At 49.0% G+C, this 69,630-nt stretch overlaps 6 protein-coding genes, 1 long non-coding RNA gene, 1 other non-coding gene and 2 pseudogenes across 9 annotated transcripts; 4 read left to right on the forward strand and 6 right to left on the reverse strand.

Moving 5' to 3' along the window:
• The first annotated feature begins 14,394 nt into the window (after positions 1-14,394).
• Positions 14,395-15,480, forward strand: LOC136537720 (uncharacterized). The gene is made up of 3 exons (XR_010779131.1): positions 14,395-14,634; positions 14,808-15,005; positions 15,112-15,480. It is a non-coding gene; the product is annotated as an uncharacterized lncRNA (long non-coding RNA).
• Positions 15,481-16,600: 1,120 nt separating this feature from the next.
• Positions 16,601-20,538, forward strand: LOC136535991 (uncharacterized). The gene is made up of 5 exons (XM_066528428.1): positions 16,601-16,739; positions 16,864-16,928; positions 17,013-18,619; positions 18,731-18,928; positions 20,173-20,538. Exons 3-5 carry the CDS (start codon positions 17,957-17,959, stop codon positions 20,536-20,538), a joined length of 1,227 nt encoding a protein of 408 aa, XP_066384525.1. The 5' UTR covers positions 16,601-16,739; positions 16,864-16,928; positions 17,013-17,956.
• A 508-nt stretch (positions 20,539-21,046) lies between these two features.
• On the reverse strand, positions 21,047-22,521 carry LOC136537721 (glycine-rich protein A3-like). The gene is made up of 2 exons (XM_066529680.1): positions 22,114-22,521; positions 21,047-21,728 (listed from the first exon to the last, which is right to left on the reverse strand). Exons 1-2 carry the CDS (start codon positions 22,430-22,432, stop codon positions 21,487-21,489), a joined length of 561 nt encoding a protein of 186 aa, XP_066385777.1. The 5' UTR covers positions 22,433-22,521; the 3' UTR covers positions 21,047-21,486.
• Positions 22,522-23,295: 774 nt separating this feature from the next.
• TRNAE-CUC (transfer RNA glutamic acid (anticodon CUC)) lies at positions 23,296-23,368 on the forward strand. Its single transcript has one exon. It is a non-coding gene; the product is annotated as a tRNA-Glu (tRNA).
• Positions 23,369-23,465: 97 nt separating this feature from the next.
• Positions 23,466-31,909, reverse strand: LOC136515549 (leucine aminopeptidase-like). Its single transcript, XM_066509111.1, has 4 exons — positions 30,801-31,909; positions 28,399-28,632; positions 27,949-28,275; positions 23,466-24,097 (listed from the first exon to the last, which is right to left on the reverse strand). Exons 1-4 carry the CDS (start codon positions 31,782-31,784, stop codon positions 23,807-23,809), a joined length of 1,836 nt encoding a protein of 611 aa, XP_066365208.1. The 5' UTR covers positions 31,785-31,909; the 3' UTR covers positions 23,466-23,806.
• LOC136515560 (uncharacterized) lies at positions 31,810-32,662 on the forward strand (annotated as a pseudogene).
• An 11,371-nt stretch (positions 32,663-44,033) lies between these two features.
• On the reverse strand, positions 44,034-44,657 carry LOC136535992 (uncharacterized). The gene has a single exon (XM_066528429.1). It carries the CDS (start codon positions 44,655-44,657, stop codon positions 44,034-44,036), a length of 624 nt encoding a protein of 207 aa, XP_066384526.1.
• Positions 44,658-45,580: 923 nt separating this feature from the next.
• LOC136537723 (polyubiquitin-like) lies at positions 45,581-48,452 on the reverse strand (annotated as a pseudogene).
• LOC136535993 (polyubiquitin-like) lies at positions 46,445-46,996 on the reverse strand. Its single transcript, XM_066528430.1, has one exon. The coding sequence runs from the start codon at positions 46,994-46,996 to the stop codon at positions 46,445-46,447; it is 552 nt and encodes a 183-aa protein (XP_066384527.1).
• Positions 48,453-48,575: 123 nt separating the features above from the next.
• Positions 48,576-51,218, reverse strand: LOC136537722 (uncharacterized). 2 transcript variants are annotated; one of them, XM_066529683.1, is made up of 2 exons: positions 51,112-51,218; positions 48,576-50,451 (listed from the first exon to the last, which is right to left on the reverse strand). In XM_066529683.1, the coding sequence occupies exon 2, from the start codon at positions 50,440-50,442 to the stop codon at positions 49,108-49,110; it is 1,335 nt and encodes a 444-aa protein (XP_066385780.1). In that variant the 5' UTR covers positions 50,443-50,451; positions 51,112-51,218; the 3' UTR covers positions 48,576-49,107. The 2 variants fall into 2 exon arrangements, with proteins under 2 accessions (XP_066385780.1, XP_066385778.1); XM_066529681.1 differs by lacking the exon at positions 51,112-51,218 and adding an exon at positions 50,738-51,072.
• Between the last annotated feature and the right edge of the window lie 18,412 nt (positions 51,219-69,630).

The following is a 69,630-nucleotide window of genomic DNA, read 5'->3' on the forward strand; positions in this document are numbered from 1 at the left end:
GTAGACACCCTCGGCAGCCCCCGAGTGATGTTCGTGTCCCCGCCGTTTGACAGGGTCGGAAGCTCGGTAATAAATTTTAACGCGTAAAGTAAGAAGGCAGAGATGCTTATCTTTCTTTGGACGTTCGTTCATCGTCTCTAGGAGATCCGTTGGGCTCCCCTTCACAGAGGTCCTATCGTCGGATCGTTCTATGGTCCTGCATGGGGAGGCAAAGGGTCATCTGCCCATGTGGGCGCCTTAATTGCCACGTCCGGAGTGGGTCAGTGGTGGGCCATACCCAGGCAGTAACCCATTTGACCGGGGGATGCCTCATCGACTGGGGCACGTCCCGTCAGTTCTGGCGCGTCCCCTCAGGTGTCTATCAGCATTGATTTCGCATTTAAGGAGGGGAAGGGAGAGAGTTTTTCATCCAACCTTTCGCCTTTCCTTAGCTGCAGCGCTCCTCTTTAAATAGGGAGGGGGAGGGGAGTTCTCATCCCACCTCTTCTTCTACCTCTGAGCCGCTACCTCTCCTTCTTCCTTTCCGCCGAATGCGTCCGTGCATCACGGCGGTTCCTGAGTGAGGAAGGGTAATTCCAGAGAGAGAAAACTCACAAATCCGCTCATGAATCTGGAGCGTGATGTCGAGCCGGAGGTCATCCAACGTAGATGAGATGGTGTGAGCTGCCCTTGCTGAGGAGTCGCTACTGCCGAAGGAGAAGGAGCGCTGGAGGGCGCCGTACGTCGTCGACTTTGCCGTCGTTCGCTGTGTCCCTCCTTTGGCGGGAGGCGTTTCCTGCCCTGACGCCGTTGTCAGGGTTGCAGCTGACGATGATGGCGTAGTCCCTAGATGCCCCGACTAAGGCATCACTATCGGGGTTGTGGCTGACGATGATGGTGTAGTCCCCAGTGGAGGGGCGCCACCGTCAGTGGTGTGGTGCTCGGCGTTGCAGATGATGGTGCCTTCGACGATCCTGCGGAGCGGCGGGACGTCACCGATGGAGAGCGTGGCACGGTGGCTGCAGTAGACGAACTGGCCCATGCACATGCCCCGGGCGTTGCCGATGGAGAGCATGGCGCGGCGGCCGCAATAGTACTTGTAGTAAAGCTAGGCAGAGACTGTAATTGAATAATTTTGTGCGGAAGCCCCCAAGTAAATAGTCCTCTGAATTTACAAGTATATTAGTCCTTTTTGTGATGAAATCACTTTGTAAGTGGGGAATTTGTGCAAAAATGAACAAATTTACATCTTTTGCCATGGCAAGCAGTTTTTTAACTTCCTCCTTTTATAGAAGCGGTTTTAGTGCCCTCTGACCCTTCCCATGGTTTAAGTCATAAAAAACTAGGAACGCGGGTGAATTAATTCTGATTGCGCTGGTGAACAAAAGAGGTTGCGACCGCTAGGGTGTGGGTCTCCCACAGTCCTACCAGTTGTACTCAGAATTTGTTTCCAAAATCTTAGTCCTTAGGACTTGTTTACGAGAAGAACGGAAAACTTAGAGAATCCAATATAACACAGGAAGTTTTTTGCAAGCGTACTTGTATCATTCATGTCAGCCCCTGAGTGAGGTCTGACCCCTCGCGATTTGCAGGGGTCGGAAGTCACTAAGGATCGAGGTTTTGTAATGACAAAAACTGATAAGGAAGAGTATGCGCTTATTTAAGGGTAAAAATGATGTAGCTGCTCAATGTTCCAGGCGTTGGTGAAGACCTCACCGTTGATGGTTTTCAACCTATAGGCGCCCGGGAGAAGTACTTCTACGACGACGTAGGGCCCCTCCTAGGGCGGTGAGAGTTTGTGGCGGTCCTTGTTGTTCTGCACAAGGCGGAGGACGAGGTCCCCGACATTGAAGGCTCGACCCCATATCCGTCGGCTGTGGTACCGTCACAACGCCTGCTGGTACTTAGCCAAACGGAGGAGGGCGATGTCGCGGGCTTCATCTAGTTGGTCCATGGTGTCTTGGTGAGATGCCTCGGCCCCCTATTCATCGTATGCTCTGATTCTTGGTGCTCCATAGTCGAGGTCCATTGGGAGAACGGCCTCAGAACCATAGACCATGAAGAAGGGTGTGTAGCCGGTGGCCCGACTAGGAGTTGTCCTTAGGCTCCAGAGCATGGCCAGGAGCTCAGCGAGCCAGCGCGCGCCGAACTTGTTCAATTGGTTGAAAATTCTAGGCTTGAGGCCTTGAAGGAGCATGCCGTTTGCGCGCTCGACCTGCCCGTTCATCTGGGGGTGCGTGACGGCTGCCCAATCAATCCGGATGTGTTGTTCATCGCAGAATTGAATGAATTTCCTACCAGTGAACTACGTGCCATTGTCTATGATAATGGAGTTTGGTACTCCAAAGCGATGGATGATGTCGAGGAAGAATAACACAGCTTGCTCAGATTTGATCATGGATATTGGTCGAGCTTCAATCCATTTTGTAAATTTGTCTATGGTGACAAGTAGGTGGGTGAAGCCCCCGGGCGCCTTTTTGAGTGGCCCAACTAGGTCGAGCCCCTAGACCGCAAAGGGCCATGTGATGGGGATCGTCTGGAGCGCCTAGGCCAGGAGGTGAGTCTGCCGAGCGTAGTACTGACATCCTTCGTAGGTGCGCACAATTTGCTCGGCATCGGCTACCGTGGTGGGCCAATAGAAACCTGGTCGGAATGCATTCCCAACCAAGGTCCTTGGTGTGGCATGATGATCGCAAGCCCCACCGTGGATATCGCCCAGCAAGAGTTTTCCCTGTTCGCCAGGGATATAGAGCTGCAGGATCCCGATGTGACTTCGTTTGTAGAGTTCACCCTCTACAAGAACGAAGGACTTGGTGCGACGTGCGAGCCATCGGGCTTCCATCTTGTCTGCTGGTAGTATGTCGCGGAGGAGGTAGTCGAGGTAAAGCGTTCTCTAGTCGTCGGGAGGGTTGAACTCCGCTGCTGGGTCCTCTTCAAGCTCCATAACCTCGGGGTCAGGCGGAGCAGTTGGTAGATCGGCCCTTGGGGTCGGACTAGATGGGCCATTGTCGGCTTGTTCTGACCCCACGTAGCGTACCGAGGGTTTGTGTTGATCGCTGGCAAAGACGCCTACCGAGACTGGCTCTCGGCCAGACACTGCTTTCATGAGCGTGTTAGCTGCTTCATTGAGGCACCTTGGGATGTGATTGAGTTCGAGGCCATCGAATCTGTCCTCTAGCCGTCGGACTTCTTGACAGTATGCCTCCATCTTGGTGTCATGGCAGCATGACTCCTTCATGACCTGGTTGACGACTAGCTGGGAGTCGCCCCTGACATCGAGGCATTGGATGCCTAGCTCGATGGCGATTCGTAGGCCGTTGATGAGCGCTTCGTATTCTGCAGTATTGTTTGATGAGGGGAAATGGAGCTGAACCATGTACCTCATGCGGACCCTGAGGGGAGATACGAAGACTAGTCCTGCTCCGACGCCCTTCTTCATCAGCGATCCGTCGAAGTACATCGTCTAGTACTCTTGATCGACGACTGCTGGTGGCATCTGGACCTCGGTCCACTCCACGATGAAGTCAGCTAGTACCTAGGATTTGATAACTGTTCGGGGGGCATAAGAAATGCCCTGATCCATCAGTTCGAGTGCCCACTTTGCGGTTCTTCCTGTAGCGTCCTGGCTACAAATGACCTCGCCGAGGGGGAACGACGTCACGACTATCACAGGATGTGACTCGAAGTAGTGGCGTAGCTTCCTCTTGGTGATGAGGACGGTGTAGAGGAGTTTTTGGATTTGGGAGTAGCGGGCTTTGGAGTCGGATAACACCTCGCTGATGAAATATACAGGGCGCTGCACCTTGAAGGCATGCCCCTCTTCCTCTCACTCTACCACTAAGGCGGAGCTGACCACTTGGGTGGTGGCCGATATATACAGTAGGAGGGATTCTCCGTTGCATGGAGGAACTAGGACCGGAGGTTTAGTTAAAAATTGCTTAACCATATCAAGCGCCTCCTGAGCCTCGGCTGTCCACTCAAAGCGGTCGGATTTCTTTAGGAGTCGATAAAGGGGGAGTCCTCATTCGCCGAGGCATGAAATGAATCGACTGAGGGCGGCAAGGCACCCTGTGATCTGCTGAACCCCCTTTATGTTTTGGATCCAACCCATCTTTGTAATGGCTGATATTTTTTGTAGGTTGGCTTCGATGCCGCGCTCGGAAACAATGAAGCCGAGCAGCATGCCCCTCGGAACCCCGAAAACACATTTTTCAGGATTGAGTTTGATGCCGTTTGCCCGGAGTTTCGCAAAGGTTTTTTCAAGATCGGCGACAAGGTGGTCAGCTCGCTTGGACTTGACTACGATGTCATCGACGTAGGCCTCTACGGTCCACCCGATGAGGTCTCCAAAGCAATTGAGCATACAGCGCTAGTAAGTTGCCCTAGCGTTCTTCAGACTGAACGACATTGAAATGTAGCAGAACGATCCAAAGGGGGTGATAAAAGATGTCGTGAGCTGGTCGGATTCTTTCATCGTGATCTGGTGGTAACAAGAGTATGCGTCAAGGAAACAGAGGGTTTCGCACCCCGAGGTGGAATCGACTATTTGGTCTATTCGTGGCAAAGGAAACGGATCCTTTGGACATGCCTAGTTAAGGCCTGTGTAATCGACACACATTCTCCATTTCCCGCTCTTTTTTCGCACAAGAACAGGATTTTCTAACCACTCTGGGTGGTGTACTTCCCTGATGAACCTAGCCGCTAACAATTTTGCTATTTCTTCACCGATGGCTCGGCGTTTTTCCTTGTCGAAGCGGCACAGGCGTTGCTTCACTGGTTTGGAGCCTGGGAGGATCTGGAGAGTATGCTTGGCGACCTCCCTCGGGATGCCCGGCATATCCGAGGGTTTCCACGCAAAGATGTCTTTGTTATCACGGAGGAAGTCGACGAGCGCGCTTTCCTATTCGGAGGAGAGCGCGGTCCCGATATGGACTTTTTTGCCCTCGGAGTTACTGGGGTCCAAGAGGACCTCCTTGGTGCCTTCTACCAATTCGAACGACCCGGTTGATTTCTTGGCGTCGGGTGCTTCTTCAACGACCTCCTCCCTGAGGGTGGCAAGTTTTTCGGTGGCGACGACTGCTGTGGCATGGCCGCAGCATTCGACTTCACACTCATAAGCGCAACGGAAGGAGGTGCCGATGGTGATGACCCCGCGGGGGCCCAGCATCTTTAGCTTAAGGTACGTGTAGCTAGAGACGGCCATGAACTTCGCGTAGCATGGTCGTCCCAGGATGGCGTGGAAAGTTCCTAGGAACCCCACTACGTCGAAGGTGAGGGTCTCAGTCCGGTAATTGGACCGATCCCCGAAAGTGACGAGCAGATTGATCTGCCCCAGTGGCATGGCCTGCCTACCAGGCACGACGCCATGGAAAGGCGCTCGGATGGGACAGAGGTTCGTTCGGTCGACGCCCATCTTGTCGAGTGTCTTGGCGTACATGATGTTGAGGCCACTGCCTCCGTCCATCAGTACTTTCGTGAGCCGCTTTGGACCGACGATCAGATCGACGACAAGCAGGTACCTTCCCAGGTGTGGGACGACATCTAGATGGTCGGTCCGATCGAAGGTTATGGCGGATTCTGACCACCGAAGAAAGGCAGGCGTGGCCGGTCTGGCTGTATAGACCTCGCGGTGCGCGACCTTCTGGCGGCGCTTAGAGTCGTAGGCCGTTGATCCTCCATAGATCATGAGGGCGCCGGTCGGCATCGGGAAGGCATTGTCCTTCTCCTCTGCGTTGTTAGTGGCGGGAACAGGTTCCTTCCCCTACTCCCCTTTGTTAAGGCCCCCAGACAAGTATTTGCGCATGAGGCCGCAATCCTTGTATAGATGCTTGGCCGGGAAGGTGTGGTTTGGGCATGGCCCCTCGAGCATTTTCTCAAAGTGGTTCAGAGTGCCCTCCGCGGGCTTCTAGCCACCTTTGCGGTCGGCAGCGGCCACGAGCGAGTTGTCGCGCCGTTGCTTCTTATTTTTCCTTTTGGCGGGACGGTTGGAGGCGCCTTCGCCGGCGTCCTCGTCCCGCCTCGTCTTTCTGTCAGAGCGGTCAAAGATGGCTCCGACCGCCTCCTCTCTAGAGGCGTGACTGGTGGTGATATCTAGGAGTTCCTTGGTAGTCCGTGGGCCCCTGCGTCCTAGCTTGTGGACTAGGGATTCATAGGTTGTCCCGGATAGGAAAGCTCCTATCACGTCGACGTCGGTGACGTTAGGGAGCTTATTGCACTACCGAGAGAAGCGTCGGATGTACCTGCTGAGGGTTTCATCGGCCTTCTGGCGACAGTTCTTGAGGTCCCATGGGTTTCTAGGGCGTTTGTACGTGCCCTGGAAGTTGCCCACGAAGATCTCCATTAGATCCGCCCAACTTTGAATGGCGTTGGACGGTAGGTGGTCCAGCCATGCTCGCGCCGAATCGGCCAAGAACAGTAGGAGATTGTGAATAATGAAATCGTCATCACTCGCACCACTGGCCTGACATGCAAGCCGATAGTCTTCGAGCCAAAGCCCGAGATTTGTTTCGCCAGAATATTTAGGGATATTGGTAGGTGGTCGATACCTTAGGGGGAACGCAGCGTTGAGGATGTGTCGGCCAAAGGCCTGAGGGCCTGGTAGGCCAAGGCTCGGGCTTCGGTCCTCGCCGCTGTCGTAGCGTCCGCCGCGTCGGGGATGGTAGCCGCGGCGGGCCGCCTCTCCTGCATCACCGTGGATGCGCCTATGGGCGTCGATGGTGCTACGCACATCGTGGTTGTGGCCGAGACGTTGATGCACCAGGATGGCGGAGGGTGGCCTACCGCCTGGCGGTGTTTGGTGAACGGATGCGTCCTTGGTGGGGCGCACCGAGGGCGTTCGTTGGCTGGTGTCGGGCTTGCGTCATCGGGACAATGAACTTTCTGCCTGCTGTGCCGCCGCCCGCTCGAGTAACGTGCGGATTTCTCGGCGGGCGCGGCGATCCTCAGATGTCGTGGCCTCCGGTAGGCCATGCAGCAAGGTGGTTGCTGCGGCGATGTTTTGGCTCGCTCGGGCGAAGTGAGGAAGGGTCCCATAGTCGGTGAGGATCCTTTGGTGTACGGTGCGGGCCGTGGCACGCGCGCCCCCCGTCTTTGTGGCGTTCAATCTCGCGATTGATGTCCGCGTACTCCCGGACGAGCCCTTGCCCGACCTCATCGATCTCTAGCTGACGGGCCCTCAGTTGCTCCATCCTTAGGCGAGATGGGCCTGTCGTCTCTTCCTCAGATCTGCCGTCAGGGTTGTTTGTCGGGGTGACCTCTTCCTCGGAGACACTTTCGACATGCCCCTCGGGGGTCTGCGCCATGAAGCATTCCCGAGAATGGTGGTGGCTCCCCCTACTAGAGTCCGAGCTAGAGAACGATCCTAGCTCCTCGTTGAGGAGCCCATAGAGAGTCTCTGTATCATGCTCAATCATCCCCACAAACTCGCTGTCCGTGGGTGGCTGAACCATACGTGGTGCCAGAAGGTGGCCAGCGGTCACCGTAGCGTTGCAGAGACCGAACGGAAATGCTATCGAGGCGCTCTGTACGGGGCCTTCCAAAAATAGGGCAACGTTGCGCGAGGCCTCCCTGGATAACTGGGGTCCAAGGGAGTTGCCCGGCGGACCCTCAAGCCTCAGACGGCTGAGGTTGATGGAAGGGAGAGACTGGGCGGCCGTGTGGGTCAGCGCCAGTTCTCCTCCTAGTCTGACGATGAAATTTAGGTCGCTGAAACGCACGTGTGCGCCTGGGGCCTAGCTGATTGCATGGGTGGCCATCCGAGGCCTGATTTGGAACGCGCAAGGCCCCTACCTGGCGCGCCAACTATCGGTGTTTCGTACAAGCACCGGCAAGTAAATTTATAGTAATGCGCATTAGGCTCGGATGGTGCGCTAAAGGACACAAGATTTATACTGGTTCGGGCTGAATATCCCTACGTCTAGTTTGTTGCTGCTCGTGTTATTAGCACCGTGAATGGTTCATAGTAGGGGATACAAACGATCGAGAGGGACAGGTCCCAAGTCTCTGATAGAAGGGTTGAAAGGAGGCCAAGAGCCTGGTAGCAGCTTGACTGTGTGTGTGTGTGTGTGTGTCTGTCGTTCCATCTCCCTTTGTTGGAGGAAGCACATCCCCTTTTATAGATGAAGGGGACGGCTTTACAAGGGTGAGGACTTAGGATGCGTACTCCACCTAGCCTTGTGGCTCACGTATACCCAGCTCGGTTACCCATTCTGATGGGTGTGAAAGGATGATAAGCGCCTACAATACTGTCAATGCCCCTATAGAATATCAGGATGTTTGTAGAATACTGCCCTGCTGAAAGGTCCTTGTTTGGTTTTGGTAATTGAGTGACAACCTAGGTGGACTAATTGTGTTTATGTGAGATACACAGGTGATTAGTCCACAGGTACATATGTGTGAGCAACATATGCCATGAAGGTGAAAATGGCTTGGAGATGTTGCAAAGCTCACACATGTGATGATGAAAGAGCTTAAATGCACATGAGACATGACATTGAGTCATGTGATCAAGGTGGAGAAGATCAAGACAAGACTTGGCTTGATGGACCGGTTGCAAGCGTGAAGGGCAAGTCGAAGGCTTTGGAGTGATGGACCGCATGGCGGTGAAGCTTGAGCAAGACTTGGCGCCGATGGACGATAGCAACGGTGAAGAGCAAGTAAAGTCAAGATCGATGAACGAATATGATCATGTGATGATATGAAGTGGATCATATCATTGTTGATCGTGTTGGTGCATGTGTTGCATCAACATTGGAGGAGATGGAATGGAATGCGCAAGGCAAAGGTATAACCTAGGGCATTTCATTTCACCGGTCATAGGTGTGTAGAGAAGTATATGACCGGGTTTAGGATAGATGGTCATACTATCAAGAGGAACAAACTTGTTTGCATATCGGTCATCTAGTGCCACTCGAGTGATCTAACTTTGCATCGTCGCTAGGATCGAGTGGCGTGGCAAGTTGAGTGGCTAACATCCCTTGGGAAATGATTGTGAAAAGCTACCACACATACACATGATGGTGTACACTTGGTGGGTTTGGGAAATGATTCGGCGCTTTTAGGAAAATGGAATGCCTATTTTCTATTGCGCCGGATGCAAATTCTTGTGGTTGGCACATTGGAGCAAGGGTGAAGAAGTTAGAAGTGAAAACGAGTTGATCGCGAAGACGCTGGCATTGGTCTACTGACCGGACGCTGGGTCACGCAGCGATCGGACGCTGAAAGGCTGCGTCCGGTCAAACTGACGGGTCTACATTGTACCGAGGGTATTGCACCGGACGCTGGTCTGTGTCCGGTCAAGGTGGACCGGACGCGTCTGGTCGAAGAAATACGCCTCGGGGAGCTTACTGGAAACGACCGGACGCTGAGGATTCTGCGTCCGGTTAGTTGAAGCTGCTGCGTCCAGTCAGGTCAAGTGACCGTTTGAATCGGGACACGTGGCCGTCTGCGGGCGACTGGACGCTGCGGTCTAGCGTCTGGTCAACACGACCGGAGCGTCCGGTCGGCCCAATTTTTGCCTAGTGAAGGGGTAACAGCTAATTTAGACCTTGGGGCTATAAATAGAAGTGGCCTTCAGCCATGGCTGGTGCGGAGCACCTTGGGGGACTTTGTGTCCATGCTTGAGAGTGCTTAGGAGCCCTCCATCTCACACATACTTGATAGTGATCATTCGATTGTGTGAGTGAGCGATTCTAGTGCGATTGCATCGTGAGGTTGCATCGAGTGGCACTAGGTGATCGAGTTGCAAGCTGGTGGTGCTTGTTACTCTTGGAGGTTGCCACCTCCTAGACGGCTTGGTGGTGGTCTCCATCGAAGCCCGCAAGAAGCTTGTGCGGCGCTCCAGAGAAGAGCTTGTGAGGGGCATTGTGCTCGCCCCGCGGGAGCCGCGAAGAGCAACTTTAGTAAAGCGTGTCATTGAGCTACCCTCACTTCCGGGGTAGGTTCTTGCGGCGCCCGACGTGCGGGCTTGGCGGGTGATGCCAATTAGCCGCCGAACCACCAAGTGAGCGGTCGACACAACGAGGACTAGCGTGTTGGCAAACACGTGAACCTCGGGAGAAAAATCATCGTGTCAACCGTGTTCTTCCCATTGGTTTGCATCCCCATTACACATCTTGCAATTACTTTATACATATTAAGCTTGTGTAGTTGCTCTTGTAATTAGATAGCTTGTGTAGCTTGCTAATTACCTTCTTGCTTGTGTAGCATAGAAGTAGCTCCCTTGCGTGGCTAATTTGGTTTGTGTAACCTTGTAGGTCACATTGCTTAGTTTGTGTAGCTAAGTATTTGCGCTCTCTAATTAGGCATTGGTTGCCTTGTTATTGAGCATTGCTAGTGAGCTTAGTTAGCTTTGTGCTTTTGCTTACTAGCATGTGTAGGAGCTTTCTTGTTGCTTAAAATACTAGTGGTATAGGTTTGTGTAACCTTGCTCTTAGAATTGTTTAGGAGAGCTCTAGCTAGCCCGGCACCTTGGTTGCATATTTGTTATCTTTGCAAGGTGCTAGTGAACATATATAGTGGGGTATAGTCTTGGCTAGACCGATAGTTTTAATTTCGCATTTGTATCGGTTAGCCGACGCGATTAAGTTTTAGAAAAGACTATTCACCCCCCCTCTAGTCGCCATCTCGACCCTTCACCTGCGCAGGGTATGGGCTGCAGTACAATGGTTTTGACTTATGAATCTTTCCTAGCCTTGCTTCGCATGCCTTCTGGCTCCTATGAGTCTCTATCGGAGGGACGCGGGGTCGGGGTCCGGAGTAGCGCTGTGGGCAAAGTCCTTTGATTTGGTGGACCCGAGGGGTCGGAAAGCGGGTGCCGCTCCCTTAGGTCCATAACGTGGTGATGGCATGTCCGTCCTTCATGGAGATCACAAATCCTTTTCTGGAGTGTAGTGGTTGTCGTATATCTTCGTCGGGTTCCGTGTCCCAGAGCTGAAGGCGGCGCCTACAACTTTACAGGGCGAGGAGCACGTGCCTGCAATACCTTTTGGGCTCTGTAGCGCCCAGAAGGGTCTAAAGCACCCGTCCAGTCGTTCCCTAGCAGTACCTTTCCTGCCGGGGCGTAGGGTATGGTCCTTGAAGCCATGGTTGACCTAAATGTCTTGTCTTGCTCTGTACCCATCATCATGAGGGAACAAAGGAGAAGTTATCAGGTAAGATGAAACCAGTCTCTGGACATCGAACGGGGCGAGGTTCATCCTCGGTCGTCGAGCGAGACAGAGTCTAGTCCTTATCCCTTGGGCGTGACCGAGCCCACCCCTCAGGGGTCGGGCGAGGCGGAGTCTATCCCTCAACCCTCGGGCGAGGTGGAGCTGTCCTGAAGGCGTCGGGTGAGGCGGAGACTGTCCTTCAGCCCTCGGGCGAGACAGAGCTGTCCCGAAGGCATCGAGCGAAACGGAGGCCAGCCCTTAGCCCTCGGGCGAGGCGGAGCTGTCCCGAAGGCGTCGGATGAGGCGGAGACTAGCCCTTAGCCCTTGGGCGAGGCAGGGCTAGCCTAAAGGCGTCGGGCGAGACGGAACCAAACTTCCGTCATTCGGGTAAGGAACGTAGCGGCGCCCTTGTCCGTCCAGAAGTTTTTAACGTTCGATGGTTATTGATTCCATCTCTTGGGGTACCCTAGTATTAGGTCATCGACACGTCCGTTTCTGTAGATGGTAGTTAGGTCACGGTCTTATTATCCTGAGCACATATTTGCTTATGGGAGCGGAAAGGCTCGTTACGCTCTTGTCGTAGGTTCCGGCTCTTTCCGGACCGACCGATCGGTCTCCAGTGTGGGGGCTTGGATTCCAAGTTTGGACGGAGACCTGGATGCCATGACAGGAGTGGAATGAGTTGGTCTTGTTTGTACCTGGGGTACAAACGAGACGTGTGTTTTGGGGTACCCTGCTGGGATACATTGGTTAGCGAATCGTCGTTTCCGTGAGACGGTACTGACTTGGCTACGGTCTAGCACCGTAGTAAGAACTGGAATATGAAAGATGGTAAAATAATTCTGATTGCTCACCACCTGCTTAAAAGTAGCATAGGTGCTTACATAAAATGGTTAGTTAATGAACTAATAATGACTGCTAATAAAATTGACTATAAGGACGTACGTTTAGTAATGCTTCCGCAGATGCAATAACCCACAAGTCAAATAAGCCTTGCATATCCTTATAGTCTTTTGTTTTTCTCCTGTCGGGTAAGTCTTGCTGAGTATAGTCGAGTACTCAGGGTTTTAATTCCCCCTGTTGCATGTAACCGGATGATACTTAGAGCTGATTCTTGTGTGTGGAAACCTTTTGGTGGACTCAGAGAGAATTACTTTCCCGCTACGACCGTAGTGTTTATTTATAACCCTCATTAAAGGTTTTTATAAGAAAAGATGTAAAATCTGCTAGCATCTCTTGTATAAAAATGTCCACTATGTTAATGCTCTACCATGTCATTAAATTAATCTTGCTTCCTCTGTAACTCTGATAACATTATTATATTCCGCTGTTATAATCAATTGAGGTAATATTCTGTTACTGTAATAAAGTAATGTAAGAAATGATTTCAGAATGTTGTAAGCGGTATTCTCTCATTTATGATCCTAATGAAAAAATGTGGGTTTTTGAGTTCTTCCTTGGGATGTACTCGACGGAACTACGTAGTTTAGTGTCATCTTTTGAGTACTTAGTGTCTAATGGAAGACAAGTACTCCTGGGAGGCATTAGATTATGCGGTTTTGCCATAGCGGCTCGGTGGGCGTGGCGGCACCGGCGGCCGCGGGGCAGCGGCACGCGGGGGGTGGTGCGAGGTGGGGGCGGCGCGCGGGGGGCTTGCTGGGCCGGGCTCGGAGCAGCTGGCGTGGAGGACCAGGCATGGGCGTGGTGGTGCGGCATTGGTGGCGGGCAGGCTCGGGAGTCGCATGAACGAGAGAGAAGGAAAGAGGAAGAAGAGGGAAAGTAAAGGGAGCCCACATGTCAGGTAGGCACAGCGTCAAAGATGTAGGCGCTGAGCTCGGCGCCAAGCTAATCTATGGCGCCGAGTTGGCTGCCATGTCTGCCTCGGCATCAGCGTGGGCACAAGATCTAGGTGCCAATTACTATGACGCTGAGACGTGTAGTCTCGATGCCAATTACTACGGCGCCGAGCTGAGAGTCTAAATTTTAAAAGCATATCTGCGTGAACATATTTGTTACAAACTCCCTTCAGGCTCAGCCGCACCTGCACCAGACTCCCTTCAGCTTCAGCCGCCGCTCTGCTTGTCGTTCGTTTCCCCCTATCCTTTGTTCAAATCGAGCCACCCTCAATTGAACACCCCCCCCCCCCCCCCCCCCCCGGGGGGCCGACCGTCACCGCTACTCCGATGTCGGTCTCCGCGCGGGCATGTGGATCTGCTCCAGACCTCCACGCTGGCTCCTCTCTGCTTATAGTGGAGTGTATACGGTAGTCAACAACCACGCCACCTGAACTATCACACGCAGCATCGACCCCTCTATTCTCCACCCATCGTTGTTCCACCGCCGCAGCCCGCAAGAGAGCCACTGGCCTGATTCCATTGATTCCCTGCCTGCTCCATCCAGCGGCCATGGAGTACATGAAGGAGAAGGCAAAGCAAACGCCGCCGCCGCCGAGCCCAACCGCTGACCAAGACGACGGCAGCGTCGGCGGCGGCGACGATCGGATCAGCGCCCTGGACAACGACTTGCGCGAGCTCATCCTCAGGTTGGGCACCTCAACGTGAGGGACCTGGTACGCACGAGCGTGCTGTTGAAGCGGTGGCGCAGCCTCTGGAAGCACTTACCCGTACTGGACTTCTTCGGGTGGCCGGTGCTCTTGTCGGCCGGCGACCTCAGACAGTAAATCGCCATCATCAACGACGTACTGGAGCAGCGTGCGGGTGCGATATCGGAAGCCCGCATCGACGAAGTGAAGATCCCGCTGTTATTGGACGCGCACTCTTTTCTCCTTCTCGGCCAAAGACAGCAACTCCGGTGGCCGGCCATGGAAGCAGCGAAGGCGTGGATTCGTTACGCCATGCGCCACCAAGTGAAGGGTTTCCAGTTCAACCATTGCCTGCCACCACTAGCCAACAACAAGGTACTTGTAATAGATCTCGATGAGCTTCCTAGCTCCCCAAAGCTGGAGTGTATGCGTTTGAGGTTAAGGCACGCAGTAGTCCAACTGCCACGCACCGCGGTGTTCACATCACTCAGGGACCTCACGCTCGAATTCGTGCAGCTCGCAGTGGGCAGTGGCCACATTCTTGCTCGGCTCTTGTCATCGGCGTGCTGCCCAAGCTTGCAGAAGCTGCGCATGATGCACGTCTTCACCAGTGAGCTGGTGATCGACGCCGGCGAGCTCTTGGAGCTGTCCATGGAATGTGTCTGTGTCGATAAGATGGGGTTTCTGGAACTAAGGACCCCGAAGCTCCTGTATCTTGAAATGAACAAGTGCTATTATCTCGGGGCTGTCAGGGTCTCAGCCCCGGGGCTCAGGGAGGTCACTTATTTGGAGAACAGCCTCTATCCATGGCCCTTTGCCGTGCCTGTGGCGCATAAAGATTGACTTGATCACCCATAAGGAGGAGGAGGAGGACGACGACGACGACGAAGACCCAAATTAGCATGTCTCCTGAAGCATTATATCTCTTCAGTCAGGTGCCTGGTAGTGAATCTTTACGTTCCATCGGTATGTATATATCTTGTGAGACTGCGGCTTTATTTGCACTGTTTGTTTCACACTCTTTCTACTTGTTAGCTTAGCTTGATGCAAGGTTCAAATCTAATCTATTGTTAACGATATTCCTTTTCCAGTGGCTTAATTACATCTGTTTTTTTTCTGACCCTTGATTTGATCATCAGGAAGAAGAGCGACGCGTTGACTTGATCAAAGATAAGATACCACAGCTTCCTTATGTCACATCTTTGTTGGTTAGCATTGATGTTAAGTGTGAGCGCCATTCCTTTGGAGATGGTGTCGCAGGTCTCCTCACAAGATTCAAAAATCTCAAGCATCTCAGTCTGCAGCTAGACGATTCGCCGCATATCTGGTATAAGAGGGTGAGCACCACATTATCGTAACTAAACCTGCAGCCTTGTGTATTAGTTTTATATACAGTGTTTCCCTTGCACTAAACTATGCATATCGATCTCCATGCTGCAACAGGATGAATATTACGACCATGATGTTTGTGGAGACTTAGATTTCACCTGCAATCATTCAGACCACTGGGAATCAAGCGATATCTCTTTAGCTAACATCCGCGAAGCAGATTTTAGGGGAATGACCGGAACTGGCTGCGAACTCCGCTTCTTGCAGTTCGTGCTCGCAAGCGCCACAAATCTTCAAAGTGTGACCGTAAGCTTCAACTTGTACTTCATTAAAGAAGAAGTACAAGATAGCAGGATGCATTATTTTCTGCATAAGCTGCTCGGAGATGGAACGTGGACCTCCCGCGAGAATGAGGATCAGGATTTTGATAAGCTGCATAAGTGGACACCTTCTCCATGAACTGAGAGATGGTGCATGCATCTCTTGCTAACATTATAATTTATATTTGTCAATTAGTATCTAGTACTATGTCTGTTTTCTTGGTTGGTTTCTTTAATTTCCTTGTTGTTGGAATTGTATATAAACTATTTTCTGCTTTTGTACATAATGAAAGGGCAAAGTGCCTGCTGCAGTTGCTCAAAAAAATTAGTACTATGTCATTCTTGTTGCGACTTATATTGCATTGTTTGCCTGTGGCTTTCTTCTATGAAAAATAAATCACACAGTGGAGCAATAAATTTGCTTTTTTAAATTCCTGTTGCACTGCTAATCTATTTTTTTTTCGTGTGGCAAGTCCATCTCTTTTTGTTTACGAAATTCTTTTTTTACGACTTCATTGATGAAGCAATCCATGCCAGCTCCGAAGGCTTGCCACCCAAAGTACTCCCACGCGCAAAGTGTGTTTGGGGTACCTACCAACATGGCAACATACGCCCCCGGCCCATATACACAAAATGGAACCTGAACAGTCTCTCTAGCTAATCAAGAGCACCTCTCACAATGTATATATACTCTAGGATATGGATATTGATAATTATTGGCTGAAGGCCGATGCTAAACCTCTCACGCTAATGATCAAGTGCACATCTCACAATATACACTCTAGTACCAATGCAATGATCTAATGTTGTTGCACCAGGTGGGACCGAACACCGGTAAACACCCCCCCCCCCCCCCCCCCCCCCGCTCACCTCATCAAGTTTTAAAAACCACATTTAAAAAAAAAACGGGCAGCTTGAAAACCAAACTGTTACAAAGTGTCCCAATAATGAATGACAGCCCAGACCGGTCCCTAACCATGTAAACCACCGCACCAGACTCCTTTCAGGTGCCGCACAAGTCAGTTCGGGTTTCCCCCAATTTCCAAATAGGGGAAAATTAAATTTTTGCCATAGTTGCGAGAAGTACTCATCAAGTTGCCAATTTTAGTATGGCAATTACACATTTGCCACATGAATAGTTTTCATTGTATCTTTTTTGCCACTTTTGGCGTCGTGGCAGTCCAGATCAGCTTCCCACCGTGGATCGGGCAGGGGAAAAGACATTGCTGCCCCTGCCGCTTTATCCTGTCTTCCGGGCCCCTCGCTCAGTTCATTCCGCTCATTCCCCACCCATTCTCTCCCTCTTCCCCGTTCTCCTCGCGCTTCGCGGCGACTCCGACCTCTGGTGACGACGGCGCTCCGTGCTCATTCCAACCTGACAGATCCGTAGTTCCCACAGGCGCTCCTGACGACGCAAGGAAGGTTAGTGACGCCATTGCCCCGTATTATGCATGCAGCATTGGCGAACCAAGATTAGGGTTCGATGGGGATTTGGGGGGATTCGGCATTCTTGACCTGAACTCGTTTGTTTGCTATTCATATGTAGGCGGCTGATGTAGTACGTGCTCGATTCGGACCTGTGAGCATGGATCCTGCCAGCTGCCTCCCTTGGTAAGTCCTATTCTCGCCAATACGGGTAACAGATTGCATGGGCTGGGTGTATGTCTAATTGTGGAATGTTTACATTCATGGCAGGATTGAACCTGGCAATGTATTTAGAGTAGTTCTTAAAGTTGCTAAGTATACTGATATTGAGTATGGTGGTTTGTTAGAAATGGCTGAGCAAGAGCATGAGTTGTGGCCGGATAGGAGCATTGGGTACAGTCTAGCTCAGTTCTATGATGATGTTGCTAGAAAGATTATCTAGGGACCTAGCCAGACATTGTCAATTTGGGTTTTGGACACTGATACTGGCTCTGAATGGAAAATTAGAAGGGATGATCAATGGCAGGTAATGATGAAGGGCAAATGGGATGAAAGGGTGGCTCACATTGCTGTGGAGGTCGTTGCAAAAGATGGATATGAGAGAAATGATAGTTCAGTGGCATCTAAGGTTAGCAACAATGGTATTTCTCCTAGGTCTGGTCTCACTAATTTGGATGCTTCTTCTACTAGATCTAGTGCAGAAAGCACTAGTGATACCTGTACCTCTCCACCACAGCATGTTGATGAGACAGTTCCCTGCCTGTTTCCCCATCCGGTAGCCATAGAGTCCATGAATAAGAAGGCGAAGCGAACAACGCCACTGTCAAGCCCAACAACTGATAGCACCGGCGGCGACGATCGGATCAGCGCCTTGGACGATGACTTGTGCGAGCTCATCGTCAGCTTGGCGCACCTCAACGTGTGGGAGCTGGTGCGCACGAGCGTGCTGTCGAAGCAGTGGCGTGGCCTCTGGAAGCGCTTACCCGTCCTGGATTTCTTTGGGTGGCTGGAGCTCGAGTCTGCCGACGACGTCCGACGGTACATCGCCATCGTCAACAGCGTACTGGAGCAGCGAGCGGGTGCGACATCGGAAGCCCGCATCGACGAAGTGAAGATCCCGCTGTTATTGGACGCGCACTCTCTTCTCGGCCAAAGACAGCAACTCCTGTGGCCGGCCATGGAAGCAGCGGACGGAGTCGTGGATTCGTTACGCCATGCGCCACCAAGTGAAGGGTTTCCAGTTCAACCTTCGCCTGCCACTAGTCAATAAGACGCCTCTAATGGATCTCGATGAGCTTCTTCCTAGCTCCCCAAAGCTGGAGTGCATGCATTTGGGGTTAAACCGCGCAGAGGTCCGACTCCCACGCACCGCGGTGTTCACATCACTCAAGTACCTCACGCTCGAATTCGTGGAGTTAGCAGCGGGCAGTGGCCATCTTCTTGCTCGCCTCTCGTCATCGATGTGCTGCCCAAGCTTGCAGAAGCTGAGCATGATGTATATCAACTTCGAGTGCGCTTGGACCAAGGAGCTGGTGCTCGATGCCGGCGAACTGTTGGAGCTGTCCATGGAGGCTGTCGATGATATGGAGTTGCTGGAACTGACGACCCCAAAGCTCCTATATCTTAAGATCAACGAGTGCGGGGATCTCAAGTCACTCACGGTTTCAGCGCCAGGGCTTAAGGAGCTCACTTATTCCCCGAACAGAGGCCTCATCCATGGCCCCTTGCCGTGCGTGTGGCGCTTAAAGATTGACTTGATAACCCAGAAGGGGGAGGACGACAACGACGATGACGATGAAAATAGTAGTAATATCTGCCTCCTGAAGCGTTGTAGCTCATCATTGAGATGCCTGCTCGTGCATCTCTACGTTCCATGGGTACTTATATGTCTTGTGAGACTGCGGCACTATATTCTGTTTGTTTCACACTCTTTCTTTTTGTTGGCTTTGCATCTGTTTTTTTTTCCTGACCCTTGATTTGATCGTCAGGTTGAAGAACGTCACATTGACTTGATCAAAAATAACATACCACAGCTTCCTAACGTCACATCTTTGTTGGTTAGCATTGATGTGGAATGTCAGCGCCATTCCTTTGGAGATGGCGTCGCAAGTCTCCTCGCAAGATTCAAGAATCTCAAATATCTCAGTCTAAAGCTAGACGATTCACCATATATGGGTTTCAAGACTGTGAGCAGCACATTATCCTAACGCCAAATTAAGAAAGCCTGCAGCTTTTTATATATTATTAGTTTTTATCCAGTGTTTTCATCGCACTGCCTTGTTAATTGGCCGACAGTAACTAGGCCAAAGGACCTCGGGGGGCTTGGAATACCTGACCTTAACAAGTTCAGCAGGGCATTGCGCTTAAGATGGCTGTGGCAGGATTGGGTGGACACTTCTAAACCTTGGGCTGGAATGGAGCTTCCCTGCAACGATCTAGATCGGGCACTTTTCAATGCATCTATGACAGTCACAATTGGTGATGGGCAAAAAGCTCGCTTCTGGCATGACAGCTGGCTGGACGGTGAGGCTCCAAAGCATCTTGCGCCCAGTTTATTTGAATTAGTGAGATGTAAAAATAGGTCAATCCATCTTGAGCTCCGTAACAATGGCTGGGTCGCCGCTCTGAGGGGCCAGATCACTACAGCATCGCAGGTGGAGGAATTCATCTCGTTATGGATCAGGTTGCAAGATATCCACCTAACACCGGGCACTCCAGACACCATTACCTGGAAATGAACAGCCAACGGAGCCTATTCCACCCGATCGGCCTACATAATACAATTCTGCGGTTCCTACAGAGCATTTCGGAGTGATCTCATATGGAAAGCATTCACTGAAAACAAGTGCAAAGTATTCGTCTGGACCATGGCGCGAGAGAAAATCCTCACTGCGGATAATCTACAAAAGAGAGGTTGGCCACACCAAGACCGATGCGCCCTATGCAACGGCCCATTGGAAACGTGCCTCCACTTAGCCTTGCTTTGTCCGTTCACCAGAGCAGTATGGAATCTCATTCTACATTGGGAACACTTCGATGCGAGCATAATCCTCTCGGCCGAAGATCCAACCCATTTGATCTCGTGGTGGGAAGAGGTCCAATCCAAGATAACCAAGGACGACAGAAAGCGCTTCAACGGCTTGGTAATCTACACCGTCTGGAACATTTGGAAAGAGAGAAATAGAAGAATATTCACAAACACCCACGAAACGACAATGCAGGTGGCCTCAAGAACGAAAGAGGACATCCTTCAGAAGAAGATGGCTCATTCCTGGGGAGAGTAATCGTCCTAGACGACTCTACAATTTTTTCACCTCTTTACCCCCTTGTCTTGCTCGGGGATCTCTACAGCTCTTGTATATAAACTCTCTTTCCTATCTTAATGGAAAGGCAGAGGTCCTGCCATTGCGTTTCAAAAAAAAAAAAACAGGATGAATATGACTCAGAAGATGATGAAGCTTTCAATTTCACCTGCAATCATTCAGACAACTGGGAATCAAGCAATATCGCTTTAGCTAACCTCCGCGAAGCAGATTTTAGGGGAATGACAGGAACTGGCTGCGAACTCCGCTTCTTGCAGTTCGTGCTCGCAAGCGCCACAGATCTTCAAAGTGTGACCGTGAGCTTCAACTTGTACTTCATTGAAGAAGTACAAGACAGCAGGATGCATTATTTTGTGCATACGCTGCTCGGAGATGGAACGTGGACTGCCCGCGAGAATGAGGATCGGGATTTTGATAAGCTGTATAAGTGTAGTAAGTTTAGTAAATTGTATAAGTGGACACCTTCTCCATGAACTGAGAGATGGATGTGTAATTGCAGAGAGCGCGTGCGTCTCTTGCTAAACATTATATTTGTCAATTAATATCTAGTACTATGTCTGTTTTCTTGGTTGGTTTCTTTATTTCCTTGTTGTTGGAATTGCATATAAACTGTTTTCTGCTTTCCTAAACTATAATGAAAGTGCCACAGCTGCTCAAAAAAATTAGTACTATGTCATTCTTTTTCCGAATGCTTGCCACACAAAGTACTTCCACGCGCAAAGTGTGTTTGGGGGTACCACCAACATGGCAAAATATGCCCCCATGTACTATACACAAAAGGAACCTGAACAGTCTTTCTAGGTAATCAAGAGCACCTCTCACAATATACACTCTACGATATTGATAATTATTGACTGAAGGCCGAGGCTAAACACCTCACAGTATTCACTCCAAGAAATTGAAAAATGTACCAATACCAATGCAGTGATCTACACCATCTGCATTGACCAATGCAGTGATCAAGCATGAGCTCAATGCAGGACCGAAGCCAGGCTTTATCATGAGTTCATGACAGTGTATATATTGTACTATAAAACCTTTCTATTCTACTCCTATATATCTACTAACATGTGTTGAAGCACGAGGCGCAGCGCTGGGCCGTTTGCTTAGCAGCTAGCTTTAGTAGTCTGCTACCGCTAGTAATACTAAGCTGCTGCTCGATAGACCTGCTAGTCTGCTGCCGGGGCGAAGGAAGACGCCAACCAGCTCTGCTTTGCGCCAAACACGCATTCGATGCTTAAATTCAGACTGCCAACATCCGTACAAACTATTAGGGAATCACTTCCCATATTCATATCAAATTAGCATAACCGGCCGGGATTCAATATATGTTTGCTGATCAAGAATCTAATTAAGCCGTCAATTGCGGTAGCTGTGGTTTGTATATATATACTACTAGTTTCATCTACCCCGTTCATTCATCACTTCCACTTGCGGCCGAACATCTTCTTGTTCTTGTGCTTGCCAAACTTGCCGTGCTTGAACTTGCCATGCTTGAACTTGCCGTGGCCGTGGCCGTGGCCATACATCCCGTGGCCGCCTCCGTGGGACACCTTGTGAGCTCCATACGCCGCCGCTGCGGCGGCGGCACCTCCGGCCAACATCGCTCCGAAGCCTCCAGAACCCCCTGCACCGTGGCCTCCTCCATACATAGCACCATGACCTGCCAAATTTATTGTAATGGTTTGAATCGTATCACTCCAGTAGATAAGATGACGCTATGAATATCATACAAAATGTGAAGGAGTATCAACGGAGTATCATTTTACAATGTATATATGTTTCTGCCCTGGATTAATTCTGCGGCCACAATGGAGTATAATGAACAATGTATATATGTTTCTGTAGCATTTGTAGGTGGGGATCTGACTTGTCCCTGAATTGTTCAATAGAAAATGTATTGTTATATATGAAATAACTTGTACTAATTACACTAATGAATATTATTGCTATCCAACGTCTCTTATATATACTAAAAACAACAATGCCAAAGCCTAAACAACCAAGTTAATTAATTACTAATAAAGAGATGAATTAATGGACATTACCAGCCATCGGTGGACCGTGACCAGGATAACCAGCCTGTGGGTAGACCGGCTGATGGGGGTATCCGCTGGGAGGATAGGCGCCTGCACCCGGAGGGTACGCACCGTGCGACGGCGGATACCCGCCAGGTTGAGGGTAGCCACCCGGAGGCTGGTACCCACCAGGTGGCACCGGATACCCTTGTCCGGGGCCGGGAGGGTATGCGCCGCCCGGTGGAGGAGCTGGGTAGCCGGCGGGGTACTGGCCGTATCCACCCGGGTACCCTCCGTGGAATCCCTTGTCCGCGTTCGAGGGATCGTGGCTGTCCTTCCCGCCCCCCATGCCGCCTAGCTCCTCTCGATCAAGCCTCAACAACCACAAGACAGGTTACCTGTTGGAGCTTGGTGACCAGGGAGAGCTTCCGAGGACGAAACGGCGTCGGCGGCAATGGCGAACAACGGTCGGATTGGAAAGAGATATATGTGCAGCAAGCATGCTTCTCGGCGAAATCTGCTATTTTTAGAATTTCTTGATGTGGTTGTACGTGAAGTTAGGGGGACCTCGCCACATTTTCTGCCGAAGCTAGCAGATGTCACCCGGCCCACGAGTCGGCAGAAACAGCGGGATCAGTCTCGGTGTGCACACGTTCAGCCTGTTCGTTATTCGGTTTCTGAGCTGATAAGTCCGGCGGGTGCTGATTTGTTATGAGAGAAAAACACTGTTGGTTGACTGATAAGTCCTGACTGAAATAAGTCCGGCGGGTGCTGATTTGTTATGAGAGAAAAACACTGTTGGTTGACTGATAAGTCCTGACTGAAATCAATAAGCGAACAGGCTGATTACCTAAGTCAGAATTCCGTCTGACCTGAGGCGACAATGTTTGAACGGACACCCGGATAGATAAGCACTCCCTCCGTTTTAAATTATAATTCGTTTGACTTTTGATCTCAAGTTTAACCGCTTGTCTTATTCAAAAAATTTATATAAACATAGTCAAATTTAAGTTATTTTTGAAGAACTTTTATTAATAAAGTAAGCCACGACAAAAGAAGTAATGTTTAACACAAATTTTTAAATAAGACGAGTGGTCAAACTAACTCTAATTTAAAAGGGATTCGGCACTTCACTACTTCCTAATTCTGACCGTGACTTACCGTTATTTGTTTTATACGTCATATAGCTTTACATGGAAGTATGCATCAACTTCCGTTGTAGTCTAGCTGGTTAGGATACTCGGCTCTCACCCGAGAGACCCGGGTTCGAGTCCCGGCAACGGAATCTTTTTTTTGGCTTCCTTTTGTTTTTGCCTGAACCAACATGCCACTTTTACACATTCATTCACAAGATACTGTTTCTGGTTTAAAAAGGTGCAGCATTGCAGGGTGAAGCACAGTACACAATGATCACTTCGTCAATAGCCCATTTCACATCATTCCCAAGCTGCATGGAAGGAGTAGCCTTGCAATCCCAGAACATTTAAGCATAAGCAAAATCCCAGAACATACATTACTCAGGTACTACGGTTCTGAGTCCCCACATATTATAATATTATCAAGATGCAATACAAGTCTCAAGTTTTTCCTAAGTTAGTTCCAGGGCAGACGATAATTTTATGCCAAAGAAGCAACTGAGCAATCACCAGATCTCAGTTGCTCCCAACCGTGAATCGGGTGAGGCCGTGAACGATGGATTTGCTAAACAAGAGTCTTGGCCTGCTTAGCTATGCTTCGACAAAATGGACTCCGCGACACTGCGAGCTATTGGGTGGTAGAACTCTTGAGCCTCCGAGAAGATCCTCTGGGCCAGCATCTTCTCCTCGCTGGAGCACTTGGCCAGTGAGCTGTAGAGCGGGCGGAGGTACTTCATCCTTCCCACCTGCTTCAAGCATTTCTCAACCTCGTTGAAGTAGCACTTGCACCCGGTAGGGATCGCCAGCTGGAGGAATGCGACTTTGACCTCATAGTCACGGCTTTCAGATAGCTTGTACCGCTCGTCAAGAGCAGTGACCTGCATGCAGACAAGATATAGGCGTGTGGTCAGTCGATCTTTAAATTACTCATTGAGTTGTGATGTATTAGTTGTGTTAGAAAGAGAAGATCTGGTACACAACAATAACATGCTATGTATAACAACTAACAACACGCCAAAGCCTTTCATATAATATAAACTGATGGACATTGGACAGCCTCGGATGAACAGTAGCCCATTTCCTTACTTTGTACGTCATTATAGTGAAGAACAAGCTAACTTTAAACTTTCGTCAATCAAGTTATATGTTACGGGATGCTCAGGTACAAAAAGCCAGCTATGTGTCGCCGCATTGTTCCATAATTGCTATCGGCCGTCACCTGAACTCACTGCCCCATTCTCTCAGCAGGAGACCCTAGAAGCTCTGAAATCAATGGATCGGAACAGTGCCCCAGGGCCGGATGGTGGTAATGATACCGAAGAAGCCAGGAGCAGTAGCTGTGGACACCTTCCGCCCCATCTGCCTGCAAAACTGCTCCATAAAGATCCTTGCCAAGGTTCTCACAAGAAGGCTGCAGAAAGAAATTGGGAAGATGATCGACTTGCATCAGACGGGCTTTCTTCAGGGCCGGTCCATTTCTGAGACATTTGTGTTTGCTGCAGAAGTAGTTCAGGCCTGCAACAAAAGGAAGCTACCTTCTCTTGTTCTAAAACAAGATTTTGCTAAGGCTTTTGACACGGTAAACTGGGAAGGATTGAACCACATCTTGGGTGCTCGGGGTTTCCAGCAAGTATGGTGCAGCTGGATGCAAGATATCCTTTCATCATCAAAACCAGCAGTGTTGGTTAATGGATGCCCCGGAAGATGGATAAATTGTAAGCGTGGTCTCAGGCAAGGTGACCCGCTGTCACCGTACCTTTTCCTACTGGTGGCTGACACTCTACAGGCTATGATCCAGACGGCCACCACAGTCAAACACCCCATAGACGACGATGCGCCTTGCGTGGTGCTCCAGTACGCCGACGACACTTTGATTGTGCTCAAAGGAGAGCTGGCTGCTGTCCAAGAATTAAAGTGCATTCTAGACAAGTTCTCTGAAGCCCACAGGAAAATCAATTTCAGTAAAAGCACGTGGGTTCCCATTCACATGGATCAGGCACTGGTCGACCAATGCACCGCTGAAATTGGTTGCAGCCAGCAAAACTTCCCTCAGAACTATTTGGGCCTGCCTCTATCTGCGTCTAAGTTGCCTCAGTCAGCTTTCTCTTCTTATGTGGACAAAACAGACAGATTCCTGTCATCCTGGCAGGCCTCGGTACTCAACAGCATGGGCAGAGTGGTTCTCATCAACTCGGTCCTGGACAGTCAGCTGGTATATATAATGTCTGCAACTCAAGTTCCACCGGAAGTCATCAAGCAAATAGATAGGCGCAGGCGATCTTTCCTTTGGTCAGGCAACAAGGAGACATCAGCAGCCAAGTGCCTGGTTGCCTGGCCAAATGTCTGCACTACAAAGGACTTGGGGGCCTGGGCATCAGGGATCTTGGCACTCAGAACATTTGCCTGCTGCTAAACCTGATCCACCGGCTGCACTGTACAAACTCCTCGGCATGGGCGTCATGGATCAGGCAGACCGCGGACATTGCAAACATGAGGTGCGACAACCTTGGGCGACATTGGGAGCTTCTACGCTCCCTGCTACCACTCTACCAGGCGCTGACGACAGTCCAGATCGAAGATGGTCAATCTACTCTTTTCTGGTCCGATGTCTGGATCGGAGATGATGCACTCGATGATCGCTTCCCAAGACTTTACAGTCATTGCACACTAAAGGAATCAACAGTTCACCAGGCCATCACATCAAATCTTCAAGGGGCCTTTGTAAATCGGTTATCTCCTCAAGCACAGCATGAGCTCACTCAGCTCAATGAAATCATCCATCAAACAATGCTCTCCGATCAGCCGGACAAACGGCTATCCCCTTTCAGCCGAACCCCGGATAAACTTGACACAGCCACCATCTACAGGCTACTCAAGGCAAAGGGGCAGGACAGCGACCCGGCGTCCAGCTTCATCTGGAAGAATGCCGCCTCCCCCCCAAGAGTTCAAATTTTCTCTGGCTTCTGATCAAGGGTAGAATTCAGTGTTAGTCAAATCTTAACCACAAAAAGATCGTGGATTCTCCCACTTGCTCAGTCTGCGGCATGGATGAAGAGACTCCGGACCACATCATCTTCCACTGCCAAATTGCAACTCAGTTTTGGTCAGCACTTGGGCTACAGGCAAATCACAGTTTTCAGACCAACTGCACTGCGTTCAGAGGCTTCCAAACCTCCCTGTTGATCAGTATAGCACCTTCATCTCCTTATGCTGCTGGCAACTTTGGAAAAGGAGAAACGGTGTGGTATTCCGGAATGAACACCTCAACCTCCGAAACCTGTTGCTATCTTGCAAGGCGGAGGCTATCCAGTGGAAAGCGAGAATGCCAAAGAAAAGCAAAAAAGTCATTGAGGCTTGGTGCTCGACCCTTAATCAGGCGCTGAACATTACGACAAATGTAATATAGTTGAGCTCAAAGTTCCTCCCCTTTTGTAAACATCTTTGTAATCATGTTGCAAGAGCTATAAGTCAATAAAATCAGGTGGGGAGAAATCCCCCCCCCCACCCCCCCCCCCCCCCCCCCCCCCCCCCCCCCCCCGTTGAAGTTTTCATAAAAAAGAAATGAACAAAAATACGGTTTATATAGATATGACCATGTTTATAGTTTGCTAAAGAAAGAAACAAATGATCTAGTTACAGAAGTCTCTTCATGACTAAATGGTATTCTGCCATACAATCTCCAAGCAAGTTTTTAAACCCACTAACCCACCATCCAAAAAGTGGGGAAACTGGAGAAAACAATGTAATTTTCAGTGTTGATCTACATAGATTCTACAAAAGATGAACAGAAAACCAGAGCTCCTAAAATTGAAGTTAAGGTCGTAAACAGAAGAAAAGACAGAAGTATAATCTCCTCCACATAACAGATATTTGATCTTTCAGCTACCTAAGGCCAGCCTCAACGCTCCATGCTAGCTGGGAGCTTCAAGCTCCACGTTTGCATTGAATGTCCAGATCGACTTGAACAGTAGCCCTGCAGGGGTACTGAGTGCTTGTTCTGACAGATAGCAGAAGCTACTGCACAAGCGTACGATGGAGAACCTAGGACCATGCGAATCTCGGTGGAGAGAGAGAACACGTGCGGCAAAAGGTCAGGGAGGTGCACTGCAAAGCAAAAGTAACTTTTTTGGACAGGGCAGAACTTAGCGTTGGGTCGTGATGGAAGGATAGTAGTTTCAGAACTCCATCTAGGTGTGCTGTCACTTATTTCTGAAGCCAACATCCATATTAGCCTGCGCTGGGCTTGCTCTAACTGACAAAGCCAAAATAAATCAACATCATCTAACAAGCACAATGCATTTATAGACTCATTCAAGGCTATATGCTTCTACCACCACCACAACGCCTCTAAGTCCCAAGCAAGTTGTGTTACATGCTTTTGCCACTCGTTCATGTATAATCCAGTTCAGTATAATTTCCACTTAAATAGTGATTTATCAATAAAACATGGATGCTGTCTTGCAAAGTAAATTAAGCAACTCAATTGGAATAGATAGAACACAGATGCTATGAATGGAGGGATTCTGATTGACTGGAACAGGCAATGCAACATTCTGCAGTGCTCAACAGCCGATGATAGACCTGAAACACACATGCCAAAGCCTAACAGTTTGTACTATGGCAGTCATCATATTCTGAATACTTGAATAGAATCATCACAAGCACCAGGGTAACTTTCAGACGTACCAATAAATGAGAGATAACATTGGTATTTGATAAGAACTCATACCTGTGAGGCTTCAACATCTGTTGGTAGATTTTCTAAGTAAAGTTCCCATTCTTGCCCACTCCAGTTTGCCACCTCATCTTCACTAGGAAGTTTTCCAGATTTGAATTCTGCAGCTAAGGAGAAGATCTTTTTGTAAGTAGCTGAATCTGGTTCCATGGCATCAGGAGGGATACCAGTCCCCTCAACCCACAGGTGAAGGTCAATTTGGTTTTCTATCCCAGGTACATTGGCTTTGAGGAATTCAAGAAATGTCTCTGTATCTATTGATTGGAACTTGAAGGTTGCAATGTACTTCTTTAAGAACTCGTCAAAAGCAGGCCTGCCAATCTGATACAAGCAACACGCATAAGACATCACACATTAGAAATTAGTCCAATATTGTAGTAATTTTACCGAAAGAATGTTGCAAGGTACAGTAGAAGAGTTGCAATGTTCCATACTCCCACCCACCTCACGCTCGATTCTCCAAAGAAACTGGAAACCTTTCTCATAGGGCACTTCAGAGTACACATCATCAGGGTCAATCCCTGCCATCTTCAGCTTCAACTTGGTGAACTCCATGTTATCCTTAAACCTCTCCATCACCCTGTTCAATCTCCTCCATCCAATCCCCATGTTTAAGGCTGCCCGCTCCTCCCCTTGCACAACCTCAACAATCCTCCTCTCAGCATATGTTGTGAATCCCTGTATCAAGTGACAACAATATGAGACTGAAATGTCAATATACAAGTATACGATATATATATTATATAAGTTTTTAGGCACTTAGGCATGATAACGAGCATCATCATAGCCAAGGGAAGTTGCATATTTACTCCTGATTTGACACTGCAAACTTGTCCAAGTTCAAATATGCCACTGAACCATCAAAGTTCTGATTTGACACTGTTTTAACTCGGTCGTTATTTCTTATTTTGTTTTTTTTTGCAAAAAAAAATGGCAAAGGAAAATACTACATTAGGGTTGAAGACAAAACTGCCCCTCATTATTTCTCCATCTTCACCTGCCTGCATACCAGCTCTCCCATCACTGGCCCATGCTCGCTCAAATCCAACCCTTTTGCCAGCCCTCCTGCTACTCCCCATGGTGTACCTCCACGGCTCCACCTACCCATCTGACACCTTTACTCCTGTTGCTGGCTCCCTGCTACCCACGGAAGCCAGTGGCTGCAGTGGATGGTGACATGCACGGGAAAGGCAGAAGAGAATGGCATCGCCCTCAGATATGATCTCTGCGCAAACTACTGTCAGATTCTTCAAGCAAATGACCGGCGGAGTGGAGAATGAGCAATGAAGTGGTGGCAGCAAGGAGCAAGGGATCAACTGCGGGCTGGGTTTGGATGGTGGACACTAGGTTCGATGACGATGACCTTTATCTGGATCTCTGAGAAGTGAGAACCGATATTGGTGACACCACAACCGTTCATCTCAGAGCAACGCACTGCCCAAGCTGCATGGTTCACGCGAGGGCTGAGGGAGTGAGGAAGAGGACATTGTCGTCAAGGTGTGGCCACAAGGGCCAGGATGTGGAGGCGGAAAGCCAGATGGCAATGGACCTCGGTTTGTTCGTAGAGGCGATGGTGGTATCAGTCCAGGAGTAGCGACAATTGAAAGTCACCATCCAAGGTCGATGGGGCCAAGGAATGGGGTCAAGGAACATGGTACACTACTTGCAAGAGTTTTTTACAAGGTAGAGCCAAAAAGGGCCCCACATACCCAGGGAGGGGACGATGTTCCCGAGTTGAGGAACACCGCCTTCGACCCCATTTCCTGTGACGATGGAAATCTAGGGGCATTTGTGCCAAAAAACGACATTAGTCAAACCTATCAGTCCAGTGGCAAGAACGGTAGGGCCCAATCCATTCCATTCTGATGGCAAGTTTGCAGCTCCACATTTTTAATGGCAAATGTGCAATACTATTCTAAGTAGCAGCAAAAATGCAACTGTATTAGAAGAGGGAAAATCATAAGATTTCACACAGTTTCAGAAAAATATGCTCTCTAGCATCTCCCACCTAACATTTCACACACTGGTCAGAGAAACGGTAAAAGCATTAGAAGATCTTTCTCAGAGTCATGGTGACGCAGTACCCAGTATAGAACCAGACCCGGGTTACTGGAGTGCAACCAATCTAGCAGAAAATGTATAATGCTATAAAGAAGCATATATTCTCTGTCTATATTGATAAAGAGACAAAGTTCTTGTAGAGTATAATTCTCTTAATCTAAACTAGGGTTCTTACACTTCAGATCCATAATCGAAATCATACATAAGCTACTGGCTAAACTTGACTCACACAAATATTCAATGCCATGGGAGACTAAGCTAGTAGAAAGGTCTATATGGTGGTAAAGAGACAAAGTTCTTGTAGAGTAAAATTCTCCTAATCTAAACTAGGGTTCTTACACTTCAGATCCATAATCGAAATCATACATAAGCTACTGGCTAAACTTGACTCACACAAATATTCAATGCCATGGGAGACTAAGGGCCTGATCGGCTCTGCTTTTCGGTAGCTGCAAGGGTTGCTGCTGTTTTATTTTCTATTACAAGCTACAGGAAACACAAGCGGGCTTGCTGTGCAGCCACAGCGCTGCTGCAGCAAATAGTTCCGATCAGTTGGTAAGCTAGTAGCGAGGTCAGATATTCCACATAACATGGAATATAGGAGACGTGTGCATATAGACCCACTTGTCATTCACCCGAGTGTCATCATAATTAAGGAGTCAATCTTAGTGTCATTTTTGCAATTTTTTCGCATATAGATTACTACATTGAATTTTGAGGAAAACAACTGATTGCAAAGTAAAGGCTGACAGTGACAACATCAACAACAACGTGAGTTCACTCACCTCATTTAGCCAGAAATCTTCATTGGTCTTGTTAGTAATCAGATTGCCAGTCCAGCTATGTGCGAGCTCATGCGCCACAACCTGAGCCCCTGCAGCATCTCCTTTGATGACCGTGGGAGTGAGGAACACCATCCTGGGGTTCTCCATGCCTCCATAGGGGAAGCTGGGTGGCAGCACGAGCAGATCGAACCTCTCCCATTCATACGGCCCAAAGAGCCCCTCCCCAACCTTGACCATCTCCTCCACCCCGGCGAACTCCCTGGCCGCCTCGTCCAGCACCTTGTCCCCTCCCGCCGCGTACACCCGCGTCCTGGGGCCGAGGTCCCTGAACCCGATCCCGCCGGCGGCGAACGCGAAGAGGTAGGGCGGCACGGACTGCTCCATCTGGAACTCCTCGACGATGCGGCCGGGGGCGCACCACAGCTCGTCGTCGCACGCCCCGCGGTGGTCGGAGGGCAGCGGGTCCCGGCGCGCGACGTGGCGCGCGGAGGCGACGGCGGAGAGCTGCTCGGGCACGTTGAGGAGGAGCGAGAAGGTGATGCGCGCGGCGGGGGTGTCGTGGCAGGGGAAGATGGAGCGGGCGTGGATGGACTGGCACTGCGAGAAGACGAAGGGCTGCGCGGAGGCGGTCTGCGGCGGGGCCAGCCACTGCAGCGCGGAGGCGGCGGGGGAGGTGGAGAAGGTGAGCCGGAAGGAGGTGGTGTCGGGGGGCAGGGTGAGGGTCAGCGCCGTGCCGAGGACCGGGTCGGCGGCCGCGGCGAGGGAGAAGGGGATGGGCTCCGGCGTGTCGGCGTCGGTTGAGGCGGAGTGGACGGCGAGGGCCCGGGTGTCGAGGAGGAGGTCCCCGGAGTGCGGGGCGGAGAGGGTGAGCAGCGCGGAGGCGTGTATGGTGGAGGCGGCGAAGTCGAGGTAGAAGGTGAGCGTGGCGCGCGAGACCACCGGGTGCGCGCCGTCGGTGTAGGAGTGGGGATCGACCGGCGCCATGGCTGCTCGCTCCTGCTGTGGCGAACGAGAGAAAATGGGAATTTTGTCCTTTTTAGCGAGACGTGACCGTTTTATCCCTGTCTCATCTTGCTCTGCTCCTCACGGTCACGGCAATTTCTCCTTTTCTCTCCCGTTCTCTCTCCTTCTCGACCGATGTTCGGGCGGGGGCCCGACGCCGGGGTGACTACGACGGCCGCCGGCAAGGGCGCGGCGGCGGCGGCGGTGGCGGGGCCCGGGAAGCTGCGCAAGTCTTCGTCGCTGAACGTGGCGGCGTCGTTCACGCGGGTGTGCCTGTGCGCGCCCATCTCCTCGTACAACGGCGAGTCGCTCTACTGCTTCCAGGCCGACGCGGCGCCGTGCCGTAGCTGCAGCTAGTCGCGCGCGTCGTCGGCGTCGGCGTCCGGGTACGGCGTGAGCCTGCTGGTGGCGGCGCCGCCCGGCGCGGCCGAGCTGAAGCACGCCGCGGCGGGCCGCGGGGGGAGGACACTGGCCGCGGGCAAGGGCGGCGGCGGCGGCGAGCTAGGCGGCGCGCGCCGCGTGTTCCGCGGCAAGTCGCTGACAGACAACATCCTGATGCGGAGGTTCGTGGTGGACGAGGAGGCGACGCGGCGGCGCAACGAGATGGAGGTGATCCAGCGGCGCCACGCCGCGGCATCCAAGCGCCGGCGCCTAGGAACGGACATCCCAGCAGCTGGAGCCGGGAGGGGAACGGACAGTCGCGTGGCAGCTGCAGTAGCGTAGGCGCGTAGCATGGCGGAGCCTTTTTCCCTGTCCTGTGTGCTTTCGATCGGCTCGCCGTCGCCTCTCTGTTTTTTCCTCTGTCGTTTTCCTCTTCTGCTGTTGCTGTCTGTCATGCGCTGCGAGAAGGAGAATCTGGAGCAACGTACGCACAGTTTTAAACAGAATAGTAGCCTCTGGCAAGCGCAGCTAGCGTCGGATGACGACGACGACGCGCCTCCCCTGTGCCCCTGTGACCGCCACCACGTCCGCTTCTGGTTCGTTTCGTTCGCTGGCGACCTGTTGCGGGCGCTCGGGCTGCGGTTGGTCCGTCCGCCGAAGCCGACGACCCCGACGGGGGGTCGGTGTGGCTCGTCTGAGCCGAGACGATCCGTTGGGTACGGTACAGTACGGCAGGTGGAGTAGACTGACGAGCAGTGCGCCAGTGCGTGCGTGTACGCGCAGCCTGTCGACGGCGGCCCGCGTCGGGCTCCCGCCCGAACACCAGTCGAGACGGAAGAGAGAACGGGAGAGAAAGAAGAAATTGCCGTGCCTTTGAGAAGCAGAGTAAAAGAGAAGGAGACAGGGGTAAAACGGTCACGCCTAGTTAAAAAGATAGCGTCAGAAATTTACAAGGAAAAAACACGAAATGGTAAAATAGCGTGAAACACACATTTTATAAGAGCATTCTAGTGAAGCCCATAAACTTAAGGGCATTCTAGCGAAGCCCACTCCTCATAAGGACAAAATTTCCATTTTTTCGACGAACGAGACGGGACTTGACACTAGGCGAGGGTTTGAACTAGTCGATGGAACTGGAGGGTTTGGTTGGTTGGGTCTTCGAGACAATTTTTTTTATTTCTAACACTTTTTTTAACTATTTTCAAATTTGACATTGATTTGTTTTATTTTCAAATCTAACATTTTTATGCGCCTATTGTCAAGGCGCGGCCAAACAACGTTAACGCGTCATGCATGGCAGCGCGGCAGCGACGATGCCGTGGCACTTCCCCGGCCCCTGGGCGCTGACGTGGCAGGCGCTGCCGCACCGTAGATCTTGGCGCGGTGAAACCGCGTCTAAGCGATGCGCCCTGGCTCCCTCCCTCCCTCCCTCTGTCTGTCACTGTGTCGAGGCCGGACGCCCACGTCCCGCGCCTGTACCTTTCGCCAGCATCGTCCCTCGCTCCTAGGCGGCCTCCCAGAGGCCACGACGCTGTCGGGCGCCTCTCTTGTCCTCTCTCCCTCCCTGTTGGCCTCTAGGAGGTCGTGCCGCCACCGTTCGCCTCCCTTTGGGCGGACGTGCGCCCCCCTCCCTAGCTGCCTACCTCCCTCCTTTCCCAAGCTTCTTCTTGGCCTCCATCAAGGTATTCATGCTCTTATTTATTGTTTGAACTGTGGATTCAAAGATTACGATTGATAGCTAGAGTTTAGAGGAATAGTAGGATTGGTAGCTAGGGATTGATAATGGAGGATTCCTACTTATGGTTTGGAGAAAAAGATTAGTTAATTTTCTCTATGGGAAGGCTAATTAGTTAGTTACAACTATTAGTTAGAACTATCGGTGCTTAAGTGTAGGTTATATTTTCTTTGTTTTAATGCAAATGGTTCACATTTACATTACTTTAGTACTTTTTTTGTTTTACATTAATTTGTGATGTGTTTGATTGATGCTAAATTACAACCGTTTTATTAGATAGAAGACATGTATCGGGAGCAGTTGTGGCGAAAATAGGGTCGTTCTAGAGAATTATACTCCGACGCGTCTAGCAAATATGCCCCTGTCCATCCTGACCTCCCTGTCCCTAACTGTGATTGTAGTCGTCCGGTCGACGCATTTCAATCGAGACATCGAGACATAGCTGCACGTTGCTTCTACATATGCAGTCGTTTTAATGTAAGTGATTCTTTTTGTACCTTTTTTTCTTTATTTGTGTTACTAGGTTACTAATATTTTATTGGAATCTTGTTGTGTAGGTTCATGAGAGGTGCTTTTTCTTTTAATGGATTGATGATCCGGCCAAGTTTAACCCAAGGTACCTCCTTTTTGATGATTGGTGGAGAGGGAGACATCCACGTGAGCACTTCGAGTGGTGGGTTCCACCTCCCCCTATCCCCCCGCCAATGACGCCTAAGGTGAAGCACTTAGCCGCAGTTAGACGACTCGAGGAACCTCCTCTGTGCGAATACGGAGATCGAACTGTGATAAACCCTAGGAATACGTTGGAGTTTGTATGTCCACACAAGCATGAAGTAAGTGAAAAGTGTATCTGTTGAAATGTTGAGCTATATGTGTTCATGTACTAATGTTATCTTTTTTAGGTGTTTTCAATGGAGAAGTATCGTTTCAAGGAGTGGCTATATGGTCCTAAGAATCAATGGCCAGAAGAGCCGCCAAAGGCAAAGGAAAAGAAAAAAGAAAGACTAATTTTTAAAGCACCTCCTGTCATGTGCGAATGTAGTGTTAAATCTAACTACGATCTAGTCTCTTTAGAGCATAGAATAGGCCGTTATTGTGGCCTTATGGTTGACTATGATGAGGTTGGTTATTGTTGTGAAAAACATGAAATCATTTTTTTCTTTTGCTAAGACTTATGATCTAATTTTTCGTTTGAACAGAGCACTAGAAAATGCAGACGGAAATCTTATGATGGTCAAGCTAAGTTCTTGGATGAACTGAAGGAGACGCAAGTAATTGCACGGAAGAAGGGATATGGACCTAACAACGTTGACCTCTTCGTTAAACAACGGAAGAAGGACATGCGTGAGTTTGCTAGACAGCACAATATTTATAACCCGATCGGTGTTAGGCTTGACAAATAGGGGTTGGAGAGACGGAGGACGTTAGAGGAGAAGAGGGCAAGAATGGAGACAAGGGAAGAGGAAAGAGTACAGATGCAGGTCTTGAACGACCATGCTATTGCATTATGTGCCAGTGAGTTATTGGTAGCCTTGTTATTTTCATTGCCTACTTTTAAATGTAATATAATCGCGTTGCTAACTTGTTGCATTTCATACATAAAGAGATTGGATGCAGCGTGCAAGATTTGAGGAAAAGAAGTTATATGATCACAAAACACGAGCTAGTTGCACCGTTCAGTCTCCGATTGTGTTGTCCGATGAAGGGGACGAGGATGAGGACGACACTGCCAGGTTGAACGATCTCATCACTCTAGCTGAGGCGGGCTTATAGGCGGAGGAGGCTAAGGACGACACTGGTAGACTAAACAAGCTCATCGCTCTAGCAGAGATGGGCTTACAGGCGAAGGAGGATGACGACGCGTTCTTCTCTCAGGCCACAGAGGCCGCTTACTACAGGCAACAGGCAGATCAGGGCAATATAGGTAGCCTAGGCACATGAATGAGGCGGAGGAGGACGCGTTCTTGTCTCAGGCCGCAGATGAAGCGGAGGCCGCTTACTACAGGCGACAGATGGATTAAGGCAATGCAGGTGAGCTTAGCCACAACAACGAGATTGTGGTAGAGAATTGATACTCGGACGACAAGTTGCTTACTCAGTATGTTTCTGACTGAGGATTTTGGATTGCGCCTTTTGGTAGTTCTATGCTTTAGTAATGAACAATGTTGTTATGTACTAGACCTTTCATTGTGTTATCTTGTGTTTCATTTCAAGTATTGATATATTGTACCCATTTAACGAATAATGTATACATTTACCAAACTACGAAGGCCCATGTGAGACAACATTGCAATTGCATGGAATGTCTGTAGCTATGTCCGTGTACGAGTAGGAATTGATGCACATACAGGAGAGATAGCCGCACGAAACTTGTCGAACCCCTTATGCTAAGCATGTAAGGCATGTGGTGGGATCAGTGTGGCCCAGCTTTTGCCGCGCCATCCACCACGACGCGGTGAACTGCCGCGCCATCCTTCACGGCGCGACAACGCCTGACGATGTTTCTAGCATAACCAGCCTCTAAGGATTGAGCATCGAGGTTGTTTGAAGCAATTTGAAGCAAATAAGATTCGTTTGACCAAGACCACAAGTTCACAAATATAATTTCATAAGTTCACAAATAAATCATCAAGAGCTTAAGTTCACAAATTGGTACATAAGACCGAAGTTCTTGACTACATAAGTTCGACATGATAAGCGTCGTTCGACATAAGTTCGACATGAAGTTAATTAAGTCGACCAAGTGCACAAGTTCATGACTTAATTAAGTTTACAAATTGAAGCAAAAGTCTTCAACCACAAGTGCTACAAAGTACATTAATTGGAGTAGTACATGAACTCCAAAATAAGGCTAAGTCATCAACGATGGACGTCTTGCTGACATGATCCTTCAACTAGACTAGCTAATCTAATATTAACACATTTACGAGACTAACTATAATAACTAATTATACTAAATACAATAACTAACTAGACTCATTAACATTACTAACTAAACTAACTAACTTTACTGACTATACTACTTATACTAACTATACTCGGCCTATTCGTTTGAGCTTATTCAGAATTACTTTTCAGTCATAAAACAATGTTTTTCTCTCACAATATTTCAGCATAAGCATCAACATAGGCCAAATTTCAGCATCAGCGAACAGAGGGACTAACTATACTTTACTAACTATACTAACTATACTAACTAATCATTCAAACTAATTTTGCATCTTAACTCTAAGTAACAACAATTTCGATTCAATCAACAAATACACAAGGGGAGTACCTTAGACAACGAGGGGAAGATTGGGGCTTAGCCAAATCCACTAATAGCGACGAGGTGGCCGCCGCCGGCGGGCTTCTTCTAGGAGCAGGAGAGAGAAGGAGAGGGGTGCGGCACACCGCCGCCCCGCCAAGGAAGGGATAGGGGGCGCAGGTGAAGGAGACGATGGGGAGAGAGGTTGGCCAGCAGTGGGGAAGAGGCCGCTGCGCCAACGACGAGCACGGCTCCTGGAACGGCCTAGAGAGGGAGGAATGAGGAGAGAGCGACAGAGGGAGGCGGGTGGTCCCCGGGGGGTGGGGGTGGGGGAGGTGCGAGCGGTAGCCTCGGAGGCGGCGGCGAGCGCATCTCCCCCTCGATCCGTTTCACCGGAGTGAAAGAGAGACAGTGAGGGGAGGGAGGCCGGTTCGTGGTCCTGTATTTGGCTTCGCCGCACCGTGGGCCGTGGCGCGGCACTGCCGCACCAAGATTTGCGGCGCGGCAGCGTCTGCCACATCAGCGGCCAGGGTCTGGAGAAGTGTCACATCATTACCACTGCCGCGCCGCGATGCATGGCGCGTCAGCGTTGTTTGGCTGCGCTGTGGCAATAGGCGCGACCAAAAGTGTTAGATTTTAAAATAAAAAAATCACTGTTAAATTTAAAAATAGTTTTAAAAAATGTTAGAAATAAAAACATTTCTTCGAGTCAAGTTCAAGTCGAGCCGAGGGGTTTCGGTGGGTCGCTGTTGGTCGGGTCGAGGCGTCGAGCAGACAAAACCCTTTTTGAGCTCTCCTTGGCTTTGTAGCCTGTAGGGCCCTGATCGGATGGAAGGAATTGATTCCTCTGAAGAGACGAACACCTAAAAAATCTCTCAAAAAGGAGAAAAACGTATAATAGCGCCAGCAGTACCAACCAAATTGCTGAAAAAAAATATATATAGTAGTACCAATCAAATTACAGATGCCTTAAGCAGGAATGCTCTTAAAGAAGAGATGAACACATATAAAAATCTTTCTAGAAGGAGGAAAACATATCATAGCGCCATGAGTACCAACCAAATTGCTGGGGAAAATCGTATTTTTTTAGATAAAAGGATTTTATTTTCATTACGCAAATGAAAAAGGCGACGGACCCTACATCGGACGATGTATGTATCAATCAAATTACAGATGCTTGCCTTAAATATATTCTTAGTTGCATTAAAGTATAGTATATGATATATATTTTATCTCCTTTGCCACCTTCATGTCAGTTTGCTTGCAACGGGGGCTGTTCGGCTGGTATTAAAGCCGGCTGATAAGCCGGCTAAAACTGGTTTGTTGTGAGAGAAAAGTACTGTATATTCTAGTTGATAAGCCGGCTAAAACTGGTTTATTGTGAGAGAAAAATACTATGGTAAGTTCAGTGAGCAACCTTAAATATGCATCAAGAAGTTGAATGAACTCATGCCTGATTTAACCAACCTGACAACCTGGAAAGGGTACACAGGCATTACGGCCCCGTTCGGCTGGCAGAATTTTAGCTGAAACTGACTGAAAAACACTGTTCTGGTTGAATTGTTGTGAGAGAAAAATACTGTTCCGGCTGAAGAAAAAAAACGAACAAGCCGAATATGGGGTAAGCCGAACGGGCCACATAAACAACCCAAAAAGTCAGAAGCACGGAGAGATTGTATTGGATTAAGCGCAACTCAGACATCAGCATCAGGATTTAACACGATACCAAAAGGGGAAAAAAACTCAGAAGGTTCCAAAGTGAATATTATTACAATATGGTACCAACTTTTTAAAAAAATAAATAAAGAGGCAAAAATTTCTCCATTTTTTTGGTACCATTATTTTAGCCTGACCTCCCTAGCTAACTGTGCGCTCTTTTATAGTAGCAGAACGGAACAGCCATGCAAAAACAAAAAGAAAAAACAAAACAAATTATATCTGGACCAGGACTCGAACACGGCACGACATATGTCTCCTGCAGCCCTGGTCGCCTAAATGTGGAAACTGTCGCTGTTATGTGTCTAAGACCCTCCTATTATATATATGATATATGTATAAGACTTCTCTGACTAGCACTCCTAATCTAAATAGATTTTGACCCCGAATAAACCACGAAGAGTTTCCTGATTTTGATTCTGTTTTGTTTTTCATTTTTTTTTTGTTCATCAAGGACTTTACACTTCTATTTTTTTCATGGCGGAACACGATCCCAATACGTTCAAATTTGCTTTTCTGTCGCTATGTAGAAATTGCAAATTTATTTTTTGCATAGTCCTTATTCTATACAACATGTAGCAGAAACGTTGTTAGTCATCATTATCTAGAATCCTGGCCGGACACGCGTCGTCAGGTACCATATTGCATATTGCCATAATTACGCTGAGCTATATTATATCTTTACATTGATTTGGAGTCCGGACCTCTGATCCATTAATTAAATTGACATGGAGATACCGACTGAGATATGGCCTTGTATAGACCGTGACGATCGTACCTCCATGGCTGCACCTCTACGTACTTATCTCCAGCCTTATTAACATTGCTGATGAATTTTGGCTTTGCACAGCCGTTGTCCTGCGTGTGTGCTCATCGCGCCGATTGCCGACCACGCTTGCCAGAAGCGTCTCCTACGTCTTGTGCAGCCGCTGTCCCACGTGAAAAGGTCACCTGGAGTTTCATCTCGGTCTGTAGATCAGGTGCGCAGTGTGCTGGAGAGATAAGCTGATGGACAAAGAAGAGATAGAGGCCCGTTCGGCTGGCAGAATTTTGGTTGAAACTGGCTGAAAAACACTATTTTTGCTGAATTATTTGAGAGGAAAACACTGTTCCGACTGAAAAAAAAAAGAAACCAAATAAGCTGAATATGTGATAAGCCAAACGAGGCCAGATATGTGTTGGAGAAGGTGGGAAACAGAACACTTATTAGAAGAAAGAGTGGTAAACCAGCTTCTCCTCTCTTCTATTTTGCAGTAAACCGAAACAAATAGAGTTAGATGAGAGTTGCAGTTGTTGAAGAAATAGTTTCATTTAATATTTTTTTATATGCACATCACGAATTGTACTTTAGCTTATTGCAGTTGCTCATGAATGAGAGTCAAAAACACAATTATTCAAGAAGTAAATAAACATTACAAAGCTATGGATTAATCGGTAATGAAAGGACGATAATTTTTATCCCGTTACAACACACAGGAATATTTGCTAGTTTTAAAAAAAGAGCAAGTTGCACTCATAACAATCATAATCGATAGGGTAAACTGTAAACTTCATTGTTTTCCTGTCGCAGAACTTCTGAGTTGGTTTTTGTGAAGCTGCCCCACGGTGAAGTTTGTGGACAAAGTTCGTGGAGCAGTCCCAAACAGCCTTTAGTGTCATGTATATGTTTTGCCATAAGCTTTGCTAATAACTGCAACCTTGTTCTGAAAGTTCTGCAACATCATCTGGACTACCTGAACCTGAACCAACGTACATGTGTGTTGACGTACACATAGAAACTGCCGGGTGGAAGGATGCAAATTTAACCAATTTTGTCATGAGGAACCAACGGAACTATACAGAAGGCTCACATTCATATTCAGTCACATGGGCGCGGCCGCGGTGGTCACATGGCCGCGGTGGTCACATGGGCTCACATTCAAAGGGGCCGTTCGGCTGTGTGAATTTGAGTCGGAATTCACGTTGTTCATTCTCACAAATTCCTCCCAATTCCTCCGAACGGCCAAAAATGCACGGAACTCCAGGTTTTCATGTTTTTTTGTAGCCACGATGACCGTGGGCCACAGCTCCCCGTTTGCTGGTCTCCTTGTCATTTGCCGTGTGGGCGGCAGTCAACCACCTGCGTCGGAGAACCAAAGCAGCAAGAGATGACGAAGTAATCGAAAAGAACTGAGTTGCAGACCAAGACGGAGATTCGGCGGCTGACAAGCTTGGCGCGACTGCAGTCGCGCTCGACACCACTGGCGGAACCAGCGCCCCCCCCCCCCCCCCCCCCCCCCCCCCCCACCCTCACCCACACACACACACACAAAAGCATAGTGATTTTTTAAATACCTATACAAATTTCAATTGCATAGCTAAAAATTTATTATTTCACTCTGTTTTGATGATATGAGTAATATATATATATATATATATATATATATATATATATATATATATATATATATGTATGTATGTATGTATGTATGTAAAAACATTGAAAAGCTATTGAGACGTATATTTGTTATACATATTTATTATGTTTTCGAGGTGTCGGCCTATTTCTGGTTCCGCCACTGCTCGACACTGCTGCCGCGTTTGTAGTCATGTAGATTGCATTGTCCACGTGCCTCATTGTCCACGTGCCTCTGTTTGTGTGTAGCGTTCATTGCCATGTAGATTGCATTGTCCACGTGCCACTTGTTCTATATTGTTTCCTACTTGTATTACTATATGTATAATGTATTGTACATACATTTATAGGTAATAAATAAATAAAAGAATGATTTTTCAGAGAACTCGGCCCAGGCCACGTTTTAAGGAAAACGAGTCTGGACCGGCCCAGGTTGGCCGGCGTCCAAGTTCCAAGCGCTCGGCCCACAAGAACCCACCGCGAGGGACGCTAACGACCAGGTGACCCAATCGCCGCGCGGATCTTCCTAAAAAAAATCGCTGCGCGGATGGCGGGCACAGAAGCCATGTCATGACATCAAAATGTTCTTTATTCTATTAGGCTGTGTTTAGTTGTAGGAATTTAGATTTTAGGGCTACTGTAGCACGTTCGTTTTTATTTGGCAAATAGTGTTCAAACATGGACTAATTAGGCTCAAAACGTTCGTCTCACAATTTCCCACCAAACTGTGCAATTAGTTTTTCTTTTCGTCTACATTTAATGCTCTATGCACGGGCCACAAACATTCGATGTGACAGGTACCGTAGCAACTTTTTGAAAGTTATGGTGGAACTAAACAAGGGCTTAATCTATTTCATGTCTTGCCACTATTTTCCTCCATCTGTGTTGCATCGTTTTCCTTCCAGTATCGAGCAGCAAGGAGTCGTCGACGACAAGGTTCATGATTGAGAGGCAGGATAGCCTATCGATCTCATACGGGCAGAAGTTATTGTCATGTTCGCTTAGCTGATAAGCCATGACTGAAAGTATGGTTGACTGATTTGTTGTGAGAGAAAAATACGGTTCGTTGGCTGAAAAAATACGGTTTATAAGCAAGCGAACAGGACGTATACTTCTTTGTGGCACGCTCATTACCAATCTTCCTCATTGACCCATCGCTCAGGCTGAAAAGAAAGAGGCCTCCTTCACCATCAACCCAAAGCGCTACCGTGCCACTCTTCCCTTGGAACAACTCCAACTTGATCTTGGCTCTGGCCTGCATCTGGACCACCCTTATCGGCAAGGAACTTGCCAGGTTGATTGTTACAAAGAGGACCCAACTGCTGGCGTCACCGCCATGCTTCCACAGTGACATCTCTAGGCCATTCAATAAGAGTAACAGAAGCCCCCCATCTGCAGAACTTGCAAGCAATGGCGTCTTGCTGCCGTTTAGTATGAAGAGGGAGCTCTAGGTATGAAAACGTTGGATGTGTGGCGATATGCAGCGTGTGGCAATGTGAGTGAGGGTCCAGTTAGTCGAGCTGCCGCAGAGAAAGTGGATGCAGGTGACTGCACCACATAGAGGCCAGGCATTTAGCTCAGGAGTTTCTGAAGACCACATCCAATGTTTGACCTTTGAGCAGTAGGATCCAATTAAAAACCTCCTTTGTCTGATGATCCAAATGGCTACCAGCTGGAAGGACTGAGATACGCACTTGCCATGGTCGACATCCTCGGTGACAAGTAAGGTATACATGTCAGGTCATGTAATTCGAATCGAAGGTATGTGGAAGATTTCACCAGTGAGAGGATTGCAGACACATAATTTGTCCGACTGGGCTTGGTCACTGGTGCCTTGGCGGCGGAGGGCCAAGAGGCTGTCTTGCGATGCAATGGGCTGGTATAAGTTGAGATCGCAACCGAGACCCCGAATGAAGGTACAAAGCTTAGCTGGTGTGAGTGCATTGCAACTGACTTTGCTGCCGATGGATTTTGACAATTCAGACATGGGCGCGAAGCTCGGTGCCAAACTACGCCACTTGCCCTTACTATGCTGCAATAACTGTTGAGGAGACTCAGTGCTGTCCTGGTAGAAGAAGCCAACAAGCAGGGACGGAGTAAAACCATGGTCATGGTGGCGCCTCATTAGGCGATCAAGGAAGGTTCTGTCCTTTATGATATTACGCCAAAACTTGCATGTTGAAGCAAGGTGAGCTAGGGAGGCAGGATCACTGATATGAGACAGGATCTTGTCGGTCATTTCTGCCGGAAGCTGCAGCATCGCGCCATTCTCCATGGTCGTTTCCTGCAAAGAAAAGATGGGAGCCAATTTTGTTTAGAACACCACCAAAAGAAGACTGTCTGCATGCAGGCTTATCTTGGGCTCACTTTAGGCCTGCACAGTTTTGCTGCTGCCGGACTTGTGCCCACATGTGCACAGTAGGTTTGATCGTTGATCTATGTTCAGCAATGATCCTAGTGTTCGTTCTGATTCCATAAGCCTAACCTTAGCGATCGTTACCCATAAACATACTTGTACTCGCTACTATGATTAATCAATCTACTAATTCCATGAGCCAATCTCGGTTACAGAAACCTACTCCAGATAAATTCAGAGTTCACACAGCTGATTTCCTTAAGACTGGTGGCTTTAGGCTTATGTATTTTTTTAAGTAATGGCAAGAGCTCTGCCTTTCAATTAAGAAGAATATAATTAGCCTAGTTTATAAGGAAACTAGGCCTGAAAATCTTTTTTTTAAATCTTGACAAATTCATTACTCAAACTGATAAGTCATCAGAAACGATTACAAGAACATCTTCAGTGACAGAGCTTGTGATGAGTTCCTCCCCTTCGATGCAACCATAACCCAGAGCAGCCATAGCATGTGCTGCCCTATTGCCAACTCTACTAAGAAAATTACATTCAAAATGAATAAAATTCACATGAGCTAAAAACTTGAGCTCCTCAACCAGCGCACCTTCAGGCATTGTATCAAAAGTGTCCGACCTCATTGCTTGCTGGACCATCAAAGCATCTGTTTCCAGGATGAGTTTGCCAACACCCAAATTTGCCACTACCTGAACACCCTGCAGACATGATATCAACTCAGCTTGGAAGGCACTAAGAGCATGGTTCAGTTTCCCTCTTCCCGTCAGTACAACATCTCCATCGTGATCTCTGATCAGAAAGCCCCAGCTCCCAGACATATTTTCAGCCTTGAATGAAGCATCACAATTCAGTTTCAACACTCCATCAGGGGGTTTAGACCATTTCACAGCATGAGCTGCTCTCTGGGTACTCTCCGCCACCATCTGAGTCAATTCATAGCAGTAGGCTTTGATTCCTCGGGCAATATCCCCATCACTTCTCCTTCTTCCTTCTTCCTTCTTCCCGGACCACATTTCTATTTGTCCAGAGGCTCCACAAGGTGATGATAGCTGTGATTTTCGTCGCCTCCCGTTCTTGCAAAATGATGGTCATCGTATCGCGGGTTGTTGTCTGTGCAGCCAGCTTCTGACGAAGCCCTTCCAGCAGGAGCATGTTCCAGACTTGCTTGGCCAAGTAGGCCTGAAAATCTTATATAGGCACAAATTAAAACATAGAAAAAACCCACAACACCAGAACATCATAGCCCTTGGTTAAGAGGGAGCATAGGCATAGTGTTGAAGTCTATTGTCTTGTTAGGAAAGGTCACAACTTGTTGGTCTCTTTAGTTATACAAGAATAATTTAGTTTTTGAAAAGAAATATTACTCTCCTTTGCAGTTTAAGGTTACGTACTCATTTATCAAGTAACTTCATATGTAGACTATTCTTCAGAAGCAGGGATTCATTGGATTTGGCTGTGGAGACTTCGCAACACTTGGAGCAGATGGCCAAAAGTATATTCTCGGATTTTGTTGTGGAGACTTCGCAACACCTGACGCGAATGACCAAAGGCATATTCTTCCAAAAACATAAGAGACATTCTAGTATTTGGAGTGAGTATCACTAGATTGTGTTGTGTATGTCTTTTTTTTAAAAAAAAAAAGTCTGTATTCTTTCTTATCAAGCAGATGCCGTAAGAACCTTTTCAAGACTCCGTATAACCATGATGTATTATTACACTTGAAAATTAATAAAATCTTTCTTTTACAAAAAAAAAGAAGTGCTAGAGTCCAGATGCACCACGTACGGCAGTAGCATATGAGCAACTAGATTAGGGACAAGAATCATGACCTGCTGCATATATAACACGAAGCAAACCAAGCTGGAATATTGTATTAATCACTGTATGTAACACTTACAATTAAGTATAACACACGACTACACAGGAGAGTGCTTCTTATCAAATACTCTGGACTATTTTTACTACCACACATGTTGCAGAACTTGATTAAAGAGAAGGGCAGCGATTTGGCGTCAATCTCATTGACCGCCACGAAGGCGTAGTAGTAGATGCAGCGTGGAATCTTTTGAGATGCCGCAGTCCGCAAGGGTGTGATCGTCGGCCAGCTGCCTCCCTGCATAGATGAGACGCTGCTCTCCAGGGGGAATGTGCTGCCTTGATATCAGCAATGGTATCTGAGCTCTCGAACTCAAAAGTGATGGTGTTGCCCCTAACATCCTTGACGAACACTTGCATGCTACCCCATGACCGTAGTTTGAGCTGGATAGTGCTTCCATCCTTTATGTTATAATCGGAGAAAGTACGGTTGTCCTCCAGCCGTTTCCGGAAAATCATGAGACGCTGCTGATCTTGAATCTTTGCCTTGTTCACACTGATCGTGTCAAATGTGTCCACATTGAGAGGGATCGAGATCTTGACGGCAAGAGTTTTCACAAAAATATGCATCCCTGTGCCCAAGTGATCTTCAAGTTCGATTTCTGATTCGTTCCTAACGTGGTAATCAGCCAACGTAAATCTGTCATCCGTCAGCTGCTTCCCATGATAGGTGAGGAGCTGACTGTTAGAGGGAGTCCCGATTCTATCTTGAATCTTTGCCTTGACGTCCTTAATGCTATCTGAGCTCGCGACCACAAGGCAGATTCTCTCGCTACCGTGCACCATCTTGATGAAGATCGGCATCGGCGTGCCGCCCTGGAAGTGGAGATCAAGGTGCAGAGTTGATTGGTTCTCGGTGTTGTAATCGGCTAAACTAGGAGAGTCCTCCATGAGCTGGTCATCAAGGATGAGTTGGATCTGCTGCTTAATTTTTGCGTTGACATTGCGAACAGTTTCTGATGGGGCGACCTTGAGGTTCAGCTAGCGTCTTGCCGCCGCTGGGGTTCTTCACGATAAGTTGCACCTGCATCCGTGCCAGACAGATGGTTGATTCCCTGCCAATGTTGTAATAAGCCAAAGAGCATCCGTCCTTCAGCTGCTTGCCATCAAACGTGAGGCATTGCTGGTCCAATGGAATGTCATCCATATAATAGATCATAGCCTTGACAGTGCCGATGGTATCTGTGTTCTGGACATCAAGGGTGATGGTTCTTCTTCTGCCTGTCATCATCTTGATGAAGATTGACATTCGCATCCCTCCGCGGTTGAGATCTAGGATGAGGCTGCATCCACTGTGGATTTCGTAATGGTCCAAAGTATGCCTGTCGTCCAGCCACTTCCCATCATAGAGGAGGCGGTGCCGATCCTGAATCTTTGCTTTCACCACGTTGATGGTGTCTGAACCCAGAACCTCGAGACGGATGGTCTCCCCGATGAGGGTGCTGACGAAGATCCACATCTGTTGAGGGGCCTGCATCCAGTGAACAAGTGCATGGATTTCAATTCAAAGGGTAACTCCTTCACTAGCAAAGCTTTTTTTAGAAAGACGCAAAAACTTTGCCGCAAATTTTATTAGACGATAAAAAAGAAAAAAAAACTGTACAAAAGTAATTACAGGCAGAGAAAACCTCGCACCACTCCGACTTGAAACAACTCCGACTGAAAAAAAAACTAAGAAAAGAAAACCCCGGCAAAACAGGAAAGACAGCTCGGACAACACACTCCCAGCAACTAGCAAAGTTGCAAGCAGATATGGTAATCAACACGTCAGCAAAACTCCATGGTAGGATCACAAAATAAATTAGAAATATAGCATATCATGAACGCTGCTAGATGTACCTCGAAGGCGTATCGAGAATTTTAGCTTAGGGTATGCCGACCCAAGATTCTAACTTTGGTGTGTATTCATTCAACAAACAAAAGACCAAAAGCGCAAGGCATCAACAATCAACAATTAACAACAGAAGCGCAATGCATGAAAGACCAAAGAGGAGACACAGTACATCAATTAGCAACTTAGTTTCATGGCTGTACTGCTATACGCCAGTTTACTGCTGTGGGTCACAATTTTCAACAATTATGTCGGTAACTATTTTTTTTAGAGAAATAGTCTGTACTCCTTCCGTCCACATAAGAATGCAATTCTCACATTTCGAGGAGTCAAGCAATTCAAACTTTGACTAAAATTATATGAAAAAGTACTAACACTTGTGAGATAAAATAAGTACCATTAGATTAGTTATAGAATATACTTTCGTAATAAATTTATTTGGAGACATAATTGTTAATACTACTTATTATAAACCTAGTCAAACTTAAACTAATTTGACTGGCACGGTTTCATAATTGCATTCTTTCATAGACAGATGTAGTAAGTATTACCGAAGAGTTCAGACACAGTTCCATATTATGAGTGACATATGGCGCCAACGAAGATATTGTAGCTCTAAGGCCTCAAACTGTGCTGTGGATTGATGTTTGCCACCCATGAAGAGAATAAGAGTGGGAGTGAGAGACAAGGGAAAAAAGTATGGGTGTAAGAAATTTACCATCCATATTAAAACGGTTAACATATATAAAGTTTTAGAATTCCTCATGCCAATGACAAAATTATAGCAACCTAGCTATAAAAGGAAGACAAATTTATAACAGCCTAGCTACAAAAGAAGAGTTAACAATACGACTCTGACTGAGGTACTCAATTGCACCGATGTAAAAATAAGAAATCTACCCTTGTATTGGAGCAAACATTCTCTAATCAGTGGACTCTTACCTGGAACTGGGAACGTAATTCAGAAGCCACCATTGACATGCCACTGATAACAGGCCACATTTAACCAAGGCTTGACATCATTAACCAGGATGCAGAGTCAAGAGTTAACCAAGCACAACGACGATGCAGCACAGAACTTACCTCGGTACATGCAATCAGCCAATCACAGTCGCAGTGCTGTGAAAGAATCTAATGATACCGAGAGTACCACAAGATTTAAGTTTCAAACAGTTGGTGCTAACAACAATCGTAACAAACAACTGCAAACGTAATTCCCTGGACAGGTAAAACGGATTTCATCATTACTTAATTGCAACAAAATTACAGAAGTCACCACCTGTTCTAATTTAAAAGGACGTACCCAGTGCAGAGAGCTCCCGCTCTGTGCGGAGTCTGGGGAAGGGTGTCAGTGGCAAGCCTAACCCTCGCCTGTGCAATGCGAGGAGACCGCGACTCGAACCCGGAACCTTCCAGTCACAGGCGGTAAGACTCTACCGCTTGCACCAGGCCCGCCCTTCACCAGCTATCAACTTTAACCGCCTTTTATTTTACAAAAGCTTCGAGCTGACATATAGGTATAATACTAAAAGGAATAGCACAAAACTAAGCCCACTACTAGAACAAAGTGACCACGGCCGCCAATACCCGCAAATACACCAACCGTTGCAGCGATCTCTTTTTCACACATCATATGGTAACCCCATCTTGTCCTCCAATCAGTAGACTCTTGTCTTGGAACTAGAAATGTAATGCAGAAGCCATCATTGACATGCCACTGACAGACCATATGTAACTCATACCTTGACATTATATGGTCATCTGCTTTTCGGAATATTGTTTGCCAACAAAGACCTCCATCTGCATTGAGCTTTTTCCCTTTCTGTGTCAAGCGACAGTGAGCCATCGCTGATGAGGTTTGTGACTGCAAGACAGGATAGCCAATCAATCTCATATGGGCAGAACCGGTACTTCTTTGTGACATGCTCGTTGTCAATCTTCCTCATTGACCGATCGCCAAGGCTGAACGTGAAGAGACCTTCCCCCTCGATCCATAGCACCACCACACCACTCTTCCCTCGGAAAATCTCTAATCTGATCTTTGCGCTGGCATGCATCTTACGCACCCACATCGGCAAGGAACTTGTCATATTGACCGTCTCAGAACGAACCCAATTGCCAGTACCAGTACCTTTATGCTTCCACACCGACATGTGAAGACCTTTCATGAGCAGCAACAGAAGCCCCCCATCCACAGAATTTGCCAGCAACGGTGTCTTGTTGCGCTTTGCTTCAGATGGGAGCTCCAGGTATAACAGCTCTTCCCCATCGACATGTAGCGTCACAACATGACTGGGCGCCAAGCTTTTCCAGCACCCGCAGATCCAATGGATGGCACCATGGGAAGCAGCAGTTGGGGATGATGACGCTAGGAACAGGCCAGCCATTAGATCAGGGAAGCCTGCAGGCCTCCACCATGATCTACTCTTTGAACAGTAGTACACATAGATAAACTTCTTTCCTATGTTCCAAATGGCGACCAGTCGGAAGGATTGGGCCATCCGCCCATCGAGGTTGATATCATCAGTGACAAGCAAAGCATAGTGGTGTGGTGGCTTGTATGGAAGGCCAGGAAGATGAAACCCTTTACCGGTGAGAGGATTGCATACGCATACCACATCTGGCTTGGGATCACCTTCGGCGTCTTTCGAGTGATGGCAGAGGACCAGGAAGCTGTCTTGGGATGCAACAGGCTCATAAAAATTGAGGCTTGAATTAATACCCTGAATGAAGTTGCCAAGGGACAGTGGACTGGTTGGATTGTAACCCTCTTTGCAGCCAGCAAATGGTAACAATTCAGATGTGGGCATGAAGCTCGGTGCCAAACAGCGATTTTTGTCCCTGTGATGCTGCCACAAGTGGTCGGGAGCCTCCGCGCTGTCCTGGTAGAAGAAGCCAAGGAGGAGGGACGAGGTGAAACCATGGTCGAGGTGCCGTGTCATGAGGCCATCAAGAAAGGCAGTCTCTTTTATGATTGAGCGCCATAACTTGGAGGATGAAGCAACACGCGCTAGTGAGACTGGATCGGATATGTATTCTGGGATCTTGTAGATGATGTCTAGTGGAAGATGTGGTTCCTCTTCTTCCTCCATTACCACTTCCTGCAAATAAAAAAAAATGCAGTACTACGTCAAGTCCCAAAAAAAATGGTTCCACCAATGCAATCTAATGCTAGGTCCCAAATCCCAATAGAGACACACTGCAATGAAACTGTACATCTGTATGCAACCCGAATAAGAAGATAAATCCCAATAGAGACACACTGTAATGAAACTGTACATATGTATGCACCCCGAATAATCCTATACAACAATTCAATATAACCTAAACAATCCTATACAATCTTACAGCATCTGTAGGAGCCAGGAATTCACGGTAATGTTGTACCTGAAACATTGTCATGGTGCTCAACCATGTTCCCCATGATTCAAGAAATTTAGCAATAAATAACATACCCCACACTGTTCTCCAGGGGTTAGAGCTAATTTCTCCGCACAATCCCTTACTGATCTGTCCTAGATCAAAACACCAGAAAACGACGATTCCTTAACGGCCCTCAACCCCAAGCGCCAAACCAATCAAGGTAACCAAAACCTTCTAGCGCACCAGCAGCACACCACCTAATCCGGCGAACCAGCCGGTCTCTGGAACTAGGTCTGGGACAGGAACCAGAGCGGCCTAATCTACAAGACCGAACCCATCGATACTACGATAACTAGGTATAAGTAGAGCGTGCAAATTGAGGGGGCAGAAAGACAGACCTTAGAAGATCGAGTCCTCGCCGCAGTAGGGAGGGCGTGGGCGCGTGGCCGTCGCTCCACCGGCCGCGCGAGGGGAGGAAAGGTGTGCGAAGCGGGGGAGACTGGAGTCTGAACTGAAGAAAGTCGATGCAGGACAGGTGTCGGATGGCCATTCGGTTCTCGGGCCCTCTAAAGCTGGCCCTCTCTTCGTGGGCCGCATGCCCGAATCAAAGTTTTTGAGTCTCTCACACTTGCTACGAGGATTCGGCCCACGTACACCTCGCGCTCGGTGGGTGACGTGCTATGGGTCTCGTGTGGGGCATATTTACATTTCCTCCCTTTCCTTCATATAATAATAATATATTTCTTCACCCTACTTCTCAAATGATAGTATGTTTACCCTTCTGGTAGATCATTTATTCTTTTGTAAAAAAAATATAATTAATTTATCTGGAAACCCTCCAGCATGCTATTGAATTAGTTTTGTTTGTCTCGAGAGTGATCCGTTCTAAATTACGATTCAATTTGATTTATCTTGAGTCAAACTTCTCTAAGTATAACTAAGATTTTAGAAAAAATATATTCACATGTACAAGTTCAGATAAATAAATCATCAAGACATGTTTTTTTAGAATTCAAGGGAGCTAATTTGTTGTAATAGATGTGTCGGTGTTTCGGACCGGGGGTCCTCAACCGACTAGTGAATTTGAACTGCGTGTCCCTAATCCCGGATGGTGATGCAAAGAGACACAAGGTTTATACTGGTTTAGGCAATCGATGCCCTACGTCCAGTCTGAGAGATCGATCTCGTATTCCTTGCACCGAAGTGCTTGTAATAGGGGGTTACAAGCTAGGTGAGAGAGGGAACTAATCCCAGGTCTCGGCGAGGTGTCGTGTGGGCTGCTTGAGACGTTGCTCTCAGGCGGCCAGGATGTGTATGTGTGTGTGTGTTACAAGGTGTTCTTCCCCGTGAGTCCCCTTTCTAAGTGGCCTAAGTCCTCTTCTTTTATAGTTGAAGGGAGGACAATGACAGTACATGTGCTAACTATACGGCGTCATGCCAACAGGGGCGGTGTGTCCGAGCCCTGTGGCATGTTCCTGTGGCGGCGTGGTCGTCGGAGTGGTCCGTCCTTGGAGCACTAGGGCGGCGTGCTAGTCCCATCCAATCCTGTGCGTCGTGGGAGCCCCGGGACTACCTCGGAGTGGGTGCGGTGTGAATCGTGCAAGCCGCTGTGGACGGACTGTGCGCGAGACCGAGGCTTGGTCGGTGCCGAGGCTGCACTGCAGTGGGGGGTCTTAGCGGACACGAGCCCTGAGATAGCCGAGACCTTGGTGCACAGTGCCGAGGCCCCGAGAGGGCGGCTGATCTGGTGCGCTGGCTTGGAGGCGGTGATGACCCGGGCCAAGATGTCCGTGCGATGTTTTCGAGGCGGGGATCGCGGGGCATGGTGTAGAGTGGGCGCTGATCGTGGGCACAGCGTCAGAACACAGTGGCCGGTAATCCCCGCCGTGCCCTGTCCCAGCCGGTATGGCGCTGATGCGACCTCAGGTCCCGTCGGCCATTCCGCGGTGTCGAGCCATCGTCCGGCTGAGATCGCGGGAGTGGTTGACGTATTAATGGGACATGACGTGCTGTCAGGAGGGTCGGTCGAGGCGGGGGGCGACGGGCTATGGACGAACCAGCCTCGAGCGATACGGAGAACGAGGCCTCGCGCGAGACGGAGATCGGACTCCTTGCCGAGGCCTCGCGCGAGGCGGAGATTGCACTCCCTGCCGAGGCCTTCCGAATAAGGCCTCGCGCGAGGCGGAGATAGCGTCAGGACGCCGAGACCTCCTGTCTGAGCCTCGAGGCGGGGCGGAGAGCCTGGTAGGCTCGGGCGTAGCCGGTGAGGAGCCTACGGCTTAGCTTCCAGCTCTGCTTTTTGATGAGATTCAAGTGACCCTTTTGATATTTGCTCGGGGTACCCGGTTCTTCGGTACCCGACAAGATGCTATCGTATTTTTCTACAAATTTAGTCAATTTTGATGAGTTTGACTTGGAATGAATGAAACTAAAATGGACTGTGATTTGAGATGGAGAGCAGCAGTGGCGGAGCCTGAAGTAAAATAAGGAGGGGGGGGGCATTTGTCAATTGAATCTATATGTACATAAGTAGTGAACAAAATTAATAAAAGTACTTATAATTAAGCCACAATATACAAAATACATTTGACAACACAATAGCTGAGCATAAAAAATTCTATAAAAAAGTAACATAAGATATCGATCGACAACCCCACTATATATTACTCAATTAGCAATTCTAATACATTGAAAAGTTAGGAAGGAAAAAAGATAGAAAATTTAACAAGACTCAAAACGGCGCATAGCAATAGAAGCAAATAAAACAGGCTAATGGAGTAACGGCTGAGCCGAGCGGGTGGGACCATTGCTACATAATTTTTTTTAGATGGAGGAAATGCTACACGATTTCTATGCATGCCTGATCCTGACCGCTGGCTTACAATGCACGCAGACTTCGCAGCTCATGAACAGAAGCCTCAGCAAATCTCGGAGGCAAGGGGGGCCATGCCCACTGTGGCCACCGCGTAGCTCCGCCAGTGGAGAGCAGCACGTGTCGGAAGTTTTTTTTTTTTTTTTTTTGCTTTGCTTGTGATTTGGAGCCAAGCATTTCCCTTTTTTTCCTTCTGAGAACCTGGTAGTGTGACGTGAAAGCTGAAAAGAATGGTCACATGCAACTTGACCGCCGCCTGTCCACAAAGCTGAGAGAAGTGAAGTGAGAACTCGGGCGTGCGGTGCAGTCAGGAATCGATCGACCTCTCACTCTTCAGGGTCGCCGATCCGTCATAGGCCCACGTAGGCACGAGCCGAATTAGAGTAGCAGCGTGCGCTTGCAGGTTGCACCGAGGACGGCCTGGCCCATGAATAGTCACCATCTCTTACCCTACTAGCTACTGGACTATGCCTGCGAGTCTACCTCTATTCCTACCTTTCCCAAACACACACTGCACCAAAAATATCCTCTCCTTGTGCCATCCATATCAAAATGAAATATTTTATAGGTTTATTGGTCAAAGTCAAACAGTTTTTTTTACCAAAGTTATATAAAAAATATGATATTCATGTTACCAACTATATTTAGTTGGTGTCATAAATATTAATAGTTTGCTCTATAAACTCTTATGATAATTTAACTTAGATGACTAAACCTATAAGGTATTTTTTTTTTGACAAAGAGAGTAGCAAAAAAAAAACGTACGTAGTGGACAGGCCAAATTAACTAAGACTTTGTTTGGTTCACTGGAAGAGGATTTGGAAAGTAATCTTATAATAAAATGAGAACCACTTTGTAGATATTGATTTCAATTCATAGGATCCAAACTGCCTCAAGAATTTTTGACTCGTCGGTGAAGAGGAGAATGAAACGTAACTGAGGCAAACATGACAACCAGTACAACTGTATGAGAAGCGTCACCACATATTGCCTTTGTCCTAAAAAGAGAGCAATTATTGCCTTTGTCCTAAAAAGGGAGCAATTATAGTTCTCCCATTACCACGTATTGCCTTTGTCCTAAAAAGAGAGCAATTATTGCCTTTGTCCTAAAAAGGGAGCAATTATAGTTCTCCCATCAGTCGGAGCATCTAAAGTCTGGGAAAATCTTAAAAGAATTATCAATAATTATAATCGAAAAATAGGTATATACTACTAAAATATATTCAATGAAAAAAATCTGCTGATATAAATATTTATAAATTTTTTATATGAAGTTAGTCGAATTCAAGATCTTTCGACTCAATACTATGCTAGAATGCATTATTTCGATGAGAAGGTTATTGTAAATGCAAAACAACTAATATAGTCCACGTAAATAAAATCACAACAAATTAGTTATGTTTTAGTAGAAAGTTCAATTTGTGTACACGAGACACACACAAAAGAGTCTCCTAATTATAAGTGGGACACTGTTAAAAACTTTCTTGTCCACGGGAGACTCATGCCCTACAGGCACAAGATAAGATAAAATACAAAAATATCGATTTCCCACTCTAAAGTTCCCACAGGACGTACGATTCCCCACTTCGACGCAGACACAGGGCACAGGGCCACTAGTCCGCTACAGCATCAAGCATCCCCAGGAAGTAAACGGGCACCCCTCATGTCCCAGCAACAGAAAAGATGAGCCATGCCCATCCATCCATATACAAATACAACTGCTGCAATGCCTATGCATGCAAGGACGACGACGAGACGACGAGTGAGCAGTGGCCACAGGTACCCACATACATCCCTCTGTTCTATCTGGTTGGAATGGATCCCACTCCTACGTACGTACGCCAGTTGGGTTCTCTTCTTCTTCTTCTTCTTCTTCTTCTTCTTCTTCTTCTTCTCCTTTCCTTTGTATAAAGCCAATGCGCAACTATGCAAGGCGCCCCATGTCGCCGCACCTGCGATCCTAACGCCTCCACCAAACGAAACGCCCGTCTCCCTTGATCTCCCATAGTCATAGGCCTCATAGTCATAGAGTCCCGTTGGCATGATTTTTTTTCTATTTTTTATGTGCAAAAAACTGATTTCTGTAAAAGTATTGTATATTTTTTATAAAAATTCCACGTTTTAAAGGAGTCTCAACTGATGCCAAGCTACTTGAAAGAAAGTATATATCCTGCTTATATTGAAAACAATTGTAAAATTACTGTATTACTGGCTTATATTACCAGAGCGGCATAGTCTATCTATCCACGCTCCCTAGTCCGTCCTGTCCTCTAGCTCTCGTCGCCGGGCAAAAATGGCGACGCATGCACCCCCTCCTTTTCGATGTCACACGCACGCCGGTCGGCTCGCTATGCATGTATCCTGTGCTGCCATGCCAAGCATGGATCGGTCATGCTAGCAGCACTGATGCTCCAATAATATACTGTTGGCGGCACATGCATGTAAAACGTGGTCTTTGTACATATGGAAGGACGCTACTATGCTAGCATGTATATACGGCCTCCGTACCAAAATAATTGTTGTTTTCGTTTTTCGAGAAATAACTTTGACTAAATATATATTTAAAAAATATTAATATTTATGTTACATAATTAGTATCATGAGAAATATCTTTGAATCTAGTTTTGTAACAAGTTTATTTAGAAATTGAAATTGTCGGTGTTTTTGACCACCGACGAGTAAATTTGTATTTACGCATCTGTCTCGGATGGGTGCTCGGAGGACACAAGGGTTTATACTGGTTCGGGCGGAACGTCCCTACGTCCAGTTAGCTGCTGATCGTGTTACCGACACTTGGTTTGCAGTAGGGGTTACAAACAGGCGAGAGAGGAAGAGGATCCCAGGTCTCTAGTGGAAGGAGTGAACGGGTGCTGAGAGCTCGCTTACCGCTCAGCCGTATGCTCGTGTCGTGCTCTTGTGTTTCGATTTCGTGCGGATCTCGATCTCCCCTTCATGGGACGCCTTGCTTCCCCTTTTATAGGCTAAGGGAAAGCGTGGGTTACAGCAGAGGAAGAGAGGAACGAGACAGGTCCCGTTCGCTGGTCTAAAACTTGGCTGAAACTGGCTGAAAACACTATTCTGGCTGAATTGTTGTGAGAGAAAAAACTGTTCCGGCTAAAAAAAAGCCGAACAAGCCGAATATGGGGTAAGCCGAACAGGGCCAGAGAGAGAAAAAGGCTTTCAGGGTCATCGGGTCCTTCTTCTCCTTCATGCGGGTCCCGTCGATCCTGTAGATGTCAACAAGAACGGCTCCACGTCGTAGCCCTGTTCGCCACTAGCGCCATGCGCAGGCATCATCTGCCGGTCATAGTGTTCCACTCTGTCCCGGCGGACGTCGTGGTGAACTGACGCGCCTTTCAACGTCCGTACGAGGGTTAGGCAGAACAGCACCGACACGTCCGACACTGTTCTTGATGTGAATACCCATGTATGGCCCGTCATGGCAACGGGTTACATCGAGGCGTGATAGCCTCTTCTATGGTGTCAGAGTTTTGACCCAGGGCCATACGCTTGGACCTAAAGTGGTTGATGGCGGTATGGGTCGCCGTCGGATGAGACGAAAACCGTGCCCTTATGGTCGAGCGAGATGGAGCCCGCACCCAAGGGGTCGGGCGAGACGAAGCCCACGGCCTTGGGCGAGACGGAAACCACGGCCTTGGGGTCGAACGAGACGGAGCTCGCACCCAAGGGGTCGGACAAGACAAAGCCCGCGGCCTTGAGCGAGACAGAAACTACGGCCTTAGGGTCGGGCAAGACGGAGCCCGCACCCAAGGGTCGGGCAAGACGGAGCCCACGGCCTCAAGGTCAGGCGAGACGAAGCCCGCGACCTCGAAGTCGAGCGAGACGGAGCTCGTGGCCTTAGGGTCGGGCGAAAAGGAGCCCGCAACCGAGGGGTTGGGTGAGACGGAGCCCACGGCCTTGAGGTCGGGTGGGACCTTTTTAATACATCTTGCTCCATCCGGGGAAGTCAGTGTGGACGCTAACTTCCTTGCTTTGGGTATTCCTAATATCGATACCCGACAATAGCCCCCGAGCCTACGGAGGAGTAGAATACTTATTTGGAGGCTTTTCTAGAGAGGACTCTGAGGGCTTTGGCCTTCTTTTTTAGCCCGTGGCGTGTCCTGGTAGGACGGTGGTTCCCATTTATCATGGTTGATCTTCTTGGGGCATGTAACCATAGGATTCGGGAGGTCAAAAAGATTTTTTTTGATTCTGGTCCCCTAGGATCCGATCGATCTGTCGTCGTACTGCGACCGCGCGTTCGGTCTCCATACGAGTCCAACTTTCCTCGAGCCCCCACGTGTAGCAGGGGTCCGATCGAGGGTCGGCTCGTCTTTGTGATCGTCATCCCTCAAGCGTTTTTTTGATAAAACAGAGGGGCTGAGCCGTGCCACGTTTTTCCTCGATGGACGAAACATGGTGCTCGGTGAGCTGTTAACGGGTTAGTCTGAGTAGGGCCTAGGCTTCCCATTTGCGGGGGTCCAGCATGGGTTAGCTGGTGACCGACTCCAGACTCTTGACGACCAGTCCATATAGTTCTTGGGTCCGTTCTTCCGATCCCAAGGGCTCGTTGCTTTTCTTCAAGGAAAAACCATGAACTGGGAACCGACCAAGACTCGAACGTGGGCCACAATGTCGGCGGCGCTCGTGCGGCCGGGTACTGGCCGCTAGTGGGCCCATCCCTTTCCACCCCTCGCTCTAAGGGTGCCCTAGAGCGGTTGTGATCCCGTCGATGGGCCATCCTTCGAACTCCTAGTCCTGAATAGGCCATAGGAGCATTTTTAGCTCTATATCCCTCCTTACGATGGTTCTTGGCCATTGAATGGGCGAATGTCATCCGACGTATCCTTTGAGGGTGTGGTTAGAGATAGCGTGCACGCAATATTCAGAGGGAGATGACGTGACGCGATGCAGCGGGTGCGTGAATCTAGGTGGACAGTTCGCCTTCTCGCCTAGCTCCGTCCTATAAATAGCGGTCTCCCCCTTCATGTTTCTGCACACCAAAACCTCAGACTTGCCTTCTCTGTTTCTCTGCCGCCACCAGAGACCTAGATCTATAGCTTGCGCTCCTCTACCGCCACCTTTGGTTCTCCGCAGCCACCTCCATCCTCCATGGATTCGTGGTACCACTTCGATATTACCCAGGCGCGCATGGAGCGCCTCATCAAGCGTGGTCTTCTCCACAGACCGATGCGGCAGAGTGGCTTGTGCCCAGTCGTGAGGATGCGCCGGCACCACTCGACAACTACGTCGTCTCCTTCGCACTCTTCCATGAGTGTGGACTCGTGATTCCTCCCCACCCATTCTTCTAGGGTCTGCTGCACCACTATCAGATCGAGCTACAGCACTTGAACCCCAACAGGATCCAGCACATTGCGCCCTTCATCGTGATGTGTAAGGGGTACCTAGGGATCGTGCCCCACTACGAGCCGTGGAGATATTTCTTCTCCATATCGTTGATCAAGAGGGAGAGAGGCTGGGAGACCCCGGTGCCGAAGGGATGCGTGGGCATCCACCTCTGGGGGTAGCGGGCGACCGAGTACCTACCCTGCCAACTCTCTAGATCCAACAAGGGGTGGCAGTTGCATTGGTTCTACCTAAAGAAAGACCCTACCGCTCCCTTGCCGGTCTTCTTCGGGCATCTCATCGAAGAGGTACCGCCGTCATGGTCATGGGGGCCACCTGTCAACGAGAAGAAGAGGATGCGTGACCTTCTTGTGGCCATCATGTTCCTAAAGACCCGTGGCCTCCGTAGGGCCGGCGTCATCGAGGGGTATCATGTGTGGAGGGTGGTGCCATGGATGGCACGCGTCCTCCCGTTGTATGGGATGACACCCAGTGGGCTGCTCATTAGGACAACGCTCACCCAGGGGCTGCTCCACGATAGCAAAGTCACACAACACGTCAAGGAGGCCACGGGGGAGGCCGATGTCATGTTCTCGATCCCAGGGCGTCCCAGGACAACGCTCGCCTAGGGGCTATCAGTGGGGTTAGTCTTCTGGGACTCTGTCGTGCTGTTGCCAGAGCACACAACCGTGAGGGCGGCGAACCATGCCGTAGATGAACAAAGAAAGAAGAAGGATGATGAGGAGAAGAAACGGCGGTCGAAGCAGCGAGCGAAGCTGCAACGAGGGAAGCGACGTTAAGGCTCGTTGGAAGAAGAGGAGGAAGAAGAAGAGGAGGAGAAGGATGACGGCTCCATGTCGCCCATCCCTTGGAATGATCTGGCCACCGGGGATGAGGGCCCACCTTCGCCGTAGGTGGGGCCCTTCCCGTAGCATGTCACAAGGCAGGAGGGGGAGGACGTGCCCCCAGAGCTGGTGAAATCAAACTACCCCACCCCGTTCAGACCTTCGACGGTGGCCTCGGAACCGATGGAGTCAGGCCACCTCGCCTCGTCCGAGCCTTCGATGGCGGCCCCAGAGCTGACAAAAACAGGTCACCCCTGCTCCGTCCGAGCCCTCGGTGATGCCTCTAGAGTCGGTGGGAAGCAGTCGTTCTGATTCGTCCAAGCCCTCCGAGCCGAGGGAGGGCTCGAAGCGGCAACATGCCGACGAGGAGCAGTCGAGGTCGGGCAAGCTGGCCCCAAACTGTCCTCGTATGATGGAATCAATGTGAGTCAAGAACTGACTGACATGTCCATTGTAGCCTCAGAGGACGTGGGACTCTCCTACAGCTCGCTCCGAAAAAGATCCTCCTCCAGCAAACACGCCAGGAGCCGGATGGTGCAGCGCCGGTGGTGAGCGTGAGTGGTGTTGGGGCGACCACGGGTTCGACTAGGGAGGCACAGCCGATGGCTACATCCATGGGAGAGCAGGTGAAGGAGGGCGCACCCGGGGCGCCCATGGTGGGCGCGGCGTGACCAATCGTATCCTCGACGTCGTAGGCAGAGGCGGCATGGCTAGAGCCATCATCCATGTAGGTGGCCGTGTCCATGGTGAGGCGGATGGAAAGGGGCGCACCCGAGGCATCCTTTGCGGATGTGGCAATAGGGCATGCCTCCGTGTTTGCATCACCCGCCCCTCTATCGCTAGAGGAGCCGCTCTGGAGGAGCTACCGCCATAAGAGAGGTCAGCGCAGGACGTCTCGGTCTCTGGTTCGAGTTGCTGCCCTCAATGAAGCAGTAGAGGAGAGGGAATGGGGGAGCATCCACATGGAGGTTGGGGACACGGTTCGTGCCCTGACCACTATGCTAAGCTCGATACGCAACATTGTCGCCCTGGTTGGCCAGGTATGATATGACCATGCTTTCGACCCCCATGTTCTCTTTTCGCGCCTCTAAGTCTTGTCTTCTTCGTAGATCCATGTGGCACACAGCCGGGAGAAGTCCTAGTTCCTTGCTGAGGAGACACAACGAGGTGAAGGGCTAGCCGCACAGCTCGTTGTTGCCCGTCAGGAGGTGCCTGAGCTTACCCCTACCACCCGAGAGGTGGCCGACCTCCGAGTCAGGAAGAAGGACGCTCGCGATGATGCCCGCGATGCCAAGGAGAAGCTCGCGGCCCTGATCGAGAGGGTGCACATGGACACCGTGGAGGGTGAGTGGCTACGGAAGGAGCGAGACAATTTGCTTTCGGCCATAGAGGAGCTCCGCACAAGTATTGACCTGGCTCGCCAAGAGCGTGCCGTTGCTCAGCAACGGACCGACCACCTCGAGGATGAGCTTTAGAGGGAGAGGAACCTAAAGGTTACAGCTAAGGGCATGTCCGCTGGGCTCGCCGTGGAGGTCAGTCAGTGCCATGAAGAGATCCGACACCTAGAGATGGAGGTGACCTGGTAGCGCGATGAGGTGCGCAAGCTTCAGGCGGACGTGGACTGTAAGTCTCTAGTTTCCCTTGTTGTTCTTCTCCCTAGAATCTGTGGTAAGCCTTTTGACATGGTCGGTACGTGAGTTGGATAAGTCTCGACGACAAGCTCGGGGCAGAGGTGGTGAAGAGCCACAGCCTAGAGAAGGAGCTCAGTGAGGTAAAGTACACCCTCTAGAAGGAGAGCGATGAACATGACAACCTGCGCGTCGCCGTCCAGCTGGTGTGCGATGAGCTCGAGCTGTCCCCTGAGTAGGAGACAAGCTCGCTCACGGTTCGCGCCACTCGGGTCATGGATCGGGCATGTGATATGGCAAGGGGCGCGCTTCGCTTTGGTGTTCACCGATCATTCACGATCGCCCGTTCTCATTATGAGAACATCGATCTAGCGATGATGAGCCAAGGCTTTGCGCCCGTCTATACCAATGCCGAGCTGGACGACCTCGAGAAGGAGGTGGACCCTCTGATGCATGACCTTTCTGCCATGATAGAAGATCAAATCATCCCTCTGAGGGGTTAGTTTAGTCAGATAGGTCAGGCAGCATATTTGTAATATGCGGACAAGTTCCAACCCTCCTGTTTCGTTTAAACAAGCTTGTTCTTTTGTTTCGATTGAACAAATTTGTTCTTTGCTCTTTCTTCATTTTTATGTGTAAAAAGGGTTAATGTGTTCCGACCCTTCCTGTTGTTTAAGACTATAGAGCTCGAGGTGTGGGCGAGAAACTCTGGTCACGCTGGTAACCAAGAGTGTTGTAGCCGTTGGGGCGTAGGTTTCTTGCAGTCCGGCCAGTTTTACTCAGTGTTCATTTCTGCAAACCTTCCCTCTAGGTTTTCAACGTGAGAAAGGGTCAGGGCATGATGACTATTTCAAAAAGGATATATATACCCTTATCAGCCCCCGAGTGAGACCCGACCCCTTGCATTGCCGAGGTCGGGTTTCACTTAAAGATCGAGGAGACGATAGTGAAACTGGTAAGAGAAAGCATTTTTTTGTTTCAGAAATGTTATTCATAGTTTTTGTACGTACCCCCTCCTTAGGATCTGAGCCATCGTCCTATGACCATGCATTTGGTCTCCTTGTGAGTCCAACTTCCCTCAAGTCCCCGCGCGTTGCAGGGGTCCAGTCGATGGTCGACTCATCTTTCTGATCGAAATCCCTCAAGCATTTTTCGATAAAATGGAGGGGTTGTGCCATGCCACATTTTTCCTGGATGGGCGAAACATGGTGCTCGATGAGCTGTTAATGGGCTAGTCTCAGTGGGGCCCCGGCTTCCCATTCATGGGGGTCCAACATAGGTTAGCTAGTGACCGTCTCCAGATTCTCAGTGGCCAATCTATATAGTTCTTAGGTCCGTTCGACCGGTCCTGAGGGCTCGTTGCCTTTCTTCGAGGAAAAACCATGGACTGCGAACCGACCAAGACTCGAACGTGGGTCAAGATGTCTGTGGCAGAACCACCTAATCTAATGCCTCATAGGAATGCTCGTCTTCCATTAGACACTAAGCACTCGAGGGAGAACACTAAATTACTCGGTTCCATCGGACACACCCTAAGGGAGAACCTGAAAATCCACATTTTTGCCATCAGGATCACAAATGAGACAATAAAGCTTACATCATTCTTAACCAGTTCCTCATTACTTTACATGTACATCAGAGTATAACATTTATTGTTATAACAGCGGAATGAACTCATTTTATCAGAGTTATGAATAATTTAATGTAACAGTGGAATATAAACATGTTATCAGAATTACAGCGGAAATAAATATCTATTCATGACATGTTGAAGTATCGATATATAGCAACTATGACAACAGATTATAAACTTTCATTTATAAAAACATTTGGTGAGAGTTATAAATAAAAACTACGATCGCAGCGTAAAGGAATCCTCGCTGAGCCCACCAGGAGGTATCCACACACAAGGGTCAGCTCGAGCATCCACCTGTCACCTACAATAGGGGGAATAAAACCCTGAGTACTCAATTGTACTCAGCAAGACTTACCTGCCAGGAGAAAAGGAAAGACTCCAAGGATATGCAATGCTATTTGGCTTGTGGGTTTATTGCATTTGTAGGAAGCATTACTAATTGTGCGTCCTTATATTCGATTTTTATTAATAGCCGCATTGGTTCATTATCTAACCATTCTATGTAAGCACCTATGCTACTTTCAAGCAGGTGGTAAGCAATCAAATTTCCTTTGTCCATCTTTCATCTTTCATCTTTCAGCTCTTACTACGATGTCAAACTGCAGACAAGCCATACCGGATAGCCCGGTGATTCGCGAATCAATGCCCCCAGTTGGGTACCCCAAAAATACACGCCCCACTTGTACCCCAGGCACAAGCAGGACCAACCCATCACTCTCTTGTCTCGGGTGTCTAGGTCCTCGTCCAAATTGGGACTCCAAGCCCTCGCCCCTGAGTCCCGGACTCAGTGCGGTGCAAGGACCTCCTCCACCAAAACCAAACTCTGACAGTCGGTCCGGAAAGAACCGGATCCGTGACAAGAGAGCAACAAGTTTTCCAAGCGCCCATACACAAGTATGTGCTCGGGATAATAAGTTTGTGACCTGCCTAGAGTCATATGCAACGAACGGTCCTTAACCGACCAGACAAGGAAAAACGGTGTAACCAAGCTATGACCCGCCTCCGCAGCGACATAACTTCTTACACCCACCAATACCCAAACCATATCCCTGCCCAGTCACCATTTTCCTTTCCACCATTTATATATTCCAAGTGATAATCATATAGTAACATATTTCCTATATCTCGCGAGTGACAGGCAATCACTCAGCTTCTACCGGAGTCCTGTAGCATAGCATTCTACACGATCCTATCATACTAGTAAGACTCACAGGAATAAAGATATATATGCAAGTGGGTTTCATCCAACTCCTTAAAACTTAATGCACAATTATAATTTTAACTGCAGAAAGTAGGGGTTGTGCACCGGGGCTTGCCTGGGTAAGATATATTAAAAGTTAGTATCTGCATCTTCAGATCATCCACCAACAACTGAATAGCAAGTCCATTGCATCATCTCCTAGAGAGAATACCGTTACACCATCTTCGCATTCCCAATCATCCTTCGATCAATCCGTTGAGCCATCCTCGTACCTATATGATATGCATGAGATGCAATGCAAAGATGTAATTAATCAACTGCAATCGTGACTCGTAAACTACGACTACGCCTCTCGAGTTACGGGCTAATTCTTAAGATGTCCGTACTTAGGCTACATATACACGTTGTCACACAAGGCATTATTTTCCAATAATTATTTTAGTTATATAAACCAAAGTGTTTCTTTATTCGCAATAGGACATTATTATCTAATTAGCAACTAGTTATTCTGGAGCTACAAAATTTATGGTGAGTAACTAATATTGCTAGGGATCTACTGTAGAAATTTTAGATTCAATGCTATTACCAATTTACTATGGAAAATCCCTACAAGTTTATATTTTTTACAACACTAAGTATCTTAAATTAATTATATAGCTTCCAGGAATAATATCACACTATGTGAACCAACTATACTAATAGGTAGATCATGATTTTAGGAGACTAACAAAACTGGTTTGGCATTTCTATGATTTTTCTACGATTTTCTACGAATTTTACAAGTTTACTTTATAATCTATTTTAGAAATTACCTCAAAACGAAAAAGGGCCGTTGGACCTAAATTGGCCCAGCAAGGCAGACCGGCCAAAGGCCCAGGCGGACACGTTGCCTGTGGCCCAGCGCGCGGCTAGGCCAGTAGCGCGGAAGCAGGCCGACCACGCGGCCCATGGCGTGGTGCGCGGCCAGCGGCCCAGCGGACGGGCACACGCGTGGCCAAGGCGCGTGGCACCAGACGGCCCAGGCAGGCGTAAAGCGAGCACGCAGCCCAGGATCACCCGGCCAAAACAGACTGGGCGTGCGGCCGATGGCCTCGGCCATGGCCCGCGGCGCGGTGCTCGAACGGCCCACCAGCCAGCCCACGCGGCCAAGGCGGGCTGGCCTAGCGCGGACAGGGGCGCGTCACCCTTCTTCTACCCATAACGTGAGCAGAGCAGAGGGATGAGTGTCGAGCCTCATCGATGGCCGGTTCGGTAGGGAAAGATGTCATGACGACGACCGGCTCCAGCATGGGTCTTGCGCGCTCGCGCTCACGCGGTGGTAGCCGAAGTGGCCACAGCGGCGCGACGATGGTGGGAGAGTGGCTTGATCCGCACCAGGGCATAGGCGGCCATGCCTAAGGCTCGTCCGCCATGGATAGCTACTGAAGCTCGTGGGGAGCTCGGCTCTAGAAGAGAGAGAGAGCCATGAGTTGGGGAAGACAGAGGGCGGTGAGGGGATTTGATTTCTGCGCTTCATGGCATGAGCGAGGGAGGAAAAAGGGAATGGGCGTTGAGGGCCATGGGAGCCGCCATTGATGACCACTGGAGCTTGGAAGCGGCTCGACACCGGCAAGGAGAGGAAAAGGCATGGCTTGGAGAAGGTGGAGGAGGGCCTGGAGGTGCTCACCGCCAACCCACTCGAACTGCAACGGCCGGACGTGGGAGATCGACGGTGGTGGTCATCACTGCGCACGACAGAGGTGGTGCACACCTGAGTAGGGAATGGAGCGGCAACGTGGCTCGGGCGCAGACGGCGCTCCAGGCACAACATGGAGCTCGCGCTCGGAGGTGGGGGTGGCGCGGACGCCAGTGAGTCTATGGCTGCATGGGCGGGAGCGCAGCCCCGGCGACGCTCGGCGGCATGGCGAGGACAGGGGGCACGCGTAGGAACCGAGGAGGGGAAAAGCATTGGTGCGGACGGCTCCGGCTGCTGTCCCGGTAGAAGAAAAAGGAAACAGAGTCGGCCAGAGGCAGCCAAGCCCATCAGAGACATTGATTGCCCTATCGAAAAAGACACCACTGAGTAGGCACATACAGCCACACACAAGCGAGGACAGACTGAGACAAGCCGCAACAGACAGATAAGACGCTAGCTTCACTGGCCAAGGTGACGAGGATGCTATCAAATGGGTTGCTTGGCTCGGTACCGAGGCAATCTAGAGACAAGCGAGGACCAAGCGAGTGCAGATGAACACGTTGTCCAGTTGGTGTGGAAAAACAACCGAAGACAGACAAGACAAGCGAAGCAGAGTGAGAGCAGTAGCTTTGATTGCTCGACGTGCCAAGCAGCAGCAAGTCGTGGCCAAGGCCCCTCCAAAAGCAGCACGTCGATTGCTCAGCTCGAAGAGCAATTTCAGAATTCAGAGACAGACACAGACGGGATAGCAGAGGCATGGCGCCAGGACACGAAACAGTGCAGCACAGCAGCGTCCAATGATGTTCATGAGCTTATTTAAAAGTTTTTAAGCACTAAAGAAAAAATGATTAGCACTACTTATGTTGATTTTTCTGAGCCACAAGGGTGAAGTCACAAACGGTTCGTTTATCATTTTATGATCATAAAAAACTTTAAAATTAGAGAAACTCGTTTCGAAGGTTTTTACTGAGGACTAAATCGCGGCGCTAAAAAGAATCGTAACACTAGGGTGTTACAACCAACCCCCCTTAAAAAGAATCTCGTCCTGAGATTCAAAACTGGAACCGAAAAAGGCAAAACACGATCACATTACATAGATCAGGGATTACACGAAATATTACACAACTTCGAATACTAAACCCACACAGGGATCTAGGGATACATGGTTAAGAGCAACTTGATACCACCGAAACCTACTCCAAAAGTCGAGATAGACGTGGACAATGGAGAAACAACAAGAAGATGATTATCCACATCATGGCGTAGCACCACCAAATCCAGAAACAGTCGACTGAGAAGTAAAACATCGTGAATCCTAAGGCCAACTAACCAAGAGAACTTGAACTTCTTCGCCGAACCAGATCCTTCCTTCTTCTCAGATCACACTATCACCTTAGACTGCCGACTAGCTTCACAACGATAACTGGATTTCGTAGCTCTGCTGTGAATGTGAGAGGAATGGGGATGAAGAAGAAGGGCAAGGACCAAGGGTATTTATAGAGGCAAACAGAGAGGGGAAGCCACACACTGGAGGCGGATGTGGCGGGGATGGGATACACAGACGGTTCATGCTGTGGAGATAAGATCAAAAACATGGTGTGCTTCCTGCGCGAGTGGCGGAGGGGGAAATAAAGGAGAGTAGAGGAGGTCCGCTCGACGAGGCAGGCGTGTGGGCGGTCATGTCACCAAAAGAAGAAGGAAAAGAGAGGGAAGGGGGTCCGGTACGAGAGACAAGGCATGAGAGTCGAGAGCTGACCGGATGCTAGGGAAAAGGAGCAACGCACAGTGCACAAAGACGACGAGCACTGCACGATGCCGTGGCCACACGAAAACAGGATGATAATGGACCCGACACCAGCGGCGTTCGCAGGGCACGCAGCGAAATGACCCAACATGCGTAGCGGTCAACTAAGCATAGGGCTTTGGACAAGACGTCTACTCAGACTTTTATGACTATCCACGGCTAACCTTCCGTTACCACTCTTCTTTTGCTTTCCTTCACTCGATCATATCCGTCCTTCATGTAGACTGAGACCATGTCATACTTTCTTCCTCCAAAACCATCTCCTCTTGCTGACTTTGAGAGAATGCTTCTGCATCAACCCATTGTGGATTTCCTGTTTGAACACCTGAACATTCCCAAGGAGAAATTTTTTTTAAACAAAAGCGGTACGACAGTGTAACTTGGTAAAGGTACTTGGTTAACAACCTCGATACCAGCGCATGCCGAGTAGCATCACCATGTGGCAGCTATTCCATAGGGAGCCCTCAGTTTTGTCATAGCACCGTAAGCTTTTAACCAGGCAGCTATTACCAACTTACACTCCATGAAGGCGGTGGGGTCATAGACCATAGAGTAAGGGGAGTATTGCAAGGGAAAATTCAAACAACAAAAGTTTCCCTCCACAACAAGGGACAAGGAATTCAAATCCAACGATGGATTTGTTTTAAAAAGATTCAAGTGTTCTGCTAGGACACTCATAATTAGCCGAGACAGTGTCCTATATTATCCAATCACGGCTGATCTGCTGGCATCTAAATGTCCACTCCTCTTGTAACCCGCTTAATATCACCATAGAAAACTTAAGCACATCTAACAAACTTAAGGTAGATAAACACAATAAGCACAGCAAAATAACAAAAAGCATGTTCCAATGATCTGATACGGGTACATCATATAGGCATTTAGGCTCCCGTTCATGACACAGCATTCACCTATAGTCAAACGGGCTCAACAACTACAGACTACAACAACGGCAAGAGTACAATACCAGGGACAGCAACGAAAAACACTACTACTACGGGCACAACGTCCCAAGGCAACTACTCTACATCCTCATGGGGCAACGACTGAGTGAGAGGAATCAAGGGTTCTTCTTCTGACACTTCCGAGGGTGGAGGTGCGGGCGGTGCTGCAACACTTGTTCTTCTTCTTTCTGGTGGGTGGATAGGGATCCCTTCCAAAATCGGGGCATCCTGCCTTTCAGCAGCCAGCGTCCTCCGCTCGGCCCTGCTGACAAGATAGGCCACCCGCAGCTGATGAACATGCCGATCTTCGGCCTCCTTCAGAGCTTCTGACATGGCAGTCTCCCGGCTCTCAGCAGCTGCAGCACTGGCATGCGCTTCAGCGAGCTGCACCTGAAGCATCCGGTTGAAGATCTCGGCTTCCTCGGCGCGCCGAAGGCAGGCCCTCAGCTCCAAGGCTTGACGGTCGTACTGCTCATCCAGAGGGAGCCGGTATGTGGTCAAGTGCACCATGGTGGGACTGTCCTATTGCACATCTCATCCTTGCAAAGCCTCCATGCGGGCCCTCCATACCCGCCGATTCTTGTCCAAAGGAGGAAAGAACCGCATGGGGGTACGAGCAATGGGCTCCTCATAGATCTGGTAGAGGTACCGCAAGGCTTTGCGGGCCACAACCTGGTAGGTGTCGATGAAGTGAAATCCGGTTGCGGTCACACTCCAGGCTTCAGTGAGGTCGGGGAACTCCTCACTCTTCCCGATGTAGACGGTAACCTCACACCGTTCGGTGCCATGCTCCTCATACTTGGGGCGATCATTAACTCCAAGCTTTTGCAAGGTGGTATGTAGGATTCTAGGAAAACCCTCAATGTTCAGGCAGTAGGTACTGACCCAGGCTCCTGCCATCTTTGGCGGTGGTTGCAAGGAAGGCTAAGCGAAAAGCTGGCTCAAAGGAAAAGCTAAGCAAGCTAA

This window comes from Miscanthus floridulus, chromosome 2 (assembly GCF_019320115.1).
Source record: "Miscanthus floridulus cultivar M001 chromosome 2, ASM1932011v1, whole genome shotgun sequence".
Taxonomy (NCBI): domain Eukaryota; kingdom Viridiplantae; phylum Streptophyta; class Magnoliopsida; order Poales; family Poaceae; genus Miscanthus; species Miscanthus floridulus.

Excerpts from the sequence above, each read along its gene's own strand:
- LOC136535993 (XM_066528430.1), bottom strand. The coding sequence starts at position 46,996 with ATGCAGGCCCCTCAACAGATGTGGATCTTCGTCAGCACCCTCATCGGG.
- LOC136535992 (XM_066528429.1), bottom strand. The coding sequence starts at position 44,657 with ATGTGGTCCGGGAAGAAGGAAGAAGGAAGAAGGAGAAGTGATGGGGAT.
- LOC136537721 (XM_066529680.1), bottom strand. The coding sequence starts at position 22,432 with ATGGGGGGCGGGAAGGACAGCCACGATCCCTCGAACGCGGACAAGGGA. Across the intron at positions 21,729-22,113 it reads TCACGGTCCACCGATGGCTG|GTCATGGTGCTATGTATGGA; the intron begins GTAATGTCCATT and ends TAAATTTGGCAG.
- LOC136535991 (XM_066528428.1), top strand. The coding sequence starts at position 17,957 with ATGCGCCACCAAGTGAAGGGTTTCCAGTTCAACCTTCGCCTGCCACTA. Across the intron at positions 18,620-18,730 it reads TGCATCTCTACGTTCCATGG|GTTGAAGAACGTCACATTGA; the intron begins GTACTTATATGT and ends TTTGATCGTCAG. Across the intron at positions 18,929-20,172 it reads CATATATGGGTTTCAAGACT|GATGAATATGACTCAGAAGA; the intron begins GTGAGCAGCACA and ends AAAAAAAAACAG.
- LOC136515549 (XM_066509111.1), bottom strand. The coding sequence starts at position 31,784 with ATGGCGCCGGTCGATCCCCACTCCTACACCGACGGCGCGCACCCGGTG. Across the intron at positions 28,276-28,398 it reads TTTGGAGAATCGAGCGTGAG|ATTGGCAGGCCTGCTTTTGA; the intron begins GTGGGTGGGAGT and ends TGCTTGTATCAG. Across the intron at positions 24,098-27,948 it reads CAGATGTTGAAGCCTCACAG|GTCACTGCTCTTGACGAGCG; the intron begins GTATGAGTTCTT and ends GTCTGCATGCAG.
- LOC136537722 (XM_066529681.1), bottom strand. The coding sequence starts at position 50,803 with ATGTTATTTATTGCTAAATTTCTTGAATCATGGGGAACATGGTTGAGC. Across the intron at positions 50,452-50,737 it reads GCACCATGACAATGTTTCAG|GAAGTGGTAATGGAGGAAGA; the intron begins GTACAACATTAC and ends TTTTATTTGCAG.